General features: G+C 39.5%; 1 protein-coding gene across 5 annotated transcripts; it reads left to right on the top strand.

Moving 5' to 3' along the window:
- Positions 1-10,486: 10,486 nt before the first annotated feature.
- Positions 10,487-55,553, top strand: RIMKLB (ribosomal modification protein rimK like family member B). Of its 5 annotated transcripts, XM_040235097.1 has the most exons (9): positions 10,487-10,723; positions 25,546-25,776; positions 37,625-37,855; positions 40,309-40,395; positions 41,413-41,616; positions 45,246-49,767; positions 51,986-52,063; positions 52,511-52,670; positions 54,697-55,553. In XM_040235097.1, exons 2-6 carry the CDS (start codon positions 25,602-25,604, stop codon positions 45,707-45,709), a joined length of 1,161 nt encoding a protein of 386 aa, XP_040091031.1. In that variant the 5' UTR covers positions 10,487-10,723; positions 25,546-25,601; the 3' UTR covers positions 45,710-49,767; positions 51,986-52,063; positions 52,511-52,670; positions 54,697-55,553. The 5 variants fall into 5 exon arrangements, with proteins under 5 accessions (XP_040091031.1, XP_040091030.1, XP_040091028.1 ...); XM_040235096.1 differs by having other exon boundaries at positions 45,246-52,063; XM_040235094.1 differs by having other exon boundaries at positions 51,986-52,670.
- The last annotated feature ends 16,536 nt before the right edge of the window (positions 55,554-72,089 follow it).

Raw genomic sequence — 72,089 nt, forward strand, 5'->3', positions numbered from 1 at the left:
TCTTACTAAAAGCGAGGACTTCAGACTTCTTCCTACCAGTATTTCTCAAACTTCCTGTGAGGATGTGACTGCCAGAAAACATGCAGGATGGTTAAATAAATTTGACCCGCACTAATAATTTTAGTATATCTCAAAAATTGCACTATTTGGGATAGATCATGTTAGTTTAACTGAAATTCAAATGTACTTTCTTCCCAAGCATCTTTCAAATGTGTAGTTTGTGTTCCTGTTGTGACTGTTGTCTGTTTTGTCTTTTTCAGAAATTTCAAATGATACAATCTCATCAGGAGATTGTTTTATCTCTGATTCACCTACTGAATCTTCTGACCTACTTCTAGAATCACCTCAGTTACTTAGTGGGTAACAAAAATTTCAATAAATCTTTATACTTCTTTTTTCTTAGTTTCTCCGTTTATTTTCACACTTCCGTTTTGTCTCTCTTCTGCTGTCCCCTCCTAACTCTGTTTCTCTGCTTTTGTTCAAGTTGTCTTCATGGAAATGCCTCCCGCGGCTTTCTCTCCTTCCTTCCCTTCTTTCTGTTTCCTTTCTCCTTTTTCCTTCTCCCCAAGCCTCCCACGGCAAAATTAAACTCTGTGCAAACAAGTTAGGACACTAGGGACCAGGCCACAGTATTGTGTTCCAGAAGGTTCTGCCCTGACTGTCCTTTTGCAAGCAGCAAGTTCCCAGTCTGGGGAAAAGAGAGCTTCAGGAAACAATCGCTTCGCCCGAGGATCTGTTGGGGGAGTGATGGATGGTACCGCAGTTACTTAACTGCCGGAAAAGGAGGGGAGTCACTGCCAGGCAGCAGGAGGGGCGGAGGTGGCTGGGAGAAAGAGCCAGTCAGGAAGAGCCATGGAAGGGGGCGGGGAATGCGCTGCCTGTGTATGCTGCCCGCAAGACCTTTCTGCAGATACTGTGTCTTTGTGAGCTGACTGCGGAGGCCATGTGCATGCAGAATGCATGTGAATGTATGCGTTGCTTATTTCAGATCGCGGGTCTATGTGAACTGCTGACTGCAAGAAACAGGAATGTACCGTTGAAAGGATTTTGCAGTCAGAGTGCTTGTTTGTGGTTGTGTGGTATGTGTGACTGACTTTTTGCCAAATGCGCTGTTTCAGATTCCAGCTCTCAGAGTGGAGTAGAAGTCTGGCTGACCAAGCCAAGATGCAACAAAGTCAAAAGGAAATATGGGGGCAACCTGAGGTGGAAACAGAGAAGCTGTTGCAATAAGAAAAAAATTGGAGAAAGGAGAAATGAATGAGAATATAAGCTGGAAAAATTCCTCACTTGGAAGAAATTTGTAAGGAAGAGAGAAAGAAAAGCCACATTCTTCCAGATGTAGGCACTATATATGTATACATATAGTCATTATATACTATATATAGTATATAGTGTATATATATATATATATATATCCTTACTTCCTCTGGTAACTTGAGATTATTTCCTAGTTTTTTCTCCCTTATTTCTTTCTAGACACAATTCATTTTGGCAGGTACATTACACATATATTTTGGTTACACCAGGGGATAGTTTAAAACTTAACAGTTATCCAGAAAGGAACATTCAGTTCACTTCAGTTCAGTTCAGTCACTCAGTCAGTGTCCGACCTTTGCGACTCCATGAATCAAAGCACGCCAGGCCTTCCTGTCCATCACCAACTCCTGGAGTTCACTCAAACTCACATCCATCGAGTCGGTGATGCCATCCATCCATCTCATCCTCTGTCGTCCCCGTTTCCTCCTGCCCCCAATCCCTCCCAGCATCAGAGTCTTTTCCAATGAGTCAACTCTTTGCATAAGGTGGCCAAAGTATTGGAGTTTCAGCTTTAGCATCATTCCTGCCAAAGAACACCCAGGGCTGATCTCCTTTAGAATGGACTGGTTGGATCTCCTTGCAGTCCAAGGGACTCTCAACAGTCTTCTCCAACATCACAGTTCAAAAGCATCAATTCTTCGGCGCTCAGCTTTCTTCACAGTCCAACTCTCACATCCATATATGACTGCTGGAGAAACCATAGCCTTGACTAGATGGACCTTTGTTGGCAAAGTAATGTCTCTGCTTTTGAATATGCTATCTAGGTTGGTCATAACTTTTCTTCCAAGGAGTAAGCGTCTTTTAATTTCATGGCCAGTTCTTAAATGATAGATAGGGTTTTTTTGTTTGTTTGGTGCTGTTATTAGACCAGAGGGCTATTGGCTGTAATGGAAAGATGTCCAGTTTGGGGTTTTTCTGGGGGGGGAGGCATCCCTGGATAGGCTCACACCAAGGACATTCAGTTTTGATCAGCAATTTGTTTCATTTTAATTCTTTAAAATTATTTAGTGATTGAAATATTTCATGATGTCCACGATATTTCAAAAACAGGGGTGTTGAAATACAGTCTCTACATTCCACAAGTAGTTATTATTATGATTATTAATAATTTGACAGGGACTACCTACACCTGGAGTGAGGTATTCAACTTAGTCATGAGAACTTCTAGATTTCCATGGATAAATAGCATAACTTTAAACTTGGAGGTGGGCTGGGGAGGGATGTCTTAATTGGGACCCTATCAGTTTTGCTTTGTTACAAAAACAGTACATATTTTGGATGGTTTCAAATTGCAGTCATTACAATGTCTTCCTCAGGTCTTTGCTTGCTTCATTTTTGAAACATTAGAGATTATTATAACTGTATTTCTGGTACTACTTGTCCTCCATTAATTAATATGTCTTTTATTTTATTCAGCCATCTTCTCCTTTTCTTTTCATCTGCCTTGCTCCTTCTTCTCTCTCATCATGTTTCCCTGGATTTGATTAAAATTCTCTTCACTTCTCACCACTCTCTCCATTATGGAAATTATTCCTCTTCAGGCTTGTGTTTTTCCTCATTCCCTTCTCCAGTGTCTTTGTCTCCAGCAGAGGGGGTCTGAAGTTGATCCGAGGTAGGGAATAAGGCCTGGGAGAAAGCAGCCTGGGGAAAAAGGAGGAGGAAGCAGAGATTCAGCTGTTTCTGCCATTAGCTGGTGAAAGGCAGGCTTTAAGCCCGCCTCTGTAAATTCCTCCCCGCCCACCCCAACAGTTCCCCACCTCAAAGGGTCTCCACTTCTCCACCTTAAATTCCATTTCCCTTCCCCTTCCCCCTCCCCTCCTCCCATTTCTCGGGTGACATTACTCTCTACCGGCTCTGACTGCCAGGGACACTGACCTACTTTCTGCCCTTTCTGTCAGGCATGAACCCTGGTTTGTCTAGTAAACCCTGAGTTTCTGCTAAATCTTTTTTTGTCCTAGCCTATTAATGGGTCCCTTTTGAACCTCAAAGCATTTCACAGTTTCCCACAAAATAGTTTTTATGTTTAGCAACTGAAATTTGAGAAGAAGCTTAATGATAAAAAATCTTCTGTGACTTTAGCAAATCCATCTATGACAAATGAATTGGTACTTTGTTGATCACAGTAGAATCTATACATATTCAGAGAGTAACAGTAATAGTTTTTTGGTTGAATCTTTATATGTTTGATTGATGGATTTGTAGATCCTTTGTGACAAATTCTAACACACATACACACTGTTATTTATCAATCGTATGTTATGTTAGAGACATAAGTCAAAATATCAGGCATTGCTATCCTAATACTACTTTACGTACTAAGTAGTAGGAGGAAACTGCAGACAAAATCAACTGTGCAGTCATTGAGGGTTTATAAGAAGTTGGTTCAGAGAATGTACTTTGATGCTTGAATTCAAATCATGGCTTTGCCACTTGCTAGCTAGTAATAGCTGTGTGAGTTTGAACAAGTTATTCAACCTCTCTGTTCCTCAGATGGTTCAGTGGTAAAGAATCCACCACCAATGCAGGAGACACATAGAAGATTCCCTAGAGAAGGAAATGGCAACCCACTCCAGTATTCTTGCCTGGAAACCCTGTGGACAGAGCAGCCTGGAGGGCTACAGTCCATGGGGTCATAAACAGTTGGACATGACTGACCAATTAAAAAACAACAACAACAACAATCTTGGCCGAGCTTGTCTGTCCTAATTGTCCCGAAAACTTTTGGAAAACTAGCAGGAAGGTTTGGAACGTTCATATTAGAGATTTGCCTAGTAATTGCACTGTGTCACTCAACATAAAATTTCTTTTTCCTTTTTTTTTCTTTCTTTCTTTTCAGTGTTTCCTCATGCTGCCAGGATGAATCCCAAATTGAGAGACACTGAGATGAAAAATCCAGGAACCAGTTAGTTTGGGGGAGTCAGGTGGAGTTTTCTATTTAACCTAAGAGAAAAGTAAGGAAGATTAAATAAATCTAGCTTAATGATCACCCTGGAAACCAAGAAAGCAAGAGTGATTTAAAAACAAAATGAATAGATATTGTTCTGTTTCTTTGCATCAAAGATAATTACATGAACTCAGACTAATGAATGGAGCTCCCCAGTTTAACTTTTTATAATTTGTTTATTTACTTATTGGGTGCACTAGGTCTTTGTCACTGCTCTCTAGGCTTTTCTCTGATTGCAGAGAGTGGGTGCTCCTCTCTAGCTGCAGCTCAAGGGCTTCTCATTTTGGTGGCTACTTTTGCTGCTGAGTGCTCTAGGGCTTCAGCAGTTGTGGCTCCCAGGCTCTAGAGCACAGGCTTAGTAGTTGTGGCACACAGGCTTAGTTGCCCCATGCTACGTGCGATCTTCTGAGATAGGTATTGAACCGGCATCTCCTGCATTGGCAGGCAGATTCTTTACCACTGAGCCACCAGGGAAGCCCTAGTCTAACTTTTTAAATGGGAAAAATACAGCAACAGGATCAGAGCAATCAAGATGGTGCCAGGTCATTAGAATGATCCCAGAACTCATTCATTCTTTCATCCATTCAACCTGTAAATATTTGTTAATCATTCAAGGTGCTATTGTGACATTCATGGCAGATCCAACAGCTCTTGTGTGGTTTGATATCATTTCTACGGTTGAAATGTCAACAAATTCAATCAGGTGACTCTCTGCCCTGAGTGGAGGGTTCTCCCCTATTTCTTTTTCCCCCTATTATTTCTTTAAAGAGAACATGCTGTTACCTTTCCACATTTGCTTAGTTCATTCTCTCTTCTTCCATTCTTCCTAGATTGAGATACTACCAATAAAATTTTACTTTTATTATTTATTTATTTTTGGTTGTACCGGGTCTTTATTGCTGTTTGGGTTTTTCTTTAGCTGCAAAGAGCTGGGACTACTCTCCAGTTGCAGTATGCAGGCTTCTCATTGCAGTGGCTTCTCTTGTTGTGGAGCACGGGCTCTAGGGTGCACGGGCATCAGTAGTTCTGGTTCCCGGGCTCTAAAGCACAGGCTCAATAGTTGTGGCTCATGGGCTTAGTTGCTCTGTGGCATGTGGGATCTTCCCCGCCCAGGAATTGAACCCATGTCTCATGCATTGGCAGGCAGACTCTTTACGCAGTGAGCCACCAGGGAAGCCTAGGTTGAGATACTTTTAGTAAACTCCAGTGGATAGAGAATCCGGAGACTGGGAAATTGCCACCAATGATGTTACCTCATTGCCTCAATTTTCTCTTCTGTTAGAAGAGACTAACAATATTTACTCAACATTACAAGGTTGCTTGGGGCTTCCATTGAGTTTATAAATGCCGAGTGCTTTAAATTAAGAATATTTTACAGATGGCTTGTTTCTTTAAGACACTATTCTCAAACTTTCATGTGTCTAAGAATTACATGGTAAGCTTTCAGGCTATTGGCTGATTCTATAAGCTTTGTGTTTGGCTCAAAAAAAAAAAAAAAGCAGATACTCCGGCAAATTCAGAAAGTCAAAGGTGAAGGCTAAGGAATTTGCATTAAACGTTCTGTGTACTCTTGTGTAGTATAGTAAAAGAGACAGTGGGCAGATACAACTAAAGGAAGGAGACAAAAAAAGCCTACATTGTGCTCTTTCTTTTTCCTTTACACTTTTTCCTTCTGTGATTCAGCCAATGTACCGTCTTTCTTGCCTCTTCCCACCCCATCCTCCTTTGTGTTGGCATTGGCATTTTCTTAGCATAGTTAGAGTCGCTCAGCTTACTGTGCAGAAATGGAGTGGAGGGAAAGGAGGAGGGACGTGGGTGGAGAAAGGCTAGATCAGGGTTTAGCGATTTCTAACTGTGAAGACTGTTGTTGCCAGGCTGGTTCTAGCCGGCTGACTCTGGGAGAGGAAGCCTGGGGAGAGCTAGACTGACTGCAGCTGCTGCTACTGTTCCTTATTTGTTTGTGTACATTCTGATAGAAGACTCACTACCTTTCCTCCACCCACAAAAATCACATTAGATATCCCACTGGTGGACACTATTTTAGGTACTGATAACAATCCTGGATTCCTTCCTATTTATAGTTTTTCTTTTTACTACTTTGGGCCTCTCGTTTTGATCAAATCCCAGCTGGTTTCTTTGTCTTTAACCCTAGGAGGTGAAGACTTGCACCAGATGGTGGCTATAGGGTACTTAAAGATTTTTGCTTGACCTGCAGTCTCCGAGGTAGATGAGTTATGCTTTTCTGACTGAGGTAACTATACACCAGTGCAACTCAAGTGGAATCAGAGAGAACCTGGGCAACGTTGTTGGGAGATTTTGTTTCATCAAATCTTCTGTTTTATGTGCCTCCCCCATTACTGTTTTCACATTGTTCACCAAGAGCATTTTAATAAAGTCATACAGATAATTCCAGCATCTCTGTTGTCTAAACCTTGGTCTTTAGCTTGGGTGCACATTAGAATTCCCAGAAGAGTGTTAGCAAATACTGGTGTCTGGACCCCAACCCCAGATATTCTGATGTAAGCTCCCCAGTGGTTCTATTATGTCTAGGAACACAAATCTGGAAATGTTTTGCTTTATGCAAAGGATGTACTTTAACTTTGTCTCACATATTATTCAGGGTAGAGTTAGTCTCACAATCAAAGGGACATCAGTAAATATGTATATTTGTACTATCACCACATGTCTGAACATTGTATAACTTCTCTTTGGTATTTGACTATTTTGGTATCAGCCATGTATAATAATAGCTAATGTGCAGTTTCTATACAGTGCATTATATTTATGTTACCTCATGAATCCTTGAGTTTCCCTAGTGGCTCAACTGGTAAAGAATACGTCTGCAATGCAGGAGACCTGGGTTCAATCCCTGAATTGGGAAGATCCCCTAGAGAAGGGAATAGCTACCCACTCCAGTATTCTGGCCTGGAGAATTCCAGGGACTGTATAGTCCATGGGGTTGCAAAGAATCAGACACGAGAGCCACTTTCACTTTCATGAGTCCTTAAAGTTCAATGAAATAATCTTCATTTTGTTGACGAGAAAACTGAGGCGACAATCCCATGACACCAGTAAATAAAGCTAGGATTTCAAATCAGATAAATCAGATTTATCTCACTCCAGAGATGTGAGGTTACTAATAATATGTCTTCTCAAGGGATTCAACTGACCTTCTTCTGAAGAGTATTACTTTATGGGTTAAAAACGAATGGTGCATGATTAAATCAAGATAATCTACATTGTTCCCAAAAAGATATGTGAGTCCTTACCTGTCCAGACATAACTACCATCAACCTGTGAAACCTATAACTACTTCGAACCTATGATTGAACCTAAGAAACTGAACCTTGCTTTCCCACTATGGAAATGCTAAAAATACAGTGTCACGCCACTAGCTTTGTGTTTTCTTTTTTTAAAGTTATGTGTTTAATTTGGCTGCACCAGGTCTTAGGCCTGTGGGATCTAGTTCCCCAAACAGGAAAGGAAGGCAGAGTCTTAGCCACTGGACCACCAGGGAAGTCTCTCACTGGTTTTGTTTTTTAAAAATATACTCCCAGGTTTGTTTGTTTCCCTGACTAGGTTACATGAGAGCAAAATTGCTGTGTTTTCTGAATTTCTTAGGATGTGTCTGGCACATAGTGTATTGAATGATTGATAGCATTTTTTAAAAAGATAAGCAGCTAGTTACTAGTCCTATACTCCCTATCCACACTTTCACCTATACAACCTGGTTTTCCTGGATGTTCATGGCACTGTGAATTGGGATCCTCTGTTGGGCATGTCTGCAACCTTTTCTCTGTGCCAGTTTTCCTGTGTTTCTTGGGCTCACTGTGGTCATATCTCTGTGATCAAGCTTTGATTGCAAAATAAGTCTCTTTCCTCTTCAGATTGAAGAGAAGTACTTTATGTTCCAGGAGATAGTATCAGGGTAGACTATGTAGTAACATTTTAGTTCTGTAGACCTTTCCCCCCTTTCTCTTGAAGGTTGTAGATCATATGTATTTCCCTGTTGGCTCAGTGGTAAAGAATCCACCTGCTAATGCAGGAGATGTGGGTTGGATCCCTGAGTCAGGAAGATACCCTGGAGAAGGAAATGGCAACCCACTACAGTATTTCTGCCTGGGAAAGCCCATGGACAGGACAGCCCGGTGGGCTACAGTCCATGGGGTTGCAAAAGAGTGTCATACAACTTAGCGGCTAGACAACAATAGGTCATATAGCACTTTTGCCCCCTCTACGTGTATCTTTGATGAAAATTGTTCACTATTCTAGGTTACGCTCAGTGTCATAACATATAGTAATAGCAGTACAACACCCTAAATCATGCTACATTTCTCAGTCAGGGGACTCTGTGGTAAATAAATTAAAAAGCAGACTGTAAAGATTGAGAAAAGAATTTGCTGAAAAGAATTTGTTGGCTGAAGGGACTGAGAAGCTATTGTGATCTGCAAGAAGGCTGACTTGTTAGGACACAACTGTAGCACAGCTGGGGATATCTGGGGGTAAGAAATAAGTAAGGTTATTTGGAAATGACTATCTTCCATATAAATATGGTTTATCACAGGATACTGAATATAGTTCCTTGTGCTATATGGTAGGACCTTGTGTATCCATTCACTGTAACAGTTTGTAATTGTTAATCCCAAACTTCCAAGCCATCTCTTCCCCAGTTCCACTCTCTGAAGCCTGCTCCCAGTCTGTGTTTCTCTTTTGTAGATAAGTTACTTCATTTGTGTTATATTTTAGATTCCACATATAAGTGATATCATATGGTATTGGTCTTTGTCTGGTTTAAGTTCATTGAGTATGGATACTCTCTAGGGTCATCCACCTTTCTACAAAGGGCACTATTTCATTCTTTTTTATGGCTGAATAGTATTCCTTCCTACCCATACACACCTTCCTTCCCCATTCACATTTGGGTTGTTTTCAACAGACTCATATTCTTAACGCTGCTTTGCAGAGGAGTTTTTGGACCTTCCTCACCATCGTGAAATATACCAGCACCGTCTTTTAAAAAATCTGTCCCTTCTCAGCCATACTGTGAAGAAACATACTGAAGTGAACATTCCTTTTTACACAAAGCTTGAAAATTTACAAAATGCTTTCAAGTGTGTTATCACATTTCATTCTCACAGCAACCTTGGAACATACGCTGTTCCGAACAAAGACTCAGAGAAAGTTAGGTAACTTCATTTGCCCAAGGTTTACACTGGTTTCTAAGTGGTAGAGCTGGCTGTGCCACGCGGCCCCGCCTGCATCTTAAAACCTGCCAAAAGCCCTGAGAACATAGGATGTAGTTAAAAATTGGCCTCACACTATACAGAGGCATTGTCCTTACTCTGAACACGGAGAAGGACCTCAGAGGTATTTACGATCTTTGTCCCCAGATCTTTGCCTCCTGCCTCCGGAGGGGAGACCACCGTTTGAAGGGACTCGCGGGGACCAGGGTCCGCAGCGGAGCGCGGGCGGTGGGCGGGGCCGGGCGGGGCCGGGCGGGAGGCGCCGAGGGGCGGACACGCACACCGCCCACCGCGTCCGGGGACTCAGGGGGCTCGCGTCAGGGGTGGACTAAGTGGGGCCCGAGGAGGGGCTGTGAGGGAGGGGAGGGGATGTACAACGGAAGGGATTCACCACGCGGTTTCGAGTTGGGAACAGACTTCGCCCCTCCACCGGTTTCCCTTTCTCAGTGAGGACGGTTTCGGGGCGGGCGGGGAAGGCGCGTCCTCGAAGCGCTCTCGCGCTCCCATAGCCCTCCGGGTGCGCGCGCCCACCGCCTCGCCTCGACCCCAGAGGCCGCAAGGGCTGCGAATGGGGACGGGGCGCCTGAGGGGCGGGTCCCGACGCAGGTGTCAGATCCTCTCGGCCGGGTTCGACTGGCTGGCTAGCTGGCTCAGCCCCTCGCTCGCCGGCCACCGCCCCCCGGCCCGCGGCCGCGCCGCAGCAGCGCCTGGAGGGCGGGGCCGGGGGTGCGCGCGGGTCCTCGGCACGCGGGCGGGCGGTGCGCGGCGCTTCGGTCTCAGGGAGCGCGGGGCGGCCCCCGCCGGCGTCGCGCGCGCTGTGTGCGAGCGGGGTCGCGCGCGGGAGCGCGCGCACGCAAGGCAAGCGATTGAGTGTGAAGGGAGTGTGAGGGAGTGCGGAGCGGCCGGGGGTGAGTGTGTGTGTGTGTGTCGGGGGGGGGGTTGAGTGTGTGCCGGGGTGGGGGTGAGGGAGAGCCGCACCAACCGCGCGGCTGTGAGCAAGGGGGCGGGGGGTGAGTGGGCGAGGGCGTCGGGCCTGGCTGCTGGAGCCGCGGCGGCGGCGGCGGCGGCAGCGGAGAAAGGAGGCGGCTCCCGGCATCCCGACCCCCCTTCCCCTGCCCTCCTTCTCGGACTTCCAGCCCGCCCGGCCGCCGGCGCTGCCCTCAGAGGCCCCCAGCCCGGCGCCGCCGGCCAAGAGCGAGGGAGGAGCCGCCCGAGCCAGGTGAGCTGGACCCTCACGTCCCTCCCCGGGGGTCGTGGCGAGAGGGGAGGCGCTCCCGCCCTCCGCCTCAACACCCCCCTCGCCCCCCGCGGCCGAGTTGGGGCGGAACGTGCTCCGGAGGAGCTGGCCGGAGCCCGGGAGCCGCCGGGGACGGAGTCTTGCGGAGGCCGGTGGTCTCCTCAGAGCCGGGGGCGGCGGGCGCGAGGCAGACCCCGGGGCGGGGAGTGCGCGCCGAGAGGGGTTGAGGATGCCGGTGCGGGAAGCTGGAGGGAGGGAGGCGGCGGCGGCTTCGAGCGCGGAGCAGTGCGGTCCCCCCTCGGCGAGGGGGTGTGGTGACCCGGGAAGGCGCGGCCGAGCCGCACTCGCGTGGCGCTAACCTGTCCCCGGGAGCCCGGTAATCGCTGCCTCGCCTGGTGCCATCAGACGGATTCCTGTGGTGTGAGACCGAGGCGGGCGGGGGTGGTGATGGTCCTGCAGTTAATTCTGTTCTGATTTCACATTTTCCTCCTTACGTTTTAGAAAGAGTGACAGCCATTCCCTCTTTTCCTTTTGACAGTCCTCTGGATAAGAATCGGGTGACATTTAATAATTGCACGTAGTGATTTTTTTAAAAGGCATTTGACCATGATGCAAATCTTTTAACCCCCTCCCCCCATAAATACAAAATAGTTGAGGATAATAACTTCAGATTTGCCTTACTAATTTGTCCTCATCTCTGGTAGCAGATTTGTTTTATCCCCCGTACGTGTGTGAATAGAGATGAGGCGTTGATTCTCTGCTGGGAGTAGGATTTTTGTACTAACCGTGCTCCATGTAACCTCCTTGTAAATTTTTTCATTGTGCTGTTTTCCCATTAATTACCAGACTTGTTCCCACATCTTTGTGGAGTTGGGTTAGATTTGAAATCTGTATGGAAACTGGGCAGCCTAATATGGAAGATTTTCTTTTTGTGGGCTTGATAGGTTGATTATGTTTATGGACGACTTAACTTTTAACTAACCATTAAAATGTAAATATTATTTGTTTTAAACCTCACTTTGATAACATCGGATAGTTTCAAGGTCGTTGAAAAAACAGTTGATTGTCCAAACACTGTAAAATATTCATTTGGATTAAAAACAGCCTCTGAAATTTCAGTCTTGGAGAGTCATCATTCATTTTCTAACTTTCGGAATGAAAGGCTCTCATATAGTTGTTAGGTAGTTATAGTTTAAATTTCTTTTATATTGTTTGGTGTGTCAAAGGGGAGGAGGCCTATTTTGTTTTGACGTGATCTTTTGTTTATTCCATTCTGTCTTGGTTAGCTATTAGTTTCCTTCTTTCACGTCATGGATTTAGTTGTTAGTTTGGCAACATGGCTGATGTTTTTCTCCCTCTGTCTGCCTTGTTTTCTCTCATCTTCTCTTATCCTTGCCCCCAGATGCTGGAGTCTCCTTGTTGGGGAGGTGGGCAGTCTGATTCTGAGAACCAAGAAGGGGAGCAGCAAATTCAGTCTTCTGTTCAGTCACATTGAGAATCCTCTGCTTAGTCAAGAGCCAGTTTTCTCATCCTGCCTTTCTCTCTGCAGGGGGTAAGGAGCTGTTAAATATCACACTTCAAGACTTGTGGCTACCAGCTAAAATTCCACTGATCTTAGTTTCTGGTTATGATATCCATGTGTGCTCAGCTGTGTTCAGCTCTTTGCTGCGACCTCATGGACTGCAGCCTGCTAGACCCCTCTGTCCATGGGATTCTCCAGTCAAGAATACTGGAGTAGGTTGCCATTTCCCACTCCATGGGATCTTTCTGACCCAGGGATCGAACCTGGGAAGCCCAATTCCTGGTTGGATAAGTTAATCATTTCTCCTGAATATGATGGCACCTAGGGATGGAGGGGAGAGTAACAACAAGAAATTGTCCTTTTTTTCCCCCTTTTCCCTTCTCATTCTGTCACCTTTTGCTCACCAGAGGGAAATTACCAGCAGTATCTTATAAATATTCTAACACTTCTTAGCCATATTGTAAAGAAAGTTCTAAAGTGAAGGTTCATTGTTTCCTCTGAACACCAAGCAAGCTTAGTGCATTACTTTGTTGGGACACAAGATGAAACATACCTTTCAAATTATCCCCCAATTCTTACTTTCCCCTATTTGTAGTCCCCTGGAATTTGCTCCTGGATAAGTCACTAGAGTGATCTCAAGTCCTCTCTTCTCCCTCTGAGCTGAAGGACTGAACACTGGGCCAGATCAGGGGAATGGGACAGAGCAGAATGAATTGTTCCACACTTTGAGACATGACACTTTCCTCTGGGGAGCAGACAGAAAGCTAAATACAGAAAATGGGTGAAGAAAGAGCTTCTGTACCCATGAACAACCCACGAAGAGAGAGAAAATTGAGTTTTATTGTATGTTGTTTGCTGATAGCAGTTTTCTTGGTGAGGGAGTACTTAAGTGAGGTAGATTTGTAGAGACTTTATGGCTGGTTAGTTTTTGAAGAGTGCTCTCTGCAAGTGGGATTGTCATAAGCATTTGAGAAAAGAACCTTTAGAAATGTTATTTAATTGAGGGGGTAGATAATGATAAGAACAATGAGAAAAGTAGTATTATTCATTGTTAGCTGTACTGGCATGTGCAGTTGTTTGAAGAGGGGTTGAATAGGGGAGATTAGGCGCAGAGGTTGGGTAAATTGTCTTGCAATACTTGGGAATTTTCCTGCTTGTCGTATTTTTAGGGTCATTAAGAAATAATATCTTCAAAAATATCTGTATATTATATACTTTAGATTTATGTGCCATACATATCTGTGTAAATGTTCAGCTTGCAGAAAAGGACTGATTTTCTGGCTTCATGGTAACTGATGCCATGGTGTTAGTTTCAGTGTTTTCTTTTCCAGTGTTTTTTCCCTTTCAAAATTGGCTTGGAGGACAAAAGCCACAGAGCTAGCCAGCTCTACTCCCTTAGAGTCTGATCTGCATGGAACCCTGCTTATATCTGCTTATATCTTTTTTCCTCTCCTTTCTGACCCTAACCCTAGCCCCTACTTTAATTGTTAACAAAAGTAATTATTTCAATATCAGTTGTATAACAAGGATGGGAAGTAGCAGTAGGTTTGGGTTGTTTGTTTCTTATGAGAAACTGAAAACTTAAATTTCTAACAGTTACATTTAGATATTATGTGGCACAGTTTGCTTGGTGTTGGTGTTTAATATTGAAAATAGCTATTTTTTTTTTTCATCTCCAGTTATACTTCAGCATAACAAACTCCTTTAAAGTAACTCCCTGACTCTTAATGCTGTCCTTTCTGAGGTTCTGTGCTTCCCATTGGGGATATTAGTAGAGAATAAAATAGATGGGGATTCTGTCCTCATAAAGTGTGTAGTTTAATTTCATTGTTCTCTGTTCTTTGCCCTGTCAGTCACTTCTCTCTTCAGTGTCTTGAGGAGTCTACTCTATCTGTGAATTGATGAGTTAGCAGAACAAATTTGTATGAATATTGTTATGCCAGTTTTTTTTTTACTACTTTTCTTTCAAAAGTGACAGCGCACCACAAAATGTGATAAAAACAGACAAACAAAAACTGCCCCTTAAATGTTTTTGTTCCGTTCATCTTCTTAACAGTCCTCCTTTCTCTCTGTCTCTCTCTCAACCGCTTCTAATACTAGCTCTTACCTTCATGTTATTAGAAGTACAAAGATAAGAGCATGGATTGGCGGTATAAGATCAGACCTTACTGCTCTGCTGTCCCATATTTGGCATTATTTCAGTCTTTTGATACTTTATCAGAAAACTGCGTCTTGAAAATACATGTGAGTTTGCCCAATTATAGCAGCATTGGAATCCTTCCCTGATGTTCTCAACAGTTTCCCAATTGTTTTTTTCAGCATAGTGTCCAGAAAGAAAATTTGGAAAGAAGGCCCGACATTTAACATGTTAAATGTGATGAACTTTGAACTGTACTGTGCATTGCATCTCAGGAAATTTTTGAAATTTTGTGCCACGTTCCAGAGATACTCTGATGTAACATTTCTCTGTTAAGTGAAATCATTAGAAATGTTATTTGGATTCCAGAGAAAACATAGGTTTTCTTTATACCACAAAGTATTTTAGGAATTTTAGTAACTAACCTACAGATTATTTAACGGTAGTATTTCAGGCCCTTTAGTTGGGGATGTGTGAACATTTGCATGTTAATTTGCTCATGACAATTTTTTCTTTTTCCAGTTTTCTTTTTACGGTATAGTATACACCTAAATTTTACCATCTTAAAAGGTTAGTGGTATTCAGTACACACATATTTTGCAACCACCACTATGGCCATCTCGAGAACTCTTTTCTTTGTCCTCCATTATTGACAACCTGTACCCATAAAACATTTAACTCCCCAATCTCTCAGTGCCCCAGCCATTAACAACCACCATTATGCTTTCTGTCTCTGTGAGTTTGAGCATAAGATTCATTCATGTTAAGCATGTAACAGAATCTGATGTCTTTCAAAGGCATTGTGTGTATACTGCATTTTTATTTATTCATCTGGCATAAAGGTGGCTTGCATCCACCTTTGAGCTCTTGTGAATAGTGTTGCATGTGTGTACAAATACCTCTTTAAGACTCAGCTTTCAGTTCTTTTGGGTATATACCTAAAAGTGGAATTCCTGGATTGTATGTTGATTCTATTTTTAATTTTTTGAGGAACTGCCATACTGTTTTCCATAGCAGCTGCACTATTTAACATTCCCACTAACAGTTTGCAAGGCTTCCAGTTTCTCCACATCCTCCCCAACACTTGTTATTTTCTGTTGTTATTGCTCTTTTTTTCTTTTTGATAGTAACCATCCTGTATGTGAGGTAGTTTCATGTTTTTGTTTGCATTTTCCTAGTGCTTAGTCATACTGAACACTTTTTCTTATTCATGACATTTTAACATCAGCTCATTTTCAGTTCTCAGAGGGCTGGGACTTCATTTCTTACCATGATTTTCAGTGTCTTCAGATAAAGTGCATAGTAGACACTCATTAATTAAATATACTATGCAACTGAATGTTTAGTTTTGTATGTTTAGTAGTTTATCTTTTTTGACTATAAAGGAATCCCCTGATATCTTTGACATAAATTAAACTTATTTCTTCCTCATGAAAAAGAGATAGTAAACAGTTTAAGGCTATGGCACTGTGCAGTCAAGTTCTTCTAACATGTAGCTGTGCTTTTCTTAGAGTTGACTTACTCCAAATGGATGTTAGAGATACATAACAACCATGGAGCATGGACCAACGAGAGTACATCCCTTTAGTATGCTTCCTGGAAGTTGGAGTGCAGTACTTTGACTCAGTGCTTTGATCATATTTAGTTGCAAGAAAACCTAGGAAATACAAATAAAGGTTCTTAGTTCTATGGCACTTTGCTGAGCTAAATATCAGATACATTATTGCTGAGGAGTAAGTAGATAGTGGATATTGGGAAGCAAGTGGCAGTCTCTGCTATCGAGTATGTGGAATTTGAAGTGACTCTGGGCTCTTCCTCTTTCTAATTTAGACAAGTGACCTCTCTGACCTCTCTGCTAGTTTAGCTTCACCTGCCAAATGATAATAATGTTTCATGAGGATGATTGTGAGGATTAAATGAGAAGATACAAATAAACTGTCTTAACATCGTATTTGGTACATGTAATCACTCAAAAGTGAATTTATTTTCTTTATTTAAATTCCCTTTGATATCTTTAAGTATCAAAATAGTTCAGAGAAATTAAAAAACCTGAATCCTAGTCTTGGATCTGCTATTGTGATATCTTGGGCAGGTCGTTCCTTTAGGATGGGATCACATAATTTTGTGAAGATTAAATAACAAAATATAAGGACTTGCCTGGCAGTCCAGTGGTTAAGACTTCCCATTCCAGTGTAGGGGTGTATGTTTGATCCCTGGTGGAGAAGCTAAGCTCCCACATGTCTCTCCACCAAAAGACCAAAACATAAAACAGAAGCAATATTGAAGCAAATTTTCAATAAAGACTAAAAATAGTCCACAACAACAAAAATCTTTAAAAAAAAATGGCAGAGTGGGAAATGTTTTGTGAACTATAAATGTAGAATGTTTTTAACCCCACTTGTATGCATTGTTTTGCTTTTGTCTTGCATATGTTTCTTTGTATAAAAGGGGGAATTTATAGATGCTTGTTTATATATTCCAAAGTGTTGACTTTCTTTATTACCTTCATTGTTTTCTGTTTCTGTGTAGACACTCAGTGCTTTAGTGTTTTTCTTATGTCTTTTGATGGAGGATCCCTTTTGAGTCTGTACAGAAAAATGGCTATCCTCTCATTTTTTCACCCCCCAAATCATGTATATACTTTTTTTAAAAGGGGGTGTCATAGATTAAAGAACTATATGGAGAGAGTGTGAATGAATGTGTCATATAAAATTTGGAAAATTAGCTATTTGCTCTGTTTTTGAGGTATACGTTTTCAAGAATAAAGAGGGGACTGTCATACTTTTCTATCACTGTAATCTTTGATTAATACCTAACTTCCTACTCCTGCTTTCAAAGCATTTCAGTCTACCTTCAAGTTAATGTGCTGATGAAAATGGTGTCCAAACAGTGATATTATTGTTAAAGTGGCATCTTAGCTAAAGGATGAGATTGTAGAGGAAGTACCTCTACAAGTTTCAAAGTGACAGTCGTTTTGTGGGTAATGGGGTAACAGGCATATAACACTTCAGAAAACTATATTCATTGATTTGGCTGTCCTGGGTCTTAGTTGCGAAAGATGGCATCTTTAGTTGTGGCAGGTGGGATTTAGTTCCTTGACCAGGGATTGAATCTGCGCCCCCTGCATGGGGAGCACAGAGTCTTAGCCATTGGACCACCAGGGAAGCCCCCAGGTCTAATACTACTAATTGATTCTTTGAGACTCTTCTGAGATTTTCATCTTATCATTCATTTTCCTTTGTGGTGGTTGTTCAGTCTCTTGAGTCGTGTCCGACTCTTTCAGGCCCCATGGACTGCAGCACCAGGCTTCACTATCCTGGAGTTTGCTAAAATTCATGTCCGTTGAGTTGGTGATGCTATCTGACCATCTCATCCTCTACCGCCTTCTTTTCCTTTTGCCTTCAATCCTTCCCATCATCAGGGTCTTTTCCAATGAGTTGGCTCTTTGTATCAGAGTAATAAAGTATTGGAGCTTCAGCTTTAGCATCAGTCCTTCCAATGAATATTCAGGGTTGAGTTTCTTTAGGATGGGCTGATTTGATCTCCCTGCTGTCCAAGGAACTCTCAAGAGTCTTCTCCAGCACCACAGTTTGAGAGCATCAGTTCTTTGGTGCTCAGCCTTCTTTATGCCCCAACTTTCACATCCATACACAAATACTGAAAAGACCATAGTTTTGACTATTTGGACCTTTGTCAGCAAAGTGATGACTCTGCTTTTTAATATGCCGTCTAGGTTAGTTATAGCTTTTCTTCCAAGAAGCAAGCATCTTTTAATTTCATGGCTGCAGTCACCATCAGTTCAGTTCAGTCTCTCAGTCGTGTCTGACTCTTTGCGACCCCCATGGACTGCAGCATGCCAGGCCTCCCTGTCCATCACCAACTCCTGGAGTTTTTTTAAACTCATGTCCATTGAGTTGGTGATGCTGTCCAACCATCTCATCCTCTGTCCTCCCTTTCTCCTCCCACCTTCAATCTTTCCCAGCATCAGAGTCTTTTCAAATGAGTCAGTTCTTCCCATCAGGTGGCCAAAGTATTGGAGTTTCAGCTTTAGCATCAGTCCTTCCAGTAAATATTCAGGACTGATTTCCTTTAGGATGGACTGGGTGGATCTCCTTGAAGTCCAAGGGACTCTCTCAAGGGTCTTCTCCAGTACCACAGTTCAAAAGCATAAATTCTTCAGTGCTCAGCTTTCTTTATAGTCCAAGTCTCACAACAATACATGACTTGGAAAAACCATAACTTTGACTAGACAGACCTTTGTTGGCAAAGTAATGTCTCTGCTTTTTAATATGCTGTCTAGGTTGGTCATAACTTTTCTTCCAAGGAGCAAATGTCTTTTTAATTTTATGGCTACAGTCACCATCTGCAGTGATTTTGGAGCCCAGAAAAATAAAGTCGGTCACTGTTTCCATTGTTTCCCCATCTATTTGCCATGAAGTAATGGGACCAGATGCCATGATCTTGGGTTTTCTGCATGTTGAATTTTCAGCCACCTTTTTCACTCTCCTCTTTCACTTTCATCAAGAGGCTCTTTAGTTCTTCTTTGCTTTCTGCCATAAGGGTGGTGTCATCTGCATATCTGAGGTTATTGATATTTCTTCTGGAAATCTTGATTCCAGCTTGTGCTTCCTCCAGCCCAGCATTGTTCCATGTCCAGTTCTAACTGTTGCTTCCTGACCTGCATATAGGTTTCTCAAGAGGCAGGTCAGGTGGTCTGGTATTCCCATCTCTTGCACAATTTTCCACAGTTTATTGTGATCCACACAGTCAAAGGCTTTGGCATAGTCAATAAGGCAGAAATAGATATGTTTCTGGAACTCTCTTGCTTTTTCCATGATCCAGCTGATGTTGGCAATTTGATCTCTGGTTCCTCTGCCTTTTCTAAAACCAGCTTGAACATCTGGAAGTTCACAGTTCATGTATTGCTGAAGCCTGGCTTGGAGAATTTTGAGCATTACTTTACAGCATGTGAGATGAGTGCAATTGTGTGGTAGTTTGAGCATTCTTTGGCATTGCCTTTCTTTGGGATTGGAATGAAAACTGACCTTTTCCAGTCCCGTGGCCACTGCTGAGTTTTCCAAACTTTCTGGTATATTGAGTGCAGCACTTTCACAACATCATCTTTTAAGATTTGAAATAGCTCCACTGGAATTCCATCACCTCCACTAGCTTTGTTCATAGTGATGTTTCCTAAGGCCCACTTGACTTCACATTCCAGGATGTCTGGCTCTAGGTGAATGATCATACCATTGTGATTATCTGGATTGTGAAGATCTTTTTTTGTATAGTTCTTATGATTATTCACCTCTTCTTAATACCTTCTGCTTCTGTTAGGCCCATACTATTTCTGTCCTTCATTGTGCCCATCTATGCATGAAATGTTTCCTTGGTATCTTTGATTTTCTTGAAGAGATCTCTAGTCTTTCCCATTCTATTGTTTTCCTCTATTTTTTTGCACTGATCATTGAGGAGTGCTTTCTTATCTCTCCTTGCTATTCTTTGGAACTCTGCATTCACATGGCTATAGCTTTCCTTTTCTCCTTTGCTTTTTGCTTCTCTTCTTTTCTCAGCTATTTGTAAGGCTTCCTCAGACAGCCATATTGCTTTTTTACATTTCTTTTTCTTGGGGATGGTCTTGATCACTGCGTCCTGTACAGTGTCACAAATCTCTGTCTGTAGTTCTTTAGGCACTCGATATCAGATCTAATCCATTGAATCTATTCCTCACTTCCACTGTATAATCATAAGGGAGTTGATTTAGGTCATACCTGAATGATCTAGTGGTTTTCTCTACTTTCTTCAATTTAAGTCTGCAGTCACCATACACAGTGATTTTGGAACCCAAGAAAAGAAAGTCTGTCACTTTTTCCATTTTATCCCCATCTGTTTGCCATGAAATGATGGGACTGGATGCCATGATCTTAGTTTTTTGAATGGTGTGTTTTAAGCCAGCTTTTTCACTCTCCTCTTTTACTGTCATCGAGGGGCTCTTTAGTTCTTTATTTTCTGTACCTTTAATAAATCGCACCCTCCACCACCACATATACATACTAAAGTGTTTCTTCCTTTCTCTCATCCTTAATGCTTTTGTCCCTGTGCCTGTTATTCCCACTCTTATTTGTAACAGTGATACAGTCCCACCTGTTATAGAGACCTTTGGATAAGACAAGGAAAGGAAAAAGGATAAATTTCATATATATTCCAAATTGTGTTTTGTTGGAACTTCATATATATTCCAAATTGTGTTTGAGGGCGTGGAGGGAAGCATTAGAATTTATTGAGAGAAAAGCATTGATAATCAGATCCTTGGTTAAAAACTTTAAGCATAACACAGTAGGTGTTAAAAGTTTTAATTGAAGTCAGTATAGGTGAGTAGTATGATTTGGAGGGAGGCTGTTGGGACTGAAAGAACATCTTTGGAAATTCAGGCTATGCTATTTAGTATCACTTAATAAAAAAAAATACGTGCATTTCTTAATTGTATTAACGTACATTTCTTAAATCTGTAAATGTTTACTGTAGTCAGTTCAGTTTAGTCGCCCAGTCGTGTCTGATTCTTTGGGACTCCATGGACTGCAGCACGCCAGGCTTCTGTGTCCATCACCAACTCCCAACTCCCTGAGCTTGCTCACACTCGTCCATCAAATCGATGATGCCATTCCACAATCTCATCCTCTCTTGTCACCTTCTCCTCCCGCCTTCAGTCTTTCCCAGCATCAGGGTCTTTTCAGATGAGTCAGTTCTTCCCATCAGGTAGCCAAAGTATTGGAGTTTCAGCTTTAGCATCAGTCCTTCCAATGAATATTCAGGACTGATTTTGTTTAGGATGGACTGGTTGGATCTCCTTGCAGTCCAAGGGATTCTCAAGAGTGTTCTCCAACACCACAGTTCAGTAGCATCAATTCTTGGGCTCTCAGCTTTCTTTATAGTCCAACTCTCACATTTGTACATGACTACTGGAAAAACCATAGCTTTGACTAGTAATACCCAAGGTTTAATTTGAAGTAGTGTTCATTTAACTTTCAGTTTTAAAATAATTCATTATTCAATTTGGAGTTTGGTAAGGCATGCCATTCAATATCTTTAAACATTGTGATTCTATTAGATTATCTGTTTATAATATATATCATCACACACACACAGAGTTGACCCTTGAACAGCATGACTTGGAACTGTGCAAATCCACTGATTCAATAAATATGTACGATAGTTCTTTGTTTGCTTAACTGAGGCAGTAGTGGGGGGCACTGAGTTAGGGATGCCCATTAGGCACATTAAAAGAGGATCTGAAATTCAGTTCAACTCCTGGTTGGAAAAATATATTTAGTAGGTCAATGATAGTAGTTGAAACTGGGCTGAGAGTGACTTTTCTAGAGAAGGGAAAGAAAGATTTAAGAATGAAGCCCTGGGGATTATGTACAGGAGGAGAGCTGACAGGAGAAAAGAGAGAAGATAATAGGCAAAGACTGACTGTTCACACATTTGTTATTGGTCTGTATAAACCGGATCCAGCTCCTGTATTTCACATCCAGGACAGAATAATGTCATTGAAAGCACATCTGTGGTAGTTGCCAAATGGAGTAAATCCTAGTTTTTATGTAAGTGTATATATATATTTTCCAACATTTTTTCCTTTTCTGTCTTTTTAATCTGAGTTCCTTTGATGTATCTTATCTGGAATAAAGAATTTTTCTAGTAGTAAGAGATGTCCTTAATATTATCAGATGGTAGACTGTGATTTTGCTTTTTCCTTAGCAGAATAATACCACTGGGAAGAGGCCTCTCAAGAAAAATGAATGAAGAAGCATCTTAGGATTCTCATTTAATTAGCCTTGCCTGGACTATTGGAAGATAACAGATAAAGATAAATTGGTGTGCTTATCCATAATTTTTCACAGGAAAACTCTCTAATATAAAATTAAATTTTATAAATTTCCTCTATTTCAAAAACACTATTTTAGCATTCACTTAGTATCTGATATTTATATATCATTTTCCTTGGTACTTTTAGATGAAGAGGATGAGAGTTAGTAGGTCTGATTTTACATTCTAAGAGAAAAAATAAGCTCCTATGTGTATGTAGACATTTGCAAATGCTGTGTTTATCTTACACTTTTGGAGAATAAACTCTTCTCATACAGATATGTTATTGGGTAGCCAGACTTACTCAGTTAAATGTCAAGGGAAAAGGGGGAAACCATTTTATTTTACAACGGACCCTTTCTTGTCATTGATTGATAGATTTCTGTGTGGCACAGCTTGCAAGTTCTTAGTTACCTAACAAGGGATTCACTCCGTGCCCCCTGCAGTGGAAGCAGTGTCTTAACCACTGGACCTCCAGGGAATTCCCTCCTGTCTTTTAAAATAGTGAATATGATTTGAACTTCAAGGTAGTCCTTTTATTGGCATGCTTTGGGATCCTAGGCTGTGTAGATTTATGGTTATGCTTTTGACTTTTTATCGTTTTCCTTCATGTTAAGAGGTTGGGAAAACGAAAAGTAGATGTTTTAAAATAATAGGGAAGGAGACACCAATCTATTGGTCTCTGGCCCGTAGGAATGCGTTGGTGGCCTCTCAGGCCAGGAGGGGCCATATGGATGGGGACAGCTGGGGACACAGAGTCTGTGCCTTAGTGGTTGGCGTCTTCACCTGCCTGTTTCCTGGGTCACACTGTCACATGGTTAGATGTGGATTCCAATGGAACAGCCTGAAAAAGACCAACAGCCGCTGTAGCAGCATCCCTGAGCACCAAGCCACTTACCCTCCTATGAAAACTGGAGTGGACCGTTGGGCAAAGAAGAGATTGTAGCCTTTCACCCGCTGGCAATAAGTGGTCTTTGGAGATGACTAAGATTATAGTAGATAAAAATCTAGACAGGTGTCATTTGAAGATACCAACACCAATGGAACAGTAAGCTAAGGATGGTTAAGCACACTTTGCCTTTTATAACCTGGTGATGCCATTTTCTTGGTGTACAGGAAGACTGAGTTGGAACACAGTGTTGCCACATACCTCTGTAAAAGTTTACAAGAAAAGCAGGGTATAACATAATATTCTGAAGATTTTTAAGTATTCTGCATGAAGATATGTCAGTGCAGCACAGAGTGACAACCCTCATGTTGTCTGCCACTTAGGTGGGCTTTGAGGAGCCATAGCCATTGACATCATCAACGTAGTCTCTACCTTCTTCTGCAGGGTAATAGCATTCTTCCAGTTCTACATTAGGGGGTTCAGGCACCCCTTCTTGAAAAGCTGGAGTCCAGCTGTGGCAATCTTTGCTTCACCTCACCCAGACAGAGAGGGAACATCGTTTTCTTTTTAGAACCCTGGGTGTAAGAGGATTTAGAGCCTCTTCATTAAAAAGAAAATAAAGAGAGATAGGGAGCCTAATTTGAGCATGTAGTTAGTTGTTGGTCGTGTACCATCTTATAAATACCCCAACTTTACTACATGAGGCTATCAGAGCTGTGGCCATGAGGCCAGACAAGATGGGTATGCTCACAAGCATCATCTCTTAGGAGTCTGCAAGACTGTATGAAACTCCAGTCTTGGGATGCTTTTTATTGTGTGATTATAGAATCATTGGAAGCATCATGTGTATTACTCTTGTGGCCTGGGCATTTTCCTGAAAGCTGATTTGCCATAACTGCTTCCCACTTACCAATGGCTACCACAGTCCCATCCTGATTTCTACTGGGGCCACAACTCAACTAGTAATGCAGGACAGTTCCAATCATCAAAACAGACGGCAGTCGAGACTTCAGCCTGAGTGGAGGCACAGTATTGGAGGTCAGTGAGTGGGTGTTTCTAAAGCTACCCATTGTAAACACTTTAAGGGCATTTTTATATTAATAGTTTCCCTGCAGTGGAAACTGGGCATCTCTCTGGTGTGACTTGTGGAGCTTTTTCTTCTGAGTGAGACCTTTTCCAGTGGTCTGGAAGGCCACATTCCATATTTCTAGTGTGTAAGTTGAGCTCAAAACCCCTTTCTTGTGCTTATTTACTGGTATCAGTGACTGATGCCTTTGGGTGGGTCCTGGGGCAGGTGGGTCAAGGTCTTGACAGAGTGGGTGGTGTGAGTGTTTTTTGTGTGTATGCATATGGTAGTGCCTCTGTCCCATGATGTTCTGCTCTTACTATGTGCATCTGTGGAGCAGACCCTTCTGGCAAAAGCACGCGAATGGTACCATTTCCAGCTGCTATGAAGCAGTCTTATCTGTAGGGCCGTTGCTTCCCCTTGTTCTTTCCTTTTGCGTTAGTTTTGCCATGTCATATGGAATAATACTAGAAATATTTTATTTGTTAAAATCACTTATTAATGCTTGTTAGTAAAACTTGTAACTTTTTGCTACTTTTCGTGAAAATGATTTCCAGTTCTCTTACTCATGATATAAACTCTTGAGAAGTAGCACTCTCTTTTTTGGTGGTATTCTAGTAAACAAGCTATGTTTGTTTAATAAAAATTCTATTTAAAAATAGAATAAAAACATTGAATAAGAGCATGCTGTCTCTTGACTGAAAAATAAATTTTACTGAAGAGCTTTGGCGTTTATTTTGGTTATTTAAAAATTTTCTGCCACATTCTCAAATTTTTATTTTGTTTAAATGGTGATTGACATTAGTAGTGATTCTCCTCTAGTAATATAGGTACTACCTTCTCATTTCTAACCATACCTATAAAGATGTTTATAACAAATTATACGTGTGCTGTGTGCGTGTTTAGTCATGTCCAACTCCGCGACCCTGTGAACTGTAGCCCACCAAGCTCCTCTGTCCATGCGATTCTCCAGGCAAGAATACTGGAGTAGGCTGCCATTTCCTCTTCAAGGGGACCATCCCGACCCAGGGGGTAGAATCTGAGTGTCTTGTGTCTCCTGCATTGGCAGCCATGTTCTTTACTACTAGCTCTTCCTGGGAAGCCCAGCAAATTATACATACACGTATGGAATAAGGAAAGCAGTTGAACAGTAACTGCACAAATGTACATTATTTCTTTGAGTTTGTAGTGATGGAAAAGATACAGGGATATAGTTTTTCCTGTTTTTTTTTATGGTTAGTATATAATTGTGTTTATTTGTGTGTGTGAAAGGAAAAAAATAAGATTTCTTGATTTATTTTGTACGTATATTTTCTTTTCCATCTAGGAGGAGTCTATATTCAGGACGAAGTAATCCCAGGAAAGGAAGAACAGCAGATCAAGATGTGTAGCTCTGTGGCTGCCAAGTTGTGGTTCTTGACAGATCGTCGAATCAGGGAAGACTATCCCCAGAAAGAGATATTACGAGCGTTAAAGGCCAAATGTTGTGAGGAGGAACTGGACTTTAGGGCTGTGGTGATGGATGAGTTGGTGCTAACAGTTGAACAAGGAAACCTGGGTAAGTCTATAGTTAAGTAACGGTCTGGATTTTTACCTAGAATTTGGTGATTCTTTTTGTTTTAGGAATAATTAGGTCAAAGGATCTGGTAATAGGCTTTATCATTACTAAGTATCATCTAGTCTAAATATCTAGTATATCTTACAGAAGAAATGAAAACAGCAGTATTTATTAAACCCCTCATTGTATTATTTATTGAATAGTTGTTGAGGGAAGTTAAAGATAACCTACTACTTTTTCCCCATTATTATTGTCTTCTAGTTTTTAAAAAGCCTTGATTTTAAGATGCCTCTAAAGGAATCTGTACTCCAGTCAGGGGTCCGTCTAGTAAATTAATCAAAATCCATGTGCGATTCTTCTTTTCTTTTTTCTTTAGCAAATACTTTGTATGTATAATGTAAAATATTAATAGTATTTTAATGAATAAAAGTGTCTTAACTGATGAGTTTTAAAAAAAATATTTCTAATAGTTCATATTGTTTTTGGATTACTAGGGGAAGATATTTTGCAAATGTGTTGGAAATTCTTTAGGACTGTCTTTCAGGAATCTTTCAGGACACTTTTCCTTTGGAAAAGTTAGGATTTGTTACAGCTAAATTGGTCACCTCTGTTAGGGAAAGGTGGTTATTGGTGGCACTAGTGGTGAAGAATCTACTTCAACTCCAGTATTCTTGCCTGGCGAGTTACAGTCCATGGGGCCACAAAGAGTCCGGCTTGACTGAGCAACTGAGCTCGCACAATAGTAAGGCAAAGTACAGGTCTGCTATTGTAGGGTAGTTTCATTCATGAGCTAGTTAATAATAGATCCAGAATCTTGCCTGATTTATACCATGATATCTTGGGTTTAAATAAGTAGAATCTTTTAACAATCACTCTCTCTTTATCTCAGTCCTCTTAACATTTTTTATTGCACTCTCATTATCTTTTGGCAGTTATTGTTTCTTTGCAAATAACTGCATTAGAAATATTTCTAAATTATTTCACTTGAATTAATAAGTAGCTACTACCTTTATAAGAAAAATGCATGCCATGTTAATTCAGTCCAGTTTTTTTTTTTTTAATACATGTGCCCAGTTGCAGCACCTTACATGGATTCAGAAAAATCTGGGGTAGAGCATGTGTCATTCGTTCATTAAATATTGAGTATACACTTTGTGCTAGTTAATTGGTATGGTGTGTAAAATTAGACATTAACATTAATCAGTTGATCACACAAATAAATGTAAAATTATTATGAAAGGAATTGGATATCACTGCACCCTCCTGTACCTATAACAGATAGATCTCCCTTGAAATCTTTTATCTAGTATCTATTACATGCTTTTACAACTTTATAATTGTAAGGTCCATACAACTGTTGTTGAAAATAAAAACTCAAGATACTTTATGTTAGAAGCATATTCTTGAAGTCTGAGTGAGAAGAGATCTCAAGGACAGTGTGGTATTTTAGCTCACTAAACACAACTTCCACAGGCTTCTGGTGTATGTTTCTATGTTTTAAAGGTTGAAATACTAAAAGCTGCATTTCCAAGAGTCCCCTGTGTTCCTCATGTGACCTAGCTTCTGTCAAATAGACACATTACAGAAAGATTTGGGAGGTTAGAAGATCACTATTTTTCAGAAGTTTCGTAGGTTGAAAACCATTGTGCTTGGTTTTTTCTTAGGTGCCTAATGGACATTTTTACTTTGTTCTCAACTGTTTCCATGCCAGTCTGTCAAAACTGAATCCATGTTTTCCCCCTAAAACAATCTTCTTATTTCAGTTTTTCTGTCTCTGTAACATTGCCTTTTGGCCTTTTTATCCATTCATAAGAGCCATTTATATGACAATATTGTTTTTTTCCTTCTAAGCCACAACTATTCTAATTTCTACTTCTCACTGTCCTGAATCATGACACAACAGCCCCATATCTCTTTTTCACAGTCTTTCTTCTCCAGCCCTCTCTCATTCACAAATACTACCTTTATCATTTTAACATGATAAAACCTTGAGAAACTCTTGTTTCCCCATAACATTGAATCTAATTTTATATTAAAGACTTTTCATTGATGTACATCATATGAATCTAGGAATTCCTAGTTGGTTTTTTTTTCCTCACATTTTGTATATTTTTTAATTATTCAAATCTCATACCATCTTGTAAGAAAGGTAATAGTATCATTTTATAGATGATGAAATAGATGAGGAATTAAGTGGAGAAATAATAATAAACACTACTTATATACCTTTATTGAGAGATTTATTTTTGCATACTACTTTGAGTTAAGTGACAAATGTCCTGTCTTTTCACCTTGCAGCTCATAAACTCATTCAGTATTTGCTTTTCTATGAATGCCTCTTTTTTGAATTAGAGTTTTGCTGGGTATAGGAGTCTTAGTTGGCATTTTGAATGTATTACCTTCCTATCTTCTGGCCTCCAAAGTTTCTGATGAGAAATCTGCCAGTGATTTTATTGAGGATCCGTAGAATGTGGTGATTTGCTTCTCTCTTGCTTTTTTCAAAATTCTCTTTGTCTTTTGAAAGATTGATTATAGTGCATCCCACCATGTGTCTGATAAAAGGTGGAGATTGTTGAGCTTCTTGGATGTTTATATTCACATCTTTCATTGAATTTGGGAAGTTTTCAGCTGCTATTTCTTCAGATATTATCCTCCCCACAGTCTTCCTGGGACTCCAACAATGCATAAGTTTATTGATTGTTCTGTCTGCTCAAATCCACTTTGAATTCCTTTACGTCAGTTTTCATTTCTGTTATTGTTTTTTTCAGCTCCAGAGTTACTTATTGGTTTCCTTTTATGTGTTCTGTCTGCTGATATTAACATTTTGTTCACACATTGTTTCCTTGCCTTTTTTCATTCTTTGAGTATCTTTAAGGTAGTTTCTCCCCTTAAAAAATTTATTTTTATTAGGTATAGTTGATTTACAATGTTGTGTTAGTTTCAGGTATACAGCAAAGTGAATCAGTTATATTATATATAAGTATATTTGCTCCAAATTTATCTCCCCCGCCCCCCATAGTTCCTTTTAATGTCACTGTCATGCTCAGTTACTCAGTCATGTCCAACTCTTTGCAACCCCATGGGCTGTAGCCTGCCTGGCTCCTCTGTCCATGGGATTCTCCAGGCAAGAATACTGGAGTGAGTTGCCATGCCCTCCTCTAGGGAATCTTCTTGACCCAGAGATCAAACCCAAGTCTTTTATGTCTCCTGCATTGACAGGTGAGTTCTTTACCACTAGCACTACCTGGGAAGCCCAGTGGAGAGAGTGGTATAACAAAAAGTACAATGGCCTCTTTGTCTGCACCTCTGTGATCAGAAGCTGCATCCAGCCATCAGAACAGAGATCCCAGATATTTTGAGGGCAGGTCGTTATAGTCACCCTGACTCGTGCAGGGTGTGTCAGCTGCTCCAGAACCAAGTGCACAATATGGCTAGAGAATGGGGGATGAGTAGTTGCTGCTGTTCTGAAATTGATCAAAATTAACTGCATTTATGATCCCAGTCTTTTTCTGAAAGTTGTGGTCCTTCAGCAAATTGACCAGGGGTTATCTAGATGGCAAGACAGAATCCTGATGCTTCCTACTCTTTCATCTTCCCAGAATCCTCTCTATACTTATTTTTGATTGAGGTGTATCTTTTTGTTTTGTTGTTTTATATTTTGGGAACAAGTCTCTTATAGGATTATGTGTACCATGAATATCTTTTATCTGTGGCTTGCTTTTTTCCATCTGTTAATGGCATCTTCTAGTCAGTAAAAGTTTTGAATTAAGTACAGTTTATATTTTTCTTTTTTTGATTGGTGCCTTTTGTGTTGCAGTTAAGAAAGTTGTGTGTGCCCAAGAGTCTTTATTTTATAATACATGCTGAAAATCTATTTGATAAAACACAGCATTATTAGGTGAAATTATTGTTAAGAAAAGGGCATTATATTGTGGTACCATTTTCTATGGATACGTGAGTGTTAACTTTTGCTGGCTTAAGAAATAATTAATAAAAGGATAATTTTCTAAGTATGGGCTTCCCAGGTGGCTCAGTGGTAAAAAATCCGCCTGCTAATGCAGGATATGCGGGTTTGATCCCTGGGTCAGGAAGATCCCCCTGGGGAAGGAAATGGCAACCTACCCCAGTACTCTTGCCTGGAAAATCCCATGGAGAGAGGAGTCTGGTGGGCTATATAGTTCATGGAATCACAAAGAGTTGGACGTGACTTAGAGATTAAACAACAGGAACAACGATGATTACCTTTAGGGAAAAGAAAAGGATCAAGAGGACAGGGATGAGCAAGACTATTCTGACAAGTTTGGGCATGTATTGATAATTTGTGAAACTAGGTGATAGTACATTGGATTTATTATAATATTTTTATTTTCTATTTAGAATTTTCCTTAATAAAAAGTTGAAATGTTTGACGTGATGAAAGTTTGTTTGACTCAAGGATAGAAGGAGAAATTTTGGAATTTAGTTATTTTTGGTATGGCACCTTGTTGAGTTTATAAGAAGAAACAAGTTCTTCTTGCTTCCTGGATTCCCAGAATTGCCCTGGTGTTTTTTTTACCCTGGTTTTTACATCATTTTTTTTTTTTTAAATTCTGTGCATGATTCTATATACATCCATTATTATTTTTCCTGCTCAAGTTCTAGAGATATTTTAATTGCTTACAAATCAAATAAGCTTCCCCAATACAAAAATTAATTCCAGGGAGCATGTTGCCAACAATAGTCCTTCAGAGACTTGGTTACTTGGCATAGATAGGGCAGAAATCAATTAAGACTACCTTTCCAGAATGGGATTCTAATAACCCAAGGCACACAGTGGTGAAACTGGAGATTAAGTAATTACTTTTATTCACTTGGAACCATGGCCTCTTGATGAAAGTCAAAAGAAGAGAGTGAAAAAGTTGGCTGAAAATTCACCATGCAGAAAACTAAGATCTTGGCATCTGGTCCTGTCACTTCATGGCAAATAGATGGAGAAACAATGGAATCAGTGACAGACTTTATCTTTTTGGGCTCCAAAATCACTGCAGATGGTGACTGCAGCCATGAAATTAAAAGACTCCTGCTCCTTGGAAGAAAAGTTGTGACCAACCTAGACAGCATATTAAAAAGCAGAAACATTATTTTGCCAACAAAGGTCCGTCTAGTCAAAGCTGTGGTTTTTCCAGTCATCGTGTATGGATGTGAGAGTTGGACTATAAGGAAAGCTGAGTGCCGAAGAATTGACGCTTTTGAACTGTGGTGTTGGAGAAGACTCTTGAGAGTCCCTTGGACTGCAAAGAGAACAAACCAGTCAATCCTAAGAAAATCAGTCCTGAATATTCACTGGAAGGACTGATGCTGAAGCTGAAACTCCAATACTTTGGCCACCTGATGGGAAGAACTGCCTCATTTGAAAAGACCCTGGTGCTGGGAAAGATTGAAGGCAGGAGGAGAAGGGGACGACAGAGGATGAGATGGTTGGATAGTATCACCTACTCAATGGACATGAGTTTGAGTCAACTCCAGGAGTTGGTGATGGACAGGGAAGCCTGGTGTGCTGCAGTCCATGGGGTCACAAAGAATTGGACACAACTGAATGACTGAATGGAACTGATGGTCTGTTGAAGATAAACCTTTGCAGTCTGTTAGATACTGCTGCAGAAAACTTTCAGTTTAAAAATTATATTTCTTTTTACCATCACGTTAGTTTTCTAGGAACCAACTTTTATCTTGGCCGTTCTTTTCTTTAGATTTTTAGTTAGTGTTAGTTACTCAGTCGTGTCCGACTCTTTGCAACCCCATGAACTGTAGCCGAACAGCCTCCTCTGTCCCTCGAATTCTCCAGGCAGGAGTTGGAGTGGGTAGCCATTCCCTTCAGGGGATCTTCCCAATGCCAGGGATCAAACCCAGGACTCCTGCATTGCAGGCAGATTCTTTACTGTCTGAGCCACCAGGGAAGCCCCAAAAGAAAGCCTGTTTCTGCCTGGCTTCAAATTGAGGACCTTTCGAGTGTGAGGCGAATGTGATAACCACTCCGTGATGGAAGCACAGTTATTTTGCTGAACCTCGCCACATGCGGGACCTTAGCTCCCTGACCAGGGAGTTTGCTTTTAGTTCATTGATTTCTGTTCTTCCTTTTTCTTACATGTTAATATGATTTGATTTACCTCTGGTGTTTGAGTTATTTACATCTTGTTTTAGGCAGTTATGTCTTCAGACATTAAGTAAAACACATGCTCTGTGTCTTAAAAAAATGGTGAGCGGAATTTCCCTGGTGGTTCGGTGGCTAAAACTCCAGTGCATGGGGCGAAAGTTTTTGATCCCTGTTTGGAGAACTAAGATTCCACATGCCAATTTGTGTGTCCCATCCCCTCCAAGGTGAGACAAGTTCAAATTTCAATATAATAATAATTATCTACTATATTCCAGGTAGTGCTGGGGGTTATAGCTTTGAACAAGGTAGTATTTCCTACTCTAATGGGAATTTCTGGTTATTCTGACTCTCAGTCTCCCTTGTGCAAAAGAGGAAGATAGATGGCAGAAATGATTAAAAATTATTAAGTGCTTATTAAAGAACCTGTGGCGCAGAGAGGTTCAGTAACTAGCTTGGGGTTACACAGTGGAGAAACAGTAGAGCTTGGATTTGAATCAGATATGGGGTCATTGTTGCAGTAGATCTGTTCACTTTCTGAGTTTGCCTTTGCTGTCCTTTCATTATCTATCTTTGATAATGAGCGAAGAACCTTAATTCACTTACCCTGTTGGTTTCTTCAGAGTTTTCTGTATTTGATGAGTTTAACACTGTTTCCTTCTTTGTTCTTTATTATTCTATAGCTTTAAATTTTATTTAAGGTTATATAAATATATATTTTGAATTTTACATCAAAAAGTTCTAGATACCATGTAGTTATGTCACCTGCTCTACTTTGCCAAAGTAGGTTGGAACAGACTTATATATTTGACTTTAACCTAGAGCTGTTAAAAAGTTTACTCTTTTTCAAAGTGGAAAGTGAGACTTGACATTTAAAGGACACCAAAAAGATACTTTGCTTCCCCTCTCCCCTTGTCTATACTAGTCTGTTGCTGGAAAACTTCAGTAAATTTTTATGACTGGCTTCATTAATAGTGACTAAAATGATACACTTCCCCACTTTTCTTTTCTCTCCATATATATATTTAACTGTTTCAGAGTAGATTGCTATCTTATGGGGGGAAGAAAATGTATAGAGATAGTATTTCATACTTGGATAATAGTAAGGGAAAAAACTTCATAAAACTTTTCATGCTAAATGAGAAAAATATATTTATATCTTTTGCTTCCAATACTGAGACCTTATGCATCAAGTATTAAGTAAATCAGGTTTGCTTGGGAGCTGAATACAAAGGGGGATGATCAAGTTCCCAAGATATATTACAGTTAACACATGTGCCATCAGGCTACCTCATCCTACCATTGTAAACTATAGAAAAGGTAAAGAGAACGTACTCTCACATGCTGAGCTCGAATACCAGCATTTATAAAATTTAAGTTTAATTAGAAGTATTTAGCGGCATCACATTTTTCTGTATTTGTTATATCTTACCTCCTTTTGGGGATAGAGTTGGTTATCTTCACTCCAGATTCTATAGTTTTTAAAGGCACTTAGAGCAGAAGCTAGCCAGTCATTGCCTTCAATAAAAGATGTTTTTAAAAAAGACAGTCATAATCTGAATGCTTGTTTGTTTGCTTCTACTTTCCTCATCTCTTTCTCCTTTTCTCTCTCGCCCTCTCCCTTTTTTTCAGACACATGACTGTCAGCTGCTACACAGCAGTGCTCAGTGATAATGAGGCACACTGTTAAAGTAGTCTCCTTTTGTTTCTTTCTGGACCACTGATGAGGGACCTGGGAAAGAAATGTTATTGGTTCCTAGTCATTCTCCAAAGAGGACATCTTTGGAGAAAATTTGTTTTTGCTATTTGGGATTAATAGTGAGACAAGTGTTAGAAACAAATTTGAGGGGGAAAAGGATTGCTGAGGATATTAAAGAGGGATGGTTTGATAGGAAACATAAAATTTATTTTGATGGGTAGCAGGTGAACAGATAGGAAACGCATATATATTCTCAAAAGAATGGATTCTTACATTATGCCCGGTTTTTTGATACTTGATAATTTCTAGATGTGTGAGTTCTAACCCAGCCTTAATAAAGACTTTTAAAGTGTTTTGTATAACTCTTGAGAATCATTTGACCCTTGGCACTATAGAGTTACTAATTGCCCTATTCTGCTCAAAATTTGGGCAACGATTTCTTCCAACATTTTTGGGACCTGTGGGGCAAATAAGCCAGTGATTTTTTTTTTCCCTTTAAGTTTAAGAAGACCTTTCTGATGTGAAGATAGACCTGCATTTATGATGGGCAGCAGTCCAGTGTGACCAAAGCCCTCTTGCTGCAGTCTTTTTTTAATGTCCTATTTAAAATATTGAAAAGTAGATTTACAATGAGTTTTTTAAAGTGTTCAGAATTATGTGGTCTTTTTTTTTTTTTTTTAAGATTTTACATGTGGTGAATTTAATAGCTTTGTCAGTTAAGTAATGGATTCTAGATTACTGACTTAAACAACTGAATGTGAATTTAGCAGGGTGTAGGGACTGCTCAGAAGTTATGACTCTATTATCCTGCCTACTTGCTATTTCCAGGTAGAACTCACAGCCTGAGAAAGAATATGTTAGATTTCTGGTCCAAAATTTGTTTTCGACTACTCCTTCCATTCATGGAAGCCCTTTCAGGCTGTCTAATGTTGTCATAATTCATCTGTCTTAAATCTTTGAGTGCTTCCTTGATTTTTGGCACAGAGATTATGTGGCTTTTAAATCATGTACAAATAGCACCTTCATTTCCAGTTAAGATACTTAAAGTTATGTCAGCTTTAAAAGATTCCTGAAATCCTGATGAATACTCTTGAACTCTAAAGGGTGGAAGAAAAAGAAATGCCAGTCAGCAGGGAGCTATCAGTTGTCTGTTTCTTATTCCCTGAGGATAAAAACACTTAATACTTAATCATGTAGTCAAACTAGACTCAAAAAGCACAGGAGTAGTGAGATTTCCCACTTAATTACTGGCAAAGAGATTATTAATATCCCAAAGGAATCTTTCCACTAGGAGAATAATCAGCCCTTAGCACCTTCTCACTTTGCCGTGACAAAGCAGCAGCCTTTTAATACATAATACAAAAAATACAGGAACAGAAATTTTTCCCAGCCCCATTGCTATTCTAAGGTTAACTCATTACTGACTTTTGATGTTTAATCATACACTTAATTCAAAACTTACATCTAAAATATTTATATTGAAATCTCTATCCCAGTAGAAAGCAAAGTTAGATGAATAGCATCATAAGTTACCATTTAAGATGATAAGCAAAAAAGAAGTAGAGTTGAAAACAGAACTGACTGGTGGCACATTCATTTGGAATGAATAGCTGTGGCCGTAATAAGTAGAGTGCAATTGTACCTGTGTATCATGAATAACAGAGATCTAAGGAAAAGAGTCATTTGCCCCGTATTTCAGTTTCGTAAGCTCTACATCAAAGATAAGTTGTTTTTACTAAAAGTACCCAAGAGATCAGTAGTACTTTGCCTTTTTTGGGGATTCACATTCATCTGTACCTGCCCCTGTTTTTCTGGGTAGCCTCAGATCACATTCTGCTTGCCTGGAGTAATAAAGTATTTTTGTCACAGGAGGCACTAAATTTCTTTCCATCCTCAGTAATATCCATTATAGTGTACTATGCAGATCTGACTGCTTTGGGTAAAGTACTCCCGTATTCCCAGTTTCTTTTTGGCAGCAGACTTAGAGTGAAACACTTCCATTACCTTCTTTAATCCCTTTTCTTAAAAGTAGCAAAAACTCCAGTTTAGGGAAATGAGAAGATGAATTTTCTTTGGACAATTAAAGTATCTTTTTTCTGCTCACTCTTCTTTTTACCTTTCATGTAACAAATTTGATTATTTTCTTCTGGTAACACCGACTTTTCTTATTTTTCATAATAATATTTAAGACCAGATTTTTTTTGAGTTTTTTGACTGATTTTTCTTCAAATTTTTGCTTCCTTCTCGTTGCTGAGATTCATCAGGTCTTGGTCCTAGGAATTTCCATTTTTTCTGTTTTGTTTTTCAGCCTATATGTCCCTATTTCTTAAGTCTTGGGCTGATTCCTACAGGTGCACGTTCACACCCCACCTACCAGGTATCAATTCTGTATACATATGTGTATAGTTCCTATCTATACTTCAACTATTACAGAATCGTTCTACTTTGATGTCCTTATGTTATCACCAAGATCGGATCTATGATCCAGAGTCAGCATCTTCTGCCCTAAACTGAATTCCCTTTTCACCTTTTTTCCATTCATTTGGTCACTAGGCTTTTTTCTGATTTCAAGGAAAATGCTGTTTAGATCTTGCCTGTTGAGGCAAGTCAGGACAAAAGCCAAAGATATGAGAAAATGCAGGATTGCAGAAATTTGCTGCTGCTGATCTCTAGCAGCATGATTATGAGGAGAACGCCTGGAGCCATTGGCCAAAAACCTCACATCTGCTGATGACCACAGCGCTACCCATAGCTGCCCCAAGAGAATAATGACTGCTACTGTGACCTTTAAAATTGTGTGTAATTATCTTTCATTGGTGAATTCTCCAAATTGGAATCCTGCTGGTAAGGGGGTCTGGGAAGTGCGTCTAGCGTCTGCCATACAGGAAAGGATTAAAAGATAGGGATGTATCAACAGGCAATATCAAGTTCATTCCCTTATCAGAACAGATATAGTCTCTTTGACTCAGAATTGTGGATCCAGCAGTTTCACTTCTGAATATTACTTAAGGAAAACAAAATCACTATCTTGAAGATTTATCTGTTCCCCCATGCAGCATTATTTGTAATAGTTAGAGATGGAAACACAGTTAATGTCCATTGACAAATCAGATGAGTGTATAAAGAAAATATGGTGTACACACACGCACACTCCCTATGAAAGTCTTGGGTATGTAACGTGTAGCATGGTGATTACAGGTAGCTTATATACCTTATTTACCAATCTTCCTTTTAGAAAAGAACCTGACACATAGTAATTAATATTTATTGAATGGATATCCATGAGTAAGGGGTTGATTATATGGTGTATCTTCAAGTATAATTCCATTGAGCCCAATAAAGCTATATTTACATTGGCTTAGATGTCTGGTATAATGTTACATGATGAAAGAAAGTGCCACAAAATGATACAAATAAAATATTTGTCAAAATTACCTACATATTTTTCTTTACTTAGTTAACATTAGGGGAAATACTAATAATAACCTGAGATGTTGGATGGGATAAATGGGTTATATTTTTATATTTGAATGTTTTAATAAGCATATATTTTTTAATGAATATAGGTTTTAAGAAGCAACTCGAGTACCTTGTTCCATTATTTGGGACCTTTTCAAAAATAGAATGGTACTGGATGAAACTGAAGAAACCGTTCTTTTAAAAATTCTTTCTTTGTACTAAAAGCATATGCAAACACAAAGTTATTTGCTTTTTGAAAGCAAATCTTGACATGTTTCTGTCTTTAAACATAGAGATTTATGACAGTCTTTTTAATGAATACATAATATTTCATTGTATTGGCATATATCAGAATTTATTACCCAGTACATAAATTCTTCTCATTAATGTTTTTTTCTTACAAAAGAAAATCATTTAAGGAGGAATGTGTCTCTGTCTCAGTAAAATGTTAGCAGAATAGTACATTTAGTTTTGAGACCTGAACTTTGGTATGTATCTATTTCTCTGTTTTATTGTATATTCTCCTTTGATGGTTTTGGTTTTATTCCTGTGTATTTCAGGTCTGCGTATCAGTGGAGAACTAATCACTGCCTACCCGCAGGTGGTGGTAGTGAGAGTACCAACCCCTTGGGTGCAGAGTGACAGTGACATCACTGTTTTGCGCCATCTAGAGAAGATGGGATGCAGGCTGATGAACCGACCTCAAGCCATCCTGAACTGTGTTAATAAGTTCTGGACGTTTCAAGAGTTGGCAGGTCATGGTGTTCCTCTGCCAGATACTTTTTCTTATGGTGAGTTTACTAATAAGACTTTATTGCCTTAGTTTTAGAGCACTGATAATATTGAAAGCCCTACTAAATTCATAGGGTTATGTGATACAAGGAAATTTGTGAACATGAAAGAACTTCTTATAGAAGTGACTTTAAGTTTTAACAAACTAGGCAGGAGAATTATGAGACTTACCTTTAGTATGGAGAAGAAAATGGCAAACTACTCCAGTACTCTTGCCTGGAAAATTCCATGGCTGGAGGAGCCTGGTAGGCTACAGTCCATGAGGTCACAAAGTTGGACACGACTGAGCGACTTCACTTCACTTCTTTGGTGTAGGTAGAATGGACTTATCAAACTCTTTCTGTAAAGAGTCAAATAGTGAATATTTTTGGCTTTCCAGGCCATATGTTCTCTTTTGTGACCCTCAGTAAAGCTATTGTATTGTGAAAGCTGCTGCTGCTGTTTTTTGTTTAGTTGCTAAGTCGTGTCTGACTTTTTTGTGACCCCATGAACTATAGCCTGCCAGGCCCCTCCTGTCCATGGGATTTCCCAGGCAAGAATACTGGAGTGGGTTGCCATTTCCTTCTCCAGGGGATCTGTTGACCGAGGGATTGAACCCATATCTCTTACATTGGCAGGCGCGTTCTTTTACCACTGAGCCATCAGGGAAGCCAAAGCTGCAGTAGACGAAGCTTAAATAGTAAATGTGGCTATTTTGTAGTAAAACTTTATTACAAAAAGGCTATGAGCCAAATCTGTCCTCAGTTTGACAAGCCCTGAGGTAAAATAATCTGATAATCGCTCTATAGTTTCTGACATTTTCATGTTAATGCTTCATAAATATTTTCATATTTTGAAAGAAAGAAAATGAAATGAAAGAAAATGACACTAGATATGCTTTAAACCATTGCTTCTGAAGTCATCTGTGGGAAAGGACCATTTTTTTATTTTTAAAAAAATTTACTGTGGCTTTCAATACTATAGTGCTCTAAAACCAATTTACAGTATGCATAAAGTACTGTAAAAATATCAGAACAATGCCAAATTGTTTTCTTGTGTTTACTCTTATATTTTTCTGGACACATATCAGTAGCAAAGAAGTCACAGAGGCAGGGGTTCCTGGACCACACTTGATGTAGCACTGTTATAAACATTGTTGTTTTAATATATTCCTGACTTTCCAGTTCTTCTAGTTTGGAAAGAATCAGTCTTACTATAAATCACTGTAGTTTTTCATTAAAATGTCCAGCCGAATGCTTGAAAAGTTGGAGAGGCTTTAAAAAGAAATTCCTGTCCTCTTGTTATTTTTAATATTTTAAAGAAGGGAACTCCGCCAGTTTGTATGGCATATGTAGATACCATTGCTCTTTTTAGCAATTGCACAAGAAGAGACAATATGAATAGTTCTTTCTTCCTAACAGTTCTTTCTTCTTTTGAAATGTTACAGCTTACCTCATCAGTCTACAGTACTGATTTTAAGAGAATGGAAAGGAGCAAATTATATTAACCAAATCTGGCTTAAAATGTGGAGACTGGCTAATCATAATTTCTCTTAAGCTACAAATTTATGAAATTGCAGTTGTTTAATGAACTTTTTCTTAGTCTGATTATTCTGTCAGCCATGCTGATTTTTTGCAACTACAATCCATTTTTGCTGTTTATCATGTTTCTTGGAAGTATAAACAGAAAGAACAAGACATAACCTGTGGGTTACCTGAATAGCTCATGGTAGAACGAACTCTGTTTTATAATAGAGAAAAGAAAATTTAATTTGTGTATTTGATAAGAGTGAGAGCACACACACGCATGCATGTTAGCATTTTTTCAACTTTGGATGAGTCTTCCCCACTGACTCACTCTTCTATTTCTTAATCCAAATAGAATGCTGTATACTAAAGTTGATCTTAGGGCTTCTATTACTTGTGTGGTGGAAGAATAAAGGGTGAAATATGAAAAATATAACTTCCCTGGTGGTACAGTGGATGAGAATCTGCCTACCATTGCAGGGGACAGGTTCAACTCTTGGTCTGGGAAGATTCTACATGCTGCAGAGTAACTAAGCCTCTGTGGCAGCTGCTGAAACCTATGTGCCTAGAGCCTGTGCTCTGCAACAAGAGAACCCACAACAATGAGAAGTCCTACAATGAAGAGTGCCCCTCGCTTGCTACACTAGAGAAAGCCCACACACAGCAATGAAAATGGAGTGCAACCAAAAATAAAAAATTATGAAAAATGTTAATAAAACTAGGAAACTTTGTTTTAACTTCTTTGATTTGGATGTTAGAATATTTATAGTTTAATAGTTTTTATCCATTTAAAAAGAAGTAGTTGTTTTAAACTGATAGTTAACTGAAGACAAAATTGAGCCATTAAATTCTTACCTTCTACCTTCTTTGTCTTGCTGACTTTAGATAAAATTTATCATAAAACACCTCTGCTGCTATTCTTAAATTTTATTTTTTGCTCAAACCAGGTGGTCATGAAAATTTTGCTAAAATGATTGATGAAGCAGAAGTACTGGAGTTCCCAATGGTAGTGAAGAATACACGTGGTCATAGAGGTGTGTGTGAGTTGTTGCTATTATATATAATATTGAAACTATTCTTCAGAACTTCTAAAGAATTGTAGGGAAATTGCTAGGTGTGTGTTACCTCAGACTTGTGGAAGGCTTTTGTGAGTTGGTGAGTTTTGCTCGAAGCTGTTTCTGTTCGTTAAGTGGTTAACTTGGACATTTTAAGATGCATACTTAATTTAGACTGAGTCTCAAGTTAATGATCTATCTTCCTTTTCAACAGTACAAGGATTCTAGATCACTAACACCATCATCCTCATCCCAATTTATGCTGTTTGAAAACAGTATATAAAATATCTTAATAACTTTGGATTAGTAATGATTTTTTTAAGGTGTAAAATGATTCATAAATCCAAGTACTTCCAAGCTTTAGTGCCTTGACAGATAACTGGATGAGGGTTCAACTGGGACTTCAATGCACTATTTCTGCCTGACTTCTCCAGTCAGCCAAGAAATCTCAGGGCTCCTACAGTGACTGCTTCAGGGAACAAAGAATCTGTGTGACCTTTTACAACCTAGCCTCAGAAGTCAGATAGAAGTCCTTACTCTGTATTCTGTTGGGTGAAGCAGTTACATCCCCTCCTAGATTCAAGCAATGGGACATAGATTCCCCTTCCTCTTAATGAGAAAACTGTCAGAGTATTTATAACTATGTTTTAAAAATAGACACTTCTGTTGGCACAAAAGTAGTAATGTACTGCTATCTTACTAAATGCAAATATAGTATCTTAATATTGCATAATATATAAAACATATATTTTAACTCAGAAAAATGTTTTACTGATAAGTGAGGCTAGTATTATTGGCTAACCTGAAGAAATGCAATTCACAAGAACCCAGCCTCACAACATATACCGGAATAAATTCTATTAAGAGATTGGGGAATGCGAGAGTGACCATAAACAACTGACTCTGAGAAAGTAGATTGGAACAGAAGAAGATATAGGTAGCAGATATCAACTGCTCATAGTCTGATGACATACTCATTTCTTCTTTTGGTCACAGGCAAAGCGGTTTTCTTGGCTCGAGATAAGCACCATTTGGCTGATCTAAGTCACCTTATTCGCCATGAAGCTCCATACCTGTTCCAGAAGTATGTTAAGGAGTCTCATGGAAGGGACGTGCGTGTCATTGTCGTGGGAGGCCGTGTGGTTGGCACCATGTTACGCTGTTCTACAGATGGGAGGATGCAAAGCAACTGCTCACTAGGTAAAAGCAATGCAGGAGTTTTTCTGTGATATAAAGTAGTGTTATTTAAGCTTATTCAATGAGTATTTGTGTATAACTCAGATCTTTTTACCTAATAAGTTGAAAAATATGTCTTTCATATGTAAATATCATTAATAGACTTAACACAAACATAATTTATGTATGTATAAATTTGCTTTCACCCAGGCTCAATTTGTAACCCAATTCACACACGTAGGAAATGTCTACCAGTTTCCCTCTTTGGTTTTATATTGAATAGGCCAAAAAGTTCGTTTGGGGTTTTCTGTAAGATGTTACAGAACAACCTTTTTGGCCAGCCCAGTATTATTTTCTGTATAATTGAGGTTCATTTAAGCTGTGTCCTAACCTATTTAACTTGTTGGTCCAGATAATATTGCCGATTTTCATTTGTTTAAATGTATATTTTCTGAGATCTTTTAAGTACCTCAGAGCATAGTCTGGGTGTTTTCCTCTTCTGTGTTTATTTTACTTTCTTAGTAATCTTACTTAGCTCGTGGCTTTAAATGCCATTTATTTCTTACTGTTTTTAAAATTATCTCTCCAGTTTAGGCATTCTTCTTGAACTTGGGCACACATATGTCACTGCTTGTCAATAGTGCCATATAGATAACTGTTAGAGATTTTAGTCTCAACATGTCCAAACCTGAACTCCCCATCTAGCTACCTCTTCCAGTATGTCCCACACACTGTTATCTCCTTATTGTTTATTGGCAGCTGTATCTTTCTAGTTTAAACTAAATCCTTGGAGTCATCCTTGATCCCTTCACTAGTGTAAGACTTCATGTCCAGACTCCTTGAAATCTCTACTCTGAAAATGCACCACCTCTTACTCCCTCTCTCCCCCAGTGAGAGGATTAGAACAGTCTTACTTTACTTCCTGCTCCCCTCCTCTTGATTCCTTTATTCACTGAACAAATATTTTTCAGCATCAAGTACTATTTTAACAGTATTTTGTATATAACATTGTACAAAACAGAGAAAAATTTCTACTTTCCTGGGTTTACATTCCATTGTTCTGGTGAAACCATTTAATAGTTTTAGTTCAAGTATGGATTAGAATTTCTTTTATTGAGTTATCTCTTCTGCTTCAAGAATCAAGTGCTTACTTTATCCATTCCCAGGCTGTCTTTATCTATTTACCGTTAATTATACCCATATTGGGGCTTCCCCAGTGGCTCTGTGATAAAGAATCCACCTGCGATGTAGGAGACACAGGTTCAATCCCTGGGTTGGGAAGATCCCCTGGCGGAGGGCATGGCAACCTACTCCAGTGTTCTTGCCTGGAGGATCCCATGGACAGAGGAGCCTGGTGGGCTACAGTCCATGGGGTCCCAAAGAGTCAGACATGACTGAAGCAACTGGACATGCACACACACATACCCATATTGCAAGAATTATTACTCATCACTCTTTATTCCCCAGCTGTTCCTTCCCATATCTTGAGTTTTCTATTCTTAGTCATCTGCTGTTAATATCTTTTCTAGATTATTTTCCCTGGATGATGTATGTGAGTGATAGATACCTCAGAGACTGCTTTCTTTTTTAAGAGAGGATGATGTATTGGCTGAGATAGGATTCTGAAATTGTAAAAGTCTTGCTTCAGTTCTACTGGTTTATAGTTGATGTGTGCATGCTTAATCATGTCTGACTGTTCGTGGACTTACACACTGTAGCTTGCCAGGCTTTTCTGTTCATGGAATTTTCTAGAGAAGAATACTGGAGTAGGGTGCCATTTCCTACTGTGAGTGATCTTCCCGACCAAGGGATCAGACCTGTGTCTCTTGTGTCTCCTGCATTAACAGGTGGATTCTTTATCACTAGTGGCACCTGGGAAACCCACTTTATAGTTTACACTTTTACAATTGAATGTCCAAATCTACTCTGATTAGGCAGCGGGGGTGAAGTGGGGGGGTAGGTAATATATATTCTTTGTAAGTTTTTTTGTTTTGTTCTCTTATTTTTGGTTGTTTTACTTGAAAAGCTCAATATTTTGTCAGGATATTTTTAGATATGTGTCTCTTTTCAGTCTGTCCAACCTGGATTTTAGTAAGCTGTTTCTATCAGACCTACTTGTTTTAAGCCTCAGGAAAACTTCTTTCCTTCTTGGGGAAGAGTTTTTCTGATTTAGTTAGCAAATTTTTTGTTTGTGGCTTCACCTAGTGTTTTTGTATGTGCTTCAAAATATTTCTTAAGCTAGATTTTCCAAGTTATAAGTTATACTCACAAAAGCAACTCTCCTTCATTTCTGCTATGGAAGTTTTTAACTTGGGTAGTCATTTTTGTTTTAGTTCAGAGAGTTTTTTTGTGCTAAACTTGAACTTAATGCTTTTCTTATATTCAAGTTGTAGGTGGCTTGTTGTTTTTGTTCGTTACTATCCCATCACATCAGAGCTCTGCTCTGGTTATTTGGAGCATTGCAAATGGTTTTGGAGCGTTAAAGATCCATCAGTACTGTGGGAGCCGAGAAGCAGTCTTTAATTCGTTGACTAGTGTGTCATTCCCTTACTGAGGCAGTTACACGAAGCCCTCTTATTTCCTGGGCTTCTCTCCCTTACTCTTCCAGCCTCACTGGTGGTGGTGGCGGTGGTGATAGTGGTGGACAGGTGGGGAGGGGTACCTGAATGCTACTCATGTGTGCATTTCCCTTTTGGTCTTTTTGGGGTCAGACAGTACTCACATAGTAGTGAGGTCAACTTTCCTTCTGTTGATTTCTTAAAGTCAAGGTTTTGTCAGAGTTCTTTTGCTTTCTGGTCCTTATCTAAAGCTTCCTGAAGCTGGTCACCAAATTAGAAAATCTAGTTCTAATTCTTTTCTCTCAGATACCAGCAAAGAGTTCCCCTATACTCAGCCAACTGCCTTAAGCCCCAGGATCCTTTCAGCTTAGGGATGACACGTAGAATAGGGGCTGTTGAGCAAGAGAACCATGTTCCTAGATTCTGTTCCCTGTTGCTGTGTCACTTCAGTTGTGTCCGACTCTATGCGACCCTAGAAATGGCAGCCCACCAGACTCCCCCGTCCCTGGGATTCTCCAGGCAAGAACACTGGAGTGGGTTGTTGCCATTTCCTTCTCCAATGCATGAAAGTGAAAAGTGAAAGTGAAGTTGCTCAATTGTGTCTGACTCTCAGTGACCCCATGGACCACAGCCTACCAGGCTCCTCTGTCCATGGGATTTTCCAGGCAAGAATACTGGAGTGGGTTGCCATTGCCTTCTCTGAGTCTCTGTTACGCATCTCTATTATTTTTACAAATTAAAATCTGGAACTGATAGAAACCAATAACAATATTAAATAGTTAACTGTATTTTTGCAAAAGTTCCATGTTATTGCAAGTAAGATAGGTTTTAGTCAAAGTTCATTGTCTTCAGAAAATATAACATATTGAAAAAGTACTCACTCATCAATTTGTTAAGAGACTGGCTTCGAAGGGGATTCCCTAATGAAGGAGTCCTAGACTTCAGAGTCCCAGTTTTACATTAGCATAGCACTTTTGTTTTTGCTATTGATTTAGAAGATTTTGAACAGATGGTTAACCATAGCGGGGTTACTTTTAAGGTCTGCTTTAGTTTTACTCCAAAAATTTATCATTTCTTTTTTTTCTGTTTTGTCAGGTGGTGTCGGGATGATGTGCTCATTGAGTGAACAAGGGAAGCAGCTAGCTATCCAGGTGTCTAATATCCTAGGAATGGATGTGTGTGGCATTGACCTGTTGATGAAAGACGACGGCTCCTTCTGTGTCTGCGAGGCCAATGCAAATGTAGGTTTCATCGCCTTTGATAAGGCTTGTAATCTAGATGTAGCTGGTATCATTGCGGACTATGCCGCCTCCCTTCTGCCCTCTGGCCGGCTCACCCGGCGTATGTCCCTGCTCTCCGTGGTGTCCACGGCCAGTGAGACTAGTGAGCCGGAGCTGGGTCCCCCAGCCAACACTGCTGTCGACAACATGAGCGCAAGTTCCAGCTCTGTTGACAGCGACCCTGAAACCACCGAGCGAGAGCTGCTCACCAAGCTCCCAGGGGGCCTATTCAACATGAACCAACTGCTAGCCAATGAAATCAAACTCCTGGTGGAGTGATTCCACCGGTAAATAATTAACCAACAAAACCCTTGTAAAACTTTCTTTTTCTTCTTTCCTTTTTTTCTTTCTTTTTTCTTTCTTTTTTAAACCAACTTGCAATGCTGTTCATGAAGAATGCTCAGGAAGATGAGTAGGAGTAGTTAGGAGGGAAAAAGTGGGAGATAGACATGATCTCTGCTATTAAGATGTTACTTTTATTTACAAATGCTACAGATAGAGAGGCAGAAGAGGTGAGACACAGAAAAATGTCAGGCTCTTGTAGTTACTCTTTTTAGTTACTCAGAAATGTGTAGGCTCTCAGGCCATGAAGATCATAATTCTTTTCATGGTCCCTTTTGTTTTTGTACAATTGGTACAAATTTCACAGGAGTGTAATTTCATATTGTGTTTTAATGGATGAGGTAAACATCCACCTAAATTATAATTTTTTCTTTTTTAAAAATCTGAAAATTCAGGCTATACACTACTAGCAGCTTTATTTTCATATTTGCAAAATTCTAAGGGACTCTTAGCGACTTTTTTCAACCCTTGATATGGGTGGGAGGGCAACGTGAGTGTGTCCCAATAAAAATTTCCTTTAATGACAAAATTGGCATGTTTGCATGATAAAAGGGAAATGAACAGTATTGCAATGTCTGGCACACAAAATAACATTTACTCCATTGTAGATAAAATTGCACTAGTTAAAAATATGTGCATTGACTTGTATTTGTTAGTGTTTTAGCCTTTTTTGAAAGACATATGCTCTGTTAATGTTGCATTTTTTTTAATACATGCTAGTCTTAACATTCCCTGATCTATGCCTGCATCTTTAACAATGGCCAAAGTGAAGAAAATGCTACCTTTTTTGTTAACAAGACACTGACTTGAAACATGTGCATTTAAGCCTTTTATTTTTTCCTTTTTTCTTTTGGTGGTTGGGCATTTAAAGAATAAGGACAAGGAAAAATATTTTGGGGGTGCAAATCAAGGGCCTATAAGTTCCTGAGTATAAAATTGAAGTGATTCCATCATTATTTATTTGCATTTTTCACATTTTAAGAGGGTGTTGTGTGTGTGTGCATGTGTGTGCATGTGCTTGCACACGCATGCATGTTTATGTGTTTGCTTTTTGTTTACACCAACCAATCAAAAAGGATAGAAACTAGAAAATGGAGCATGATGGGAAACACAGTTTTTTACTTAAAAAAAAAAACAGTCAAGTTGTTTTCATAACTGTACTCTGCTGGGTAGAGATACTCACCTGAAGATATGAGAATAGATGCTTTTTAGGCTTTTGTGTATATGTGTGTTGTTTGCTTTTTTTCTTTGATTCTAGACTGTCCAGTGTATGATTTATTCAAGGCTACATGCTTTCCCTCTGCTTCTTGCTGTGCATTTTTTCCTGTTACACATAGATTTTGCGGTGGGGTAGACTGAACATTTTTTGTTTGGGGACTTAGCAGTCTCTTATAGCCCTACTCTGAAGCCTTCAATATTCTCTTTATATTTCTTTATTTCTGAATTCATAAAAGCCCCCAAACTGCATATAATATGAGCCTTTAAGCATGGGAAACTATTCCAACGAATGGTTTGGAAGGTGTGTTAAGAAGTAGAGATGATCCAGAGTTCAACGTAATTTTTTTAAGCAGCAAGTTCCATCTCCCTACAATCCTCTGAAGCTTTTTACCCAAGTCCTTTCTTGCCTCTCCAGTGCTTTTTTTCCTTCAGATGGACCTTAAACATAATTTCTTGGACACTTACTAGAGAGACTTCGAGGCAATAAGATCAGTATTAACCAGTTCTAACAGAGGTTTGATCATGCTTACTTGTACAGTTTTTCCCCCATTTAAAAAAAAAAAAGGAATGTAATAAAATTTGTTTTCTTTTCCATAGAATTAAATAATATTAAAATGGAGTGAAAGGTTGATTGTTGACAAATAGAATAGTACCTCTAATCTGTGCAGCGTCTCATTTCACCTTAGAAAAAGGTGTATAAGAGGAGTTTCTGGTTTACTTTAGCATATTCTAATCTCATCTAAAAAAATTTGACTTGTACAAGGTTATCTTGGGACATACTGTGGCATATATAAGTACCTCTGGCTCACTTGGTACTTGTTTTACTGAATGACCGTACTTTGGAAGATGCACACTATTTGGGATAGAGAACTGAAAAGGGAGAACTTTAATTAAATCATCATTCATATGTGTATAGAGACCATCTGGTTGCCAAATAGATTATGACACATACACTTGGAATAGTTACATATCACATGTATATAGGTCAGTGAATTTTAAAACACAAGTAGAACACCCTCTCTATTTGATGAAAAACTCAAGGTTTCTGTTGGATGGTATAAGGCACCAGGAAAGATATAGGTGTAGCCTTGTAAAAAATTATCAAATTGAGCAACTACATTAGAAAAAATATCTGAGATTATTTCACTGTTACTTTTGCTCACTATCCATCTTTTGTGCATTCACACTGTTATTAAAACAGCCTTACCAACCTACTTCTAGATCATACACTCATATGTTAGAATGAGAAGGGCAAGGATGGTCATCTTAGAGTTAAAGAACACAGATATCCTCTTGAATTCTCTCAAAGAAGTAAAGACTATGAACAAATCATACTGGAAGAACCCAAATAAACCAGCCCAGATATTTAAGTGAAAGTTAAGTATATTTTCATATTGTTTAGTAAATTTCTTAAAATCTTTATTGCTATTATGAGAGTTAAAAATGTGTATTAACCAAATATGTATAGTTGTTATCATGCGAAAATCTGAATTATTGTAAAACTATTATATATTGTTAAAATTGTATTCTGAATTGTATTTAAACATAATTCTTTCTGATATTGCTTTTATGTCACCCATGATGAAAAGCGGACTATATAATATATACACAAACATACAGATATGAACTATTCCATTTAAAAGTTTTAATAGTTATTTTCTTTTGATTGGTCATTTCTGCTGGCTTTAACTCCACTGAACTTTGAAATATTTCTGTATATGCTATCAAATAAGAAAACATCCTGGAATATTTAGGAAAAAATCCATTGAGAGACTTGTTTTCATCAACCACTTTATCAGACTTTTGAGAAGGTATTGAAGACATTGAAAGAAGTCATTGACTTTCATGATCATCTCTTCTTTTTCTCAAGAAGAAAACAAGGAAAAAGAAATTCTCTTCCTTCAATGAATCCCCAGTTTGGGGTCTGGGGCGCTTAGAGACGTTGTGAAATCCAATCTTGTGTTACATTTTTCTCCTGGCTCACTCACTCTTTTTGAGAAGGTTTATGGGCTATATGGCTGGTGAGACACGATCCCCTCCTAAGAAAATGTAGGTGCTCAGACAGGTAACCTCTGCTGCTACTGTTTTTATTTGTTTGTTTGTTTGTTTAATTTCTTTTAAAATTTGTTTTTGTTGTACTAGGATATTTTTTAATGTAATATATTGCAGGATTTATAACCAGGTACTGCTTTCTTTCTTTCTTTTTTTTTTTTTTCTTAAAAAACAAAACAAAACAGTTTCATTTAAGATACATTTAGGCGCCTTTGAAGCTTGGATTTTGGAATGTTTCAGTAGTGGACAGAAATCTGCTGTTGGAATCTCCTAGTCTTCCAGGTTTAATTTGAAATGTTTTTAGTTTTGTTTTGGATTTTTGTGTGGTATTTTATTTCCTTTATACCAATTGCCCTTTTGCCATGCTGTTTTGGGGTGGCTGCCTAACTCTAGTGACAGCTCTTTCTACATTAACGAAAATGTGGTGTTTTAAATTCCATAATGTTTTGCATTTTAAAAATTGTTTTTAAAGAAATATTCTAACTGCTTGCACTATTACTGTTCTTTGCCAGCCTTTTCAGGAGCCAAAAAAACAAAAACAAACAAACAAAAAAATACCCAGAGAAAAAACTTTCCTTCTTCCCCCTTCCTGATGATGAGTGAGAAGTATTGAGAACTTTCGGGGTCAGTGCCCTTCTAAACTCCCCTTCCCCCAATAATGCAGCTGTAGAGTGAATGGTAAATGCAGCGGTTTGGATTCAGGCACAACCCCAGCCTGCTGGCAGGTAATTTGATTCTCCTTTTTTTTTCCCATCACAAGGCTAACCTTACTTTCTTTTTAAAAGTTCCTTTCTTTATGTACTTTGAAGGCACCCATGGGTTTGTAATTACTTTTGTTTCAAAAAACAATGTGTAAATTCGTCTAGCAAATAATTTGGTTATAGAAAAACCTTTGGGGGTAAAGTTTGAATTAGTTGGGATGAACTCAGAACTTTCTTGGGGGATTTGCTTTAGCCATTTAGATCTTTCCATTTCTTGCATATATGTCTATGATTATTTCAGAGTGTGACTTTTTTGGCTTTGTTTTTGTTTTGGGTTTGTATGTTTCTTCCATTGTGCTACTCTGGCTTAAGCTTTTTCAGAGGTTGGTGTTCCGAATACACAGTGAGCTCACAGTATAAAGACATCAATTAGGAGTTGACAGGTATGGAAAACTAGAGTTTTGAAAAGGTAAAATTAGGTTCTAGGTTATATATATGGTAAAAACTCATCATAGCCTTCAGTTGACCTTAGTAGTGCTTCTCTTTCTCTGACTTCATTATAAAAGTGAAAGGTAATGAAACCAAGATAACAGAGAGTATTTATTTCAGGAGCAGCATGATTTCAGAACAAATGATTTTAGTGTTTCTGAAACACTAGTTCTCACAAAGAGGTAGATGTCAGCAGACATCATAAAGTAATAGTTTAAACATTCAAACAGTTATAGGTTGAATAGATTGGAGGGCACTTCTGAAGCACAAGATCTTGAAGCAATTTATTAATTCCATGAAGCACAGTTAGTGGCAGAAATAGGAATATAACTTAGCCATTTTAACAGCCTTCCCGTTAGTTAATATACTATCCCCTCCACTGTCTATCCCAGTCCACCTACCCTTTTCCTTCTTTTTCCTGTCCTTCCTGAAGTTTTAGCTCTAATAGGAGTTTTGGGAGATAATCCTCTTTCTAATAGGTAGGATTTTAGTGGCAGAAGTCAGAACCTTTCAAAACTTGTCTTTGGATGTCCTATCCAAGCAGGCTGTAAATCTGATAACCCTCCAGGTTAGTGAATAGGGAATCCTGGCTTGTAATGTGGTTTCTACTGCTAAAGGCATGTAAGAAGTTACTAACTTGTTTTGTGCTTCAGTTCACTACTGTGAGGTAGGGGATAATCATTCCCATAGCATCTTAAGATTTAAAATATTTATCTCTTGAACTGAAATTTACTAACCGAGGAATCCCACTGCACTCCTGCAGTAATTTATGATGTATACTAAATAGGCTTGAATGGAAGGACCTTGTTCTGTTGCTGATAAGAATGGCTAGCATTAGGGTGTATGTGATTACTTGGAACGTGGAGGATTTGTGAACCTCCATTCTGCTGCCTTCCCCACTTCCCCCTCCCTGAAGATCACTTACATGTTAAGAATGATTACTTTCAGATTTCACCATATTCAAACTATATTAGATGGTCCTTATATAGCGTATATACCTGGCTGCTGTTGTGGGGTTCGGGAACATGAGGGGTGGGGTGAATTGTTGTTGTTTTAGGTTTCAGTCAGACAGCCATCCCTGTGCCCCAGTTCCCAGAAGCACAGCAGGCCTCTAGAAGCATCCGTGGGAACGGCGCAGTCCTGACATCAGCAACTCTCCTGCTCAGGCTCATCCCATATACAGAGGTCAAAGGGTGGGGCTTGAGATGGGGGAAGGAATGAAAAAGCAGAAACAATGTCACTGCAGTGCCACTGTTGACCAGCCTTTCTTTAGTGCTTATGTCAGTGTTTGCTTTATTTTTTTTAAGTTAACCAAGAAAGATTTTACTTGGGAGTAAAGGTAGTGGGAGGGTGGAACAAAAACATGCCATTTTTACTAGTTCATTATTATCACTAGCTCATTCTTGCATATTGTTCTTTAGTAGCTAATAAAGAATAAATGAAACCTAGACCTCAGTAATAAGGGGAATCCGAATACAAGTGAATCTCAGGATACTGAAAAAGAGAAAAAGCATTTTTGTGATATTAATTTCCAGTTCTACAACAGTTATTACATTTGTCACTGTGTCTCCCTTTTTTTGCCCGAATTCTTCTATGTATGTTTAGAGTATGAGAAAATGTTCCTTTTTTTTTTTTTTTTTTGGTGGTCAGTCCTTTTAAAAGGACCTAATGAAATTACTACTCTTTTGCAAAAAAAAAAAAATACACCCATTGCTTATATGGGCATACAAATGCTACCCTATTTTAAATGTAGGTGGCGTATGTGTTCGTGTTTTAATGTATTCAGAGCCATTGGGCAATAAGCAGTCCAGAACATTGAAAACTCAAGCAGGTAAAGCACCTAACACCCTTAGTTTCTAGAATTACTTTAAAATACTCCTTTATTGCTGCATCTTCCACGAGTCTTTTGGTAGTCTCTGAACTTAAAATTTGCAGGAGTTGTAGACTACCTAGTTAAACTGTTAAGTTATGCATTTATTATTTGTAGGGACAGGTGAAGAAGAAAAGTGTTAACAGACAAGAAATGGCTCCTTGAGATGGCAACTGCTGAGTGTCTGACTCTCTCCCCCTCCCCCTCCCCCAGCTTAGCATGAACATTGATCATACCTGTTTTGATTTTCTGTGATTGGGATTTTTGTTGTTTTAACTTTTGGCGGGGAGGTTTCAGGGAAACAGGAAGTTCATGCACATGTGAAAATATGAAATATTAAACAAAGGAAGCTTTCTATTTAATGTGACTAGTAAGCGACTACCTTTTCTATATACTCTTCTGCTGCAGCAGAGAAATAAACTGGTAGGTGGCAGCAGAAGAAAGAATTCTTCAGATTGATGGCTACTAGCAGTCTGCATAGGAGAAGAGAGAGAACGTGACATACCATGTCCAGCAACAGGGCAGAAATGGAAACAGGACTGCAATTGCTGATCTTGACTCTAAAATGGTAAGTTAATTTCAAGAATGTGTTTTCAGTCTGGTACCAGTGTTACATAATTTACTGTGGTGCATAACCATGAATGGCTATAAGTTTTTGATGTAGAATGAATTTGTCCTAAGTTGAGTACTATCATTCTTTAAATTAGGGGAGAAAAATAGCAATATGTAAAATTAGAGATTTCCAGTATATTGATACATGTAAATTTTTTTTAATCTCAACTTTATTGAGGTATAAGTGACAGATAAAATTTTAAGAAAGTGTACAACATGGTGATTTGATACTCATTGTGAAAAGATTTCCCCCATCAAGTTACTAACATATTCCATATGGGGACTTTAATGATGGTAAAAATTTATGCTATCTCTTAGTAAATATAACCTCCCATTTTAAGGGGGAGCGTTAGGGGGATAACTACAGAAGTATGTAATTTGACAAAGTTTGGGGCCGAAAATGATCTTGCTATCTCTTTCCTTTCTAGTCCCATTTCTTTATCACTGTCTGCCCATCATTCCCTCTGCACATACATCCGCCTTCTCTCTTGCTTATTTGGCTCTGCCTTCCCTCTCCTCTTTCTCTGGTTGTGCTTCCACTTTCCTGGCTTCGTATTTCTCTTACCTCTGTCTCTCCGTGCTTCTCTTTTCTCAGTCCCTGTGGATTTTACTTCATCTCCCCCCTGGCCTACCTTTATTTCTGTTCTGGGAAACAAAACAATCTGCAACAAAGATAGAACATTATATTCTGAATTTCTTTTTCTGACAGATTTCTAGGCTAGCAATGGGAGAAGTAGATAGTTAAGTAGACTGATTGTGTATACTTGGAATAAAGGATTTACAGTAACATGAAGCTGAAATAACTGATCATCATTTAAATACATGGTGAATTTTCTTTTAAAAAAATGGCATAAAAAGTCACCTATTAAAAATTGATTAATGCTAAACACAGCTTTACATATATTAGAATAGAACATAAGAATACATGGCTTCAGTTAATAAGATTACAATTTCTAAATTTTTAAAAAGTGTTCTGTCATATTTTGGTTAGTATATGGAGATGTCAGTGCTTTAGAGCTGAAAGAAAATGAACAGCTTGGATCTTAATCAGAGCCAAAATTTATTGCTCATTGAATAACTTACTGAAAATGTAGTCTGGAGCACTAGAGGAAGAACCTTTTAAATTAAATTTTGTTTGTTCAGGCATTTTGATACAGTAACTTTCTGTGATATTTTTTCTCTTCTTGGTGCTGATAAAACACTGTTGTCTATATGATAGGATCGTTAGGGAGTAATATTACTGACATATTTTTTGTATAACTGTTATTTTTAGTGTCTAAAATTAGGTTGATATTTGTAAGATAGCACATATCTTTATAAAGTGAAGTTGCTCAGTCGTGTCCGACTCTTCACAATCTCATGGACTGTAGCCTACCAGGCTCCTTTGTCCATGGAATTTTCCAGGCAAGACTACTGGAGTGTGTTGCCATTTCCTTCTCCAGGGGATCTTCCTGACCCAGGGATCGAACCCAGGTCTCCCAAACTGCAGGCAGACGCTCTACCTTCTGAGCCACCAGAGAAGCCCATATCTCTATAGTACAGTTTAAATCAGTCACTAGAAAAATATGCTTACTTGATGTCTAACTGAAATAAGTCACAAAACTCCAGGGACAACAACAAAATTTTGGCTGTGGTGTTGGCAACATCTTGAAAAAAATAGATAAAATAATGGACCTATAAATGAACTGTTGATTCCAGAGAGAAAATTACAGGAAATAAGAATAGTTTCTCCTGAAGAAGAGTCAAGTAAATTTGAGAAGAATGATACACCTTAGACCTTTTGTCAGTTGAGATCACCAAGGTAAAGTGTGGTGATTACAGAAAGATATGGTTATGGTTTTTGGCAGCAGTCTAGGCAATTTACTATTTTTTATTGTTATATTAGCTACTCTATGTATCTTCTTTTTCTTTTTTCTCATCCTATTTATAGATACTGTTTAAATCTGTGGTTTGAGTGAGTTGTATGTGTTTTTGCCCTCTAGGTTCTTTTCTTCTCACAGAATGGATGAAGATTGATTTTGACTGGATACTTTTTCAAATGGAGGATAGAAGTAACACAAAACAAGGCAACAGTAGCTCTCCAGTGTTTAGTTCAATGTGTTTTCTTTCTGAAATAAAAACACCAGAACTGGGAATGAAACAGCATGGGGTGTGATTCATTCTTCTTTCAGTTATCCCTGCCCACTACATTTTGTGTGAATTCACTTGAGTCCGTATTTCTAGGCTTGTTCCACATGGGTCATTCCTTGTTTCTTTTCTTCACTTTTTGTAAGCTGAAACTCCTTGGTTCTTGACAGACTGATCTCTGTATAATATATTCTGATATGGTTATTACTTTTGGCAGAAAGATAGACACTAAAACATGGATTATGTGGAATTTCTCCTACCCCTTTCATCTCAGTATATCTGTCCATGCTGAATAATTGTTGCCATGTTTTTGTCTCTGAAGAAGTGCAGCCTTTTTCCTGTCACTCTGACAAGGCTCTGGCACACACCTGTCATAGCACTGTTCACTACATTTTAATCTTGTGACTGGAGACCATGTCTGACCTAGTTTATTTGAACTGTAGGGGATCTGATAACATACGTGTATATACAGAGGTAGCTGTCATACTTTCGGTAAAGAATGGCCTTTGTATTTGATACAAATTCTGATTTCATTACTTACTGTTTACATGGCCTTTGATAAGTCACCTGTAAGCCATAAATGAGTGTAAGAAGAAAAATGGAAATAATTGTACTTGCTCTACTAGATTAATGTCTAAGTAGTAGCTAAACTATAATACATGTATAATTCTTAGCATATAGTTGAGTATTTAATAAATACTATCCTTGAATTGTGTAAATTTTGGTTATTGAAATCTTATTCAAGACCTGCTGAATCTGAATTTTTCTTGATTTTCTTTCAGTTTTATTATTTAAGCTCCTTTCACATGATCTTTTGGTTGGATCGCTGTGTGTGCACATATGTGTGTGTGAGAGAGATTTCTCAATACAGACAGGATTATTTCTACATTTCATTGGCTAAGGAATTTCATATTAAAGAAAAAAAAAGCTTTTTTCTTGGGACTTCCCTGGTGATCCAGTGAATAAGACTCCCAGTGCAGGGGACCTGGGTTTGATCCCTGGTCAGGAAACATACGATCCCAAATGACAAGACTAGGCCCGAGTGCCATAATTGCCGAGCCTGCATACTGCAATGAAGACCCATTGCAGCCCAGGTAAAACACAAAATCCTTTTATCTCATTTTTTCCCCTGTTAGCTCATAACAAAAATATTCTTTTCTTTGGATTTACCTGGTCATCCAGTGGCTAAGACTCCACACCCCCAACACAAGGGGCCTAGGTTCCATCCCTGGTCAGAGAACTGGATCCTACATGCTACAAGTAAGAGTTTGCATGCCACAACTAAAAGCCGACATGCTGCAGCTGGGACCTGGCACAGCCAAAAAAATTTTCATACTGTTTTTGTTACATGCAACCAAAGAATTCTACTAATGATACAGGGAAGGAGATAGATTTTTCTTAGGGTAGCCAATTGAAAATAATTTGAGCACAAATTCAACCTTGCTAGCAGAGTTAGTATTTTCAGGAGGTAATATGTATACTAATGGTAAAAAATGAAGCACAAGCTGGAATCAAGATTGCCGGGAAAGAGATCAATAACCTTAAATATATAGCTGACACCACCCTTATGGCAGAAAGCAAAGAACTAAAGAGCCTCTTGATGAAAGTGAAAGAGGAAAGTGAAAAAGTTGGCTTAAAACTAAACATTCAGAAACCTAAGATCATGGCACCTGGTCCTATCACTTCATGGCAAATAGATGGGGAAACTGGCAGACCTTATTTTTTCGGCCACAAGATCACTGCAGATGGTGACTGCAGCCATGAAATTAAAAGACACTCCTTGGAAGAAGTGCTATAACCAACCTAGACAGCATATTAAAAAGCAGAGACATTATTTTGCCAACAAAAGTCCGTCTGGTCAAGGCTATGGTTTTTCCAGTAGTCATGTATGGATGTGAGAATTGGGCTATAAAGAAAGCTGAGTGCTGAGGAATTGATGCTTTTGAACTGTGGTGTTGGAGAAGACTCTTGAGAGTCCCTTGGACTTCAAGGAGATCCAACCAGCCCATCCTAAAGCAAATCAGTCCTGAATATTCCTTGGAAGGACTGATGCTGAAGCTGAAACTCCAATACTTTGGCCACCTGATGCGAAGAGCAGACTCATTTGAAAAGACCCTGATTCTGGGAAAGATTGAAGGCGGGAGGAGAAGGGGACAACAGAGGATGAGATGTTTGGATGGCATCACTGACGCAGTGGACATAGGTTTAGGTGGACTCCAGGAGTTGCTGAGGGACAGGGAAGCCTGGTGTGCTGCAGTCCATGGGGTCACAGAGAGTCAGACATGACTGACTGAACTGAACCCTGGAAAACTATTGCTGGAGCGGAACTATCCATGGTTATGTTCAAAGAGAATCCCACAGTTTGGTCATGTGATTTATCATCAAAGAATGGGGCGGTAAACATGAGTTTTAAAAAGTAATGGCTCAAGTCCGCAAGCCAGACAGATTATTGGATTGGCCTGAGTGACACTAGATCTGATGGAGGATCACTGGCCAATGATAGGAATGTGGTAGAGAAGGGAATGGCAAGCGACTTCAGTATTCTTGCCTTGAGAACCCCATGAACAGTAGGAAAAGGCAAAATGATAGGATACCAAAAGAGGAACTCCCCAGGTCATTAGGTGCCCAATATGCTACTGGCGATCTGTGGAGAAATAACTCCAGAAAGAATGAAGGGATGGAGCCAAAGCAAAGCAATATTGCATAGGAACCTGGAATGCCAGGTCCATGAATCAAGGCAAATTGGAAGTGGTCAAACGCGATGGCAAGGGTGAACGTCGACGTTCTAGGAATCAGCGAACTAAAATGGACTGGAATGGGTGAATTTAACTCAGATGACCATTATATCTACTACTGCGGGCAGGAATCCCTCAGAAGAAATGGAGTAGCCATCATGGTCAACAAAAAAGTCCGAAATGCAGTACTTGGATGCAATCTCAAAAACGACAGAATGATCTCTGTTCGTCTCCAAGGCAAACCATTCAATACCACAGTTATCCAAGTCTATGCCCCAACCAGTAACGCTGAAGAAACTGAAGTTGAACGGTTTTATGAAGACCTACAAGATCTTTTAGAACTAATGCCCAAAAAAGATGTCCTTTTCATTATAGGGGACTGGAATGCAAAAGTAGGAAGTCAAGAAACACCTGGAGTAACAGGCAAATTGAGCCTTGGAATGCAGAATGAAGCAGGGCAAAGACTAATAGAGTTTTGCCAAGAAAATGCACTGGTCATAGCAAACACCCTCTTCCAACAACACAAAAGAAGACTCTACACATGGACATCACCAGACGGTCAACACCGAAATCAGATTGATTATATTCTTTGCAGCCAAAGATGGAGAAACTCTATACAGTCAACAAAAACAAGACCAGAAGCTGACTGTGGCTCAGATCATGAACTCCTTATTGCCAAATTCAGACTTAAATTGAAGAAAGTAGGGAAAACCACTAGACCATTCAGGTATGACCTAAATCAAATCCCTTATGATTATACAGTGGAAGTGAAAAATAGATTTAAGGGTCTAGATCTGATAGGTAGAGTGCCTGATGAACTATGGAATGAGGTTCATGACATTGTACAGGAGACAGGGATCAAGACCATCCCTATGGAAAACAAATGCAAAAAAGCAAAATGGCTGTCTGGGGAGGCCTTACAAATAGCTGTAAAAAGAAGAGAGGTGAAAAGCAAAGGAGTAAAGGAAAGATATAAGCATCTGAATGCAGAGTTCCAGAGAATAGCAAGAAAAGAAACCCTTCTTCAGCGATCAATGCAAAGAAATAGAGGAAAACAACAGAATGGGAAGACTAGAGATCTCTTCAAGAAAATTAGAGATACCAAGGGAACATTTCATGCAAAGATGGGCTCGATAAAGGACATAAATGGTCTGGACCTAACAGAAGCAGAAGATATTAAGAGGAGGTGGCAAGAATACACGGAAGAACTGTACAAAAAAGATCTTCACGACCCACATAATCACGATGATGTGATCACTAATCTAGAGCCAGACGTCTTGGTATGTGAAGTCAAGTGGGCCTTAAAAAGCATCACTACGAACAAAGCTAGTGGAGGTGATGGCATTCCAGTTGAGCTGTTTCAAATCCTGAAAGATGATGCTGTGAAAGTGTTGCACTCAATATGCCAGCAAGTTTGGAAAACTCAGCAGTGGCCACAGGACTGGAAAAAGTCAGTTTTCATTCCAATTCTAAGGAAAGGCAGTGCAAAAGAATGCTCAAACTACCGCACACTTGCACTCATCTCACATGCTAGTAAAGTAATGCTCAAAATTCTCCAAGCCAGACTTCAGCAATACGTGAACCTTGAACTCCCTGATGTTCAAGCTGGCTTTAGAAAAGGCAGAGGAACCAGAGATCAAATTGCCAACATCCGCTGGATCATCAAAAAAGCAAGAGAGTTCCAGAAAAACATCTATTTCTGCTTTATTGACTATGCCAAAGCCTTTGACTGTGTGGATCACAATAAACTGTGGAAAATTCTGAGAGAGATGGGAATACCAGACCACCTAACCTGCCCCTTGAGAAATCTGTATGCAGGTCAGGCAGCAACAGTTAGAACTGGACTTGGAACAAAGACTTGTTCCAAATAGGAAAAGGAGTATGTCAAGGCTGTATATTGTCACCCTGTTTATTTAACTTCTATGCAGAGTACATCATGAGAAACGCTGGACTGGAAGAAACACAAGCTGGAATCAAGATTGCCGGGAGAAATATCAATAACCTCAGATATGCAGATGACACCACCCTTATGGCAGAAAGTGAAGAGGAGCTAAAAGGCCTCTTGATGAAAGTGAAAGTGGAGAGTGAAAATGTTGGCGTAAAGCTCAACATTCAGAAAACAAAGATCATGGCGTCCGGTCCCATCACTTCATGGGAAATAGATGGGGAAACACTAGAAACACTGTCAGACTTTATTTTGGGGGGCTCCAAAATCACTGCAGATGGTGACTGCAGCCATGAAATTAAAAGACGCTTGCTCCTTGGAAGAAAAATTATGACCAACCTAGATAGCATATTCAAAAGCAGAGACATTACTTTGCCGACTAAGGTCCGTCTAGTCAAGGCTATGGTTTTTCCTGTGGTCCTGTATGGATGTGAGACTTGGACTGTGAAGAAGGCTGAGCGCTGAAGAATTGATGTGTTTGAACTGTGGTGTTGAAGACTCTTGAGGGTCCCTTGGACTGCAAGGAGATCCAACCAGTCCATTCTGAAGGAGATCAACCCTGGGATTTCTTTGGAAGGAATGATGCTAAAGCTGAAACTCCAGTACTTTGGCCACCTCATGGGAAGAGTTGACTCATTGGAAAAGACTCTGATGCTGGGAGAGATTGAGGGCAGGAGGAGAAGGGGACAACCCAGGATGAGATGGCTGAATGGCATCACAGACTCGATGGACGTGGGTCTGAGTGAACTCCAGGAGATGGTGATGGACAGGGAGGCCTGGCGTGCTGCGATTCATGGGGTCGCAAAGAGTCAGACATGACTGAGCGACTGAACTGAGGATTAAAGAATTGCCAGATCTAGTTAATAACCAGGAAGTAAGGTGCCAATAGGGAGTGTGAAGTCATTTGTACCTTAAAATCAACTTGAGTATTTAAGCACACACTTGGAATATTTGCAACATCCATATTTGGTGTAATTAGGGTATTTTATACTAAAAGCAGAAAAAACAAAGTTGCCAGTCAATTAAATGTTTCCAAAACAATTTGTATTATCTCTTTAAGTATGTACTCCCATCTACTGGAAAACACATTTGAGTGAAACATATGACAACATTAGTCAGAAACATTAATATATATTTGCTAGCACAAGCAATAAGCTTTTTATAAATTCCATTTATGTGTAAACAGATGGATTAGCATAATTCCAGACCACTTTATGTAAGTCATCTGTGCCAAAGAGCCTGAAATGTACTGGGCCTGGTTTTCGCTGGGCCAGTCCTGACTTTGTCTTTGGTATAAATACATTATACCTAGAGTAGATTTATACAGATCTAAGTTCAAGAAATTTCCAATGAAGTGAAGTAAGACCAGTCAAGCCTATTATTTGTCCAATAGTCTCTATAACCCTAGCCTAATCATTTGACAAATACTATTAAAGTCAGGTTAAAACAATCTAAAATTTAGCTTTGCCATATGCTAATTCTGTGATTGTGGAGAATTTATTGCACCAATTTTTCCATCTGCGAAAATGATCAATGATAGGTTTTTCTTAGATTTGAAAGTAAATCTAATAGCATTTGGAACTAAATACTAAATGGCTCAGCTAGAATTTCTCCCTTTTCCCCTGAACTATGTGATAATCTATAAAAGAACTATAAGTGATAATCTCTGTCTTCCACTATCCCAAAATTCAGCTGGAAGATGGAAAGAAGAAAAGACATGGTGAACAATTAAATTTGCATAATATCAATAGTAGAAATGTGAGAAAATATTTGCAAACCTATATCTGATAAAGGATTAGTATCTAGAATTGAGAGTTTCTAAAACAACAGCAAAAACAAAAATCTAATTAAAAAAATGGACAAAGGACTTGAATGGACATTTCTCCAAAGAACATGGACGAGTGGCCAATAAGCACATGGAAAGATGCTGACATCAATAATCATTTGGGAAGTGCAGAACAAAACTACAATGAGATAGCACTCCATTACAATGGCTCCCTCCTAATACATAATAGAGGAGAAGGCAATAGCAATCCACTCCAGTACTCTTGCCTGGAAAACCAAAAGGACAGAAGAGCCTGGTAGGCTGCAGTCCGTGGGGTCGCTAAGAGTCAGACACGACTGAGCAACTTCACTTTTATTTTTCACTTGCATGCACTGGAGAAGGAAATGGCAACCCACTCCAGTGTTCTTGCCTGGAGAATCCCAGGGATGGGGGAGCCTGGTGGGCTGTCGTTTCTAGGGTCGCACAGAGTCGGACACGACTGAAGTGACGTAGCAGCAGCAACAATACATAATTGAATGAGTTTTCCACAAGAATAAAAGGGAAAGGGGGTGGTTTTCTTCTCTAAAGGGAGCCAATGAATGGAATGAAAATGGAGAATAGTAATATAGAGATTATTTTGTTTTACTGGAGATATAATATTTGAAAGGTTAAGACAGATTTAGAAGATTTAAGTGATCTTCCAATGGTTACACAGTAGCAAAGCCTAAGTATTTAAAAAGTACCCTTAGTCTCCGTTCTCATAGTGGGAATTTGAAGCATTTTTGTTTATTTTATGAAGATCTGGTAAGTGGAAATGAATTGGAATAGCTCTGGATACTCAGAAAGTGAGAAGAAAGATATTTCTTCCATTAAGTGCCTAAGATTCCCACCCTCTGATGTATGTGTGTGTTAGTCGCTCAGTCTTGTCCAACTATTTGTGATGCCATGGACTGTAGCCCACCAGGTTCCTCTGTCCATGGAAATTTCCAGGCAAGAATACTGGAGTGGGTTGCCATTCCCTTCTCCAGAGGATCTTCCCAACCCAGGGATCAAACCTGTATTGCAGGCAGCTTCTTTACCGTCTGAGCCATGAGGGAAGCAAGCTCTTATTTCCCTTTCGTTTTTAGACACTTTTATTATTTATTTATTTGGCTGAACCAGGTCTTTCTTGTGGCATTTGAACTCTTGAGTTGCGGCATGCAGGATCTAATTCCCTGATCAGGCATCAAAACCAGACCCCCTGCATTGGGAGCACAATCTTAGCCCCTGGACCACAAGGGAAGTCCCTATTTTTTTCTTAACATGTATTTATTCATTAATTTATTTTTGGCTGTGTCTTAGTTGCAGCACACAGAATCTTGTTGTTGTGTACGTGCTTAGTAGTTGTGGTGTGCAGGCTTAGCAGTTGTGGTGCACGAGCTTAGTTGCCCTGTGGCAAGTGGGATCTTAGTTCCTGGACCCAGGATCAAACTCATGTCCCGTGCATTGGCAGGCAGATTCTTAACCACTGGGCCACCAGGGAAGTCTATATTTCCCATTCTTTAAATGGGACCTGTGTATATGGTGGCATAGCATTGTGTGATTAGGTTATGTTATATTACAAAGGTCTGGGGACTTGGTAACTATAAGACCTTTAATCAGTGGCTTTAAATTAATAAAATGGCAACCTAGATGTCCATCAGCAGATGAATGGATAAGAAAGCTGTGGTACATATATACAATGGAATATTACTCAGCCATTAAAAAGAATACATTTGAATCAGCTCTAATGAGGTGGATGAAACTGGAGCCTATTATACAAAGTGAAGTAAGCCAGAAAGAAAAACACCAATACAGTATACTAATGCTTTTGAAATGTGTTGGAGAAGACTCTTGAGAGTCCCTTGGACTGCAAGGAGATCCAACCAGTCCATTCTGAAGGAGATCCGCCCTGGGATTTCTTTGGAAGGAATGATGCTACAGCTGAAACTCCAGTACTTTGGCCACCTCATGTGAAGAGCTGACTTTGATGCTGGGAGGGATGGGGGGCAGGAGGAGAAGGGGATGACAGAGGATGAGATGGCTGGATGGCATCACTGACTTGATGGATGTGAGTCTGAGTGAATTCCAGAAGTTGGTGATGGACAGGGAGGCCTGGCGTGCTGCGATTCATGGGGTCGCAAAGAGTCGGACATGACTGAGCGACTGAACTGAACTGAACTGAACTGAATGCATATATATGGAATTTAGAAATATGGTAACGATAACCCTGTATGCAAGACAGCAGAAGGGACACAGAGGTATAGAACAGTCTTTTGGACTCTGTGGGAGAGGGCGAGGGTGGGATGGTTTGGGAGAATGGCATTGAAACATGTCGATTATCATATGTGAAATGGATTGCCAGTCCAGGTTCGATACATGAGACAGGGTGCTCAGGGCTAGTGCACTGGGATGATCTAGAGGGATGGGATGGGGAGGGAGGTGGGAGGGGGGTTCAAGATGGGGAACACATGTACACCCGTGGCGGATTCAAGTCAATGTATGGCAAAACCAATACAATATTGTATAGTAATTAGCCTCCAAAAAAATAAAGTGAAAAAGAAAAAGGAGTTCACTAAATTATAAAATAATAATTCAGAAGTGAAAAAAATTAATCAAATGGGATGAGATTAATCAAATGAGTCTGAGTCGACTCGTGCCCAGACTCCCTACCCATTAACTGTGATATAATAAATGTGAGTTGTTTTAAATACCTAAACTTATGATAGTGAGTTATGTAGCAGAAGAAACCTAATAAGGACTTGCCTGGTTGTCCAGTGGTTAAGAGTTCAAGCTTCCACTGCAGGGGGCATGGGCTTGACCTCTAAACAGGGAAATTCTGCGTGCCTTGTGGTGTGGCCAGAAAGGAAAAATAAAATCTACTGTATGTATACAAAGACTAGGTCTGAAAAGAGAAGCAGTAGAGACAAATTTATGAGAAAGATTGAGGAATGAGGACAAGATGATGCGGAGGTGGGGAGATGGGAAAGAGAGAACTTATAGAGGTCAAGTCTGGAAATCAAGGGAGAAGTGAGCTTCTCCATGCAGCTGGGATATGTTTTAAGAAATCGAACTTGCCAATTTGGGGCCACTCAAAGGACGACAGGCAATAAATGTTCTGTGCCTTTTATAACTCTGGCCTAAATGGGAACACCAAGGTAATTACTACCCTGAAAAGCAGAAATCATGTTTTAGAGCTTCTATGGGTACTGCATGCTCCTCTGTCTCTGCTGGCTTGACGTGAGGTGGCCCTCCGTGTAGAGCTCCACCTTTGTCTAGACCAGGAGCAGGTATTGGCAGCTATCACAGAATAAAAGAATGGAGGACCTGCCACGCAGCCTTCCTAGTAAGGTATATTTGAAAGAAAAATGAGATCTGGTATGAAAGGAGGTTGAGTCTAGCACACGTTTTTCTACTTAAACAGAGCTGTAAGCTTTTCTACTTCAAAGACAGAACACATGGAATTAGATGGGTCTCTGGGCTTCATTTACACTTTCTCCTGGTTTTACTTATATAACTAATCCCTTCAGGATATGAAGGAAGAAGTTTCTTTTTAAGCCAACAATTATATACATATATAAATACTTTTAGAAAAAAATTATTGTTGCACCTTTTTTTTTTTTTTCCTTTTAAGAATGGTGGTATGGGGAATTCCCTGGCGGTCCAGTGGTTAAGACTCTGAGCTTCTACTGCAGGGGTCACGGGTTGAATCTCTGGTCAGGGAACTAAGATCCCACATGCCTCAGTGGTGTGGCCAATAAATAAATGAGAAAACTGATCTTAAAAAAAAAAAAGAAAGGTGGTATTGAAACCGTCTGGAGATGGATAGTGGTGATGGTTGCATAGCAATGTAAATGTACTTACTGCCACTGAACTGGACACTTTAAAGAGGCTAAAAGGGTAAATTTTACATTTTGTATAATTTAGCACATTTTTTTTAATTGAAAAGTTTACAGTTCTACCATTAGTTTTTAAGGCCCCCTTTCACATCTTCAGTGGCATTAAAAATCTTGACGAATTCAGTTTTTAAAGGAGCCTGATGGTATTATATAGCAAGTCTTCAAATATTTCTAGTAGGAATAATATTTTCCAAGTACACATCTGAGCTTCTCCTGAAGTTCTATTAGACATTTTTACCCTTTGAAGTTATATTTTTGAGGCATTTCATGCTGAGCTTAATATCAGATCCTGCTTCCCACAGTTTGCGTCACTTAGCCCAATCTCTAGGTTAAACTCTGATCTCTAGTAAAAGCACATTAGATATCTCTGGTCCAACAATAACACTTGGCATCTAAGAATCTTTTTTTACTGGCCAGACTCTGATACTGTACTCCGTGTTCGATAACCAGATCTCTGTTTTGTCTCTTGTGGCTGAGTGTCTGTTCTGTAACCTTCCTAATACCCTGAATGCTCTATGATTATGTTTAAAGTCTCATTCCACAAATATTTACGGGATCTAGTACTTGCCGTACACTATTTTAGATGTTTGGGTTAAATCAGCAAAAAAAAAAAAAAAAAAAAGAAATCCTCCTCATCATTTGCTTTATATTACAGTAGGGGAAACAGATAGTAAATGGTAAATGTTATTAAGCTGGAAGTGTGCCTGGAATGTTTGAGGAACAGCAATGAGGCCAGTATGGACGGAACACAGAGAGCAATGGTAGAAGAAAGGTAATTAAGGGCTAGATTAACAGGCCTTCAGAAAACTGTAGAGATACTGTTTTATGCTGTAAGAAATTGAGAAGCATTGAACAATTTTGAGCAGAGAAGTAATATGGTCTAACATATTTTTAGGTTTTTTTTTTTTTTTTTTGGCTATGTGGCATGTGGGATCTTAGCTCCCTGACTGGGAATCAAACCCAGCCCCTTGCATGGGCAATGCTAAGTCTTAAGCACTGGATGGTCAGAGAAGCCCCTACAAGGGCAACAAAAGAAGCACCTAAAATTATTAGTAGGAACAGTCCCCCAGGTCACCAAAGGACTTGAACAGTTTGTATTCCCACCAACCAGAATGGAAAACTCAAATATATCACGGGACCAAAAGTAGGGAACTCAGAAGTGTATTGCCTCAGCAGTGGGAAAAAAAATTGCCATAGTTTAAAAGCCATTCAACCACACTTTACAAAGCTCACCAATAAGCCTTACCAACAAGGACCTACTGTATAGCACAGGGAACTCTACTCAGTATTCTGTGATAACCTATATGAGAAAAGGATCTTTAAAACATGAATATGTGTGTATATATATAACAATCACTTTGCTGTACCCCTGAAACTAATACAACATTGAAAATCAACTGTACTCCAGTGAAATGAAAATATATTAAAAAAAAAAAAAAAAAAAAAAGCAGGTATTTTCCTCTTGGTCCTGTGGCTAAGACTCCATGCTCCCAATGCAGGGGATCCAAGTTCGATCCCTGGTCAAGGAGCTAGATTGCACATACTGCAGCTAAGACCTGGCTGCTATGTAAAATAAATAGTTTTTAAAAAAAACAAACTTTGATCACAGCTGGGGCAAACAATAGATTAACCAAAAAGCTAAAAAGGAAAAGCTGAAGAGTGAATTAGCCATAAGGGCTTTGAAAGCTTCAATATATCCTGGAATCTAGGAGGCCATATTCATGAGTCAGGCTGTACACGCAAGAAAGACCTGAAGAAGAAAAAAAGAGAAAGGGACTGCCCTGGTGGTCCTGTGGTTAGGACTGGGCGCTTTCACTGCTGTGGTCGTGGGTTCAACTGCTGTCAGGGAACCAACAACAGTGAACTGGGAAGAGGGGAGAATCCGATTGCCAGAGTTGCTACATTATATTATTTGATACACCTAGTTTCCAAAAAAATATTAAGATATATTAAATTAGCTATTTGAAATATGTTCAAAGAACTAAGTGAAAACTTTGTCTAAAGAACTAAGGTTTGAGAACAGTATCTCATCAAATAGAGAATATCAATAAAGAAAGAAATATTATAAAAGGAGCCAGGTTACCTCGCTGGTGATCCAGTGGTTGGGACCCTGAGCTTCCACTGCAGGGGGCACAGGTTAGATCCTCATCAGGAAATTAGGATCCCACATGCCCTGTGACCTGGCCAAAAAATAAAATAGAAGGAGCCAAAGGGGAACTCTGCCCTTGGAAAATATATTAGCTGAAATGAAGCAAGCACTAAAGGAGCTTTGAGCAGAAATAAGAATCAACAAACTCATTTAAGCATAAATGTAGGAGTTCAGTTCAGTTGCTCAGTCATGTCTGACTCTGAGGCCCCATGGACTGCAGCACGCCAGGCTTCTTTGAGCAGAAATAAGAATCAACAAACTCATTTAAGCATAAAGGTAGGAGTTCAGTTCAGTCGCTCAGTCATGTCTGACTCTGAGGCCCCATGGACTGCAGCACACCAGGCTTCTCTGTCCATCACCAACTCCTGGAGCTTACTCAAACTCAGGTCGTTCGAGTCAGTGATGCCATCCAACCATCTCATCCTCTGTCGTCCCCTTCTCCTCCCGCCTTCAATCTTTCCCAGCATCAGGGCCTTTTCAAATGAGTCAGCTCTTCGCATCAGGTGGCCAAAGTATTGGAGTTCAGCATCAGTCCTTCCAATGAATATTCAGGGCTGATTTCTTTTAGGATAGACTGGTTGGATCTCCTTGCTGTCCAAGGGACTCTCAAGAGTCTTCTCCAACACCACAGTTCAAAAGAATCAATTCTTCAGCACTCAGCTTTCTTTATAGTCCAACTCTCACATCCATACATGACTACTGGAAAAACCATAGCTTTAACTAGACGGACTTTTGTTGGCAAAGTAATGTCTCTGCTTTTTAATATGCTCTCTAGGTTGATCATAACTTTTCTTCCAAGGAATAAGTGTCTTTTAATTTCGTGGCTGCAGTTACTATCTGCAGTGATTTTGGAGCCCCCCAAAATAGTCTGTCACTGTTCCCATTGTTTCCCCATCTATTTGCCATGAAGTGATGGGACACAACTAAGCGACTTCACTTTCACTTTTCACTTTCATGCATTGGAGAAGGAAATGGCAACCTACTCCAGTGTTCTTGCCTGGAGAATCCCAGGGACAGGGGAGCCTCATGGGCTGCCATCTATGGGGTCGCACAGAGTCGGACACGGGCAGCAGCAGCAGATGGGACTGTATGCCATGATCTTAGTTTTCTGAATGTTGAGTTTTAAGTCAACTTTTTTACTCTCCTCTTTCACTTTAATCAAGAGGCTCTTTAGTTCTTCTTCGATTTCTGCCATAAGGATGATATCATCTGCATATCTGAGGTTACTGATATTTCTCCTGGAAATCTTGATTCCAACTTGTGCTTTGTCCAGCCCGGCATTTTGCATGATGTACTCTGCATAGAAGTTAAATAAGCAGGGTGACAATATGTAGGATAAAGGGAGTGGAGCTATGTAAGAGTAAAGTTTCTGTAAACTATTGAAATGGAATTTGTATTAATCCAAGTCAGATTGCAACCGATTAAAATGTTAATAATAATCCACAGAGCAACCATTAAACACACAATTTAAAAATTTGTAGGGAATTCCCTGGTGGTACAGTAGTTAGGAATCTCAGCTTTCACTGCCAACCTCCTGGGTTCCATCCCTGGTTGGGGAAGTAAGATCCTGTGGCCAAAAAAATAAAATTACATAGTAAAGAAACAAGAACATTTAAGTGGCCCACTAGAAAGCTATAACAAAAAAGAATGCAGTAATGGAGGAAGTGAGGAATAAAAAGAATAGTAAACAAATGGTAAACTGGCAGACATAAATTCTAACTGTTCCTTTAATACATCCAGTGAAAGTAGATCAAATTATCAAAAAGCTGAAATTGGCATATGGATATATAAAAGGAAAAACGTGATCCAATTATATGTTGTCATGTTTGATTCAAAGGTGCAAGTAGATTAGAAGTAAAGGAGCAGAATAGGCTATGCCGTGAAACAGTAACCAAAAGAGAGCTAAAATAACTACCAATATCAGACAATGCAGTCTTGGAAGACAAAAATCGTTACTAGAGACCAAAAAAAAAAAAAAAAATGTAATGAAAATGGTCAATCTATGAAGAAGAAGTAACAATTATAAACATATACACCTAAAACAGGTCTGAAAAATAAAAATGGGCAAAATTGAAGGAAGAAATAGACAATTCAACAATAATGACTGTAGAATTTAATAACCCACTTTCAATAATGGTTAGAAGTGCAAGGAGAATCAACAAGGAAATAGACTTGACCAACTTTACATCTAACAGACATCCATGGACTACTTCAACACCCAACAGTAGCAAAACACATTTTCTCTACTGCACATAAGGGCTTTCCAGGTGGCACTAGTGGTAAAGAAACCTCCTGCCAATGCAGGAGATATGAGAGATGCTGGTTTGATCCCTGGGTCAGGAAGAACCCCCTTGAGGAAGGCATGGCAACCCACTCCAGTATTCTTGCCTGGAGAATCCCATGGACAGAGGAGCCTCGAGGGCTACAGTCCATGGGGTCACAAAGACTTGGACATGACTGAAGCAATTTAGCAAAAACAAAAAAAGGGGGCATGTAAAGCATTTCCCAGGATAGAATATATGTTTTTCAACATCAAAATCTCTATCTAGATCCTTTAAAATTTTTTTCTTTATTTTCTCTCTTTTTTTCGTTGTGGCTGCACCCTGCACCATATGGGATCTTAGTTCCCCAACCAGGGATCAAACCCATGCTCCCTGCATCAGAATCCACAGAGTCTTAACTACTGGGCAGTCAGAGAAGTTCCCCAAACTTTCTCTTTATTGATATTCTCTGTTTGATGAGACATCATTCCCATACTTTCTTTAGTTCTTTAGATGTGATTTCATCACATTTAAAATAATTGGGGGTGTGGGAGGGAGGCTCCAGTGGGAGGGGACATTACTTATAGCTGATTTATACTGTTGTACAGTAGAAACCAATACAACATTGTAAAGCAATTATTCTCCAATTAAAAACAAAATAACACAAAGTTTTTACCTAGTAAGTACAACATCTGGACTTCCTCAGGACTATTTCAGTTGATTTTTTCCCCCTGTGTATTAATGATATTTATTTCTCATAAATTTTTTATTGAAAACTAAACATCTCAAATAATAATACGGGGCAGCTCTGCAAAGTAGATTCTGCTGCCTCCTTGGGGTTTATCATTTTGGTGCTTCTTAAACTTGTTATTTGTTTGTTCTGTGGTTTTTAAAAATAATTCCAAAGAATTTTTCAATGTCAGGGTTTTTCAAAGTCCCTATGGATACCTCATTCCTCAGCTTTTCTTTTTAAGCTTTGCGGTTAGTCTACTGTGTGTATCAACATCTCAGGCAGCTGTGGTGTTGAAACATTCAGCAAATGCTCTTCCCTCGGTCCCCAAGGTGGTTAGCTCTGGGCAAGTTTGTGTGAAGTTAAAGAGCCTTGCCAGTGGTCTTCCAGGGAAGACCCCTAGCGAATAGATCAAATAATGACGTTTCTTTGGGAATAAGATCTTTTCTGCTCCCCCACCTCCAGGTGGCGCTAGTGGTAAAGAACCCCGTCGATCCCTGGGTCAGGAAGATACTCTGGAGGAGAGCATGGCAACCCTTTCCAGTATTTTTGCCCGGAGAATCCCACGGTCAGAGGAGACTGGCGGGCTAAAGTCCAGAGGGTCGCAAAGAATCCAACACGACTGCGACTTAGCACGCAGTCACGCACAGTATTAGAAATGCAGGCTTTATTTTTAAGGCTGCCACAGACTGGAGAGTGGGGAATGGGGTTAAGATAAGTTAAAATGCTGCAAAGTTCATTGCTGTTACCAGGGTTGGCTCTTTTTCTTTACTAAATGTTCCTTGGATACATCGTTACCATTTGTGCCAGGCTGTTTTGGTCGCTTTTATGGAAGGACAAATTTTTGGAGGGTCTTACTGTATGATTTTTGCTGAAATTACCTTAATTAGGACTTTTTTTGCTCTCTCTCTCTTTTTTTTTTTTCACTCTTTCATATTTATTAAATACCTCCCACAGCAAGACACTGTTCTAAGTGGCCTGAGGTTACAGCCTGTTCTTCCTTGGGGCTCACATATTATTAATACATAACCACAGTAATAAAATAGTGGTGGCTGGTGTAGAGTATCCAGTATCTTGCTGTGAAGTGTACTACTGGTTCACTTCAGCAGTCAACAATAACATGTTGAATGCTTCCTATGTGCCCAGCATTGCTGACTTTCTAGGAAAACTTTTGTTCTACTCTCATATCAATCTCTTAACAGTCTGCGCCTCCAGAAGGAAGGTTATGCTTTACTGGAAGCACTTACATCTGTTTTACTTCTCCTTTCTCTCCTTCCCCCTCTCCCAAATCACATTCAAGTAGAGTGGCTTAATATAGATAAATCAATGCCTCATAGACAAAATAATATGGTTATGACTGAAGAGAAAGGTCCTGTCTTTCAAAATGGAAGATGTTCTTTCTTTTTGGCTTTGGTAAAGGATTTAAAGTTAAAAAGTAAGAGTGATAGGGCTTCCTGGGTGGCTCAGTGGCTAAGAATCCACCTGCCAATCTTCCCTGATCCGGGAAGACCCTTCATCACACAGAGCATCCAGGCCTATGCTCCACACAAGAGAAGCCACCGCAGTGAGAAGCCCACTAGAGAGAAGCAACTGGAGAAAAGCCCGAGCAGCTACGAAGAGCCAGCGTAGCAAAAAATAAATAAGTAAATAAAATTACATATAAAAAAATTAAAGGCCATAAAAGTCCAGTGAAAACCTGTATGAAAGAGGTTCCCTGAAACTTCTCAGTCACACACTGTGTTCCTT

Source organism: Oryx dammah, unplaced genomic scaffold (assembly GCF_014754425.2).
Source record: "Oryx dammah isolate SB20612 unplaced genomic scaffold, SCBI_Odam_1.1 HiC_scaffold_29, whole genome shotgun sequence".
Classification (NCBI taxonomy): Eukaryota; Metazoa; Chordata; class Mammalia; order Artiodactyla; family Bovidae; genus Oryx; species Oryx dammah.

What these genes read in the sequence shown, in the direction of transcription:
- RIMKLB (XM_040235093.1), top strand. Translation starts at nt 25,602, where the DNA reads ATGTGTAGCTCTGTGGCTGCCAAGTTGTGGTTCTTGACAGATCGTCGA. An exon ending in AGTTGAACAAGGAAACCTGG is followed by an intron (nt 25,777 to 37,624) that starts GTAAGTCTATAG and finishes TGTGTATTTCAG; the next exon opens with GTCTGCGTATCAGTGGAGAA. An exon ending in GAATACACGTGGTCATAGAG is followed by an intron (nt 40,396 to 41,412) that starts GTGTGTGTGAGT and finishes TTTTGGTCACAG; the next exon opens with GCAAAGCGGTTTTCTTGGCT.